At 37.9% G+C, this 72089-nt stretch overlaps 2 protein-coding genes across 2 annotated transcripts in view; both read right to left on the bottom strand.

Annotated features, from left to right (window-relative positions):
* tlcd4a (TLC domain containing 4a) overlaps positions 1 to 19265 on the bottom strand; it is a 22124-nt gene extending 2859 nt beyond the window's left edge. The window contains exons 1-6 of the mRNA XM_079259419.1: positions 19004 to 19265; positions 12261 to 12430; positions 8677 to 8766; positions 4818 to 4876; positions 4579 to 4673; positions 336 to 409 (exon numbers count right to left, since the gene is read on the bottom strand). Coding sequence (XP_079115545.1) covers positions 336 to 409; positions 4579 to 4673; positions 4818 to 4876; positions 8677 to 8766; positions 12261 to 12415 — 473 coding nt within the window. The 5' untranslated portion in view covers positions 12416 to 12430; positions 19004 to 19265. The remainder of the gene's footprint in view (positions 1 to 335; positions 410 to 4578; positions 4674 to 4817; positions 4877 to 8676; positions 8767 to 12260; positions 12431 to 19003) is intronic.
* Positions 19266 to 28254: 8989 nt separating this feature from the next.
* Positions 28255 to 69198, bottom strand: phldb2b (pleckstrin homology-like domain, family B, member 2b; the record flags this gene model as incomplete). Its single annotated transcript, XM_079259840.1, has 25 exons — positions 28255 to 29018; positions 29209 to 29294; positions 29391 to 29610; positions 31307 to 31453; positions 31660 to 31750; positions 35720 to 35870; positions 37155 to 37254; positions 37399 to 37542; positions 38333 to 38524; positions 38640 to 38786; positions 39369 to 39443; positions 39601 to 39711; positions 40439 to 40594; positions 42566 to 42694; positions 43908 to 44045; positions 44237 to 44398; positions 45167 to 45553; positions 48541 to 49773; positions 49977 to 50161; positions 52362 to 52481; positions 59157 to 59240; positions 60560 to 60658; positions 62222 to 62345; positions 62462 to 62518; positions 69166 to 69198. 25 exons carry the CDS (start codon positions 69196 to 69198, stop codon positions 28878 to 28880), a joined length of 4512 nt encoding a protein of 1503 aa, XP_079115966.1. The 3' UTR covers positions 28255 to 28877.
* Positions 69199 to 72089: the final 2891 nt, after the last annotated feature.

The following is a 72089-nucleotide window of genomic DNA, read 5'->3' as shown; positions in this document are numbered from 1 at the left end:
AAACATTCAGCGTACTAAAGCACCAAATTCCACAGTAATATCTATTTACAGTAATACAACCCAAGAAGTTAGAGAAACTCTAAATTTGCACATATTATCTAATATTGTAAAATGAGGCCTTTTTAAGGCATTTAAAAAGAAAAAGGCGCATTTACAGAATGGACTACAAACTCTGGATAGACATGAAGAGGATTTTGATTCAATTGGCTTGCATTTAACTAAAGAATGAAACACATTTTCTTAAATAGTGATGACCTCTGTTGTGAATTTTCATTATATTAAGAAAACTGAATACATTCAAAAGATCTAAAACCAGGTCACAACTAAGTACATACCGCTGGTTCACACACGGTGTAGAAAACTCTGCGAGCAGACGGAAGTTAGCAAAGTAAGGCAACATTCCTTGGCCCTGGAAGAACAAGCCAAGCACAGGACAACGAAACATGAAAGGGACAAAAACAAGATATCGAATCATTTGGATCAGCAGGCGCGAAGCCGATGCATCACCTGCTGCACAAAAACACAATTTCTCAGCAGAATGAACACATAGAAGTCTCTAAATGTTCTAAGAATTACATGTTTTATTGTAATTCTGTGCCTAAAAGGGAAAAAGTGTAAAAAGTACTGCAATAGCACAGTAAATTCAGATATAATACTACACACAGCCCAAATGAAATCTAGATCCATTAGGCAGATCTAACAAGAGTCCCTTCCCTCAGGGCACAAGATTATTTCTTCAGTTTTAGAAGCCAAAATTAGAGTGTCATCCCTAATTCTGCGATAGAAATTAACACTGACTGAAGAGAAACTCGTTCCTATAAACTGGAGATAAAAGAGCTGATTAGTTTCTTCTCAACAAAGTCTCTTAGCACATTTGCTTAAATCACATAGGTCAACACATTTACAGTAACATCCCTCTTTGAGTAACACACAAACTGTTGCCTTGTGCTAACGTTTCTGCATGATAAATGGGCTTTTTGTTAAAAATTTCCTTCCTGGCACATCAAGGTGACACTGGTCCACAAAATCTTCAGGATTCATCCTTTGGAGGCTGAATGTCCATCTAAGATTAGATGGGAATAAATGTTTAAATAAGAAGACACCTAACTCTAGCAACAAGACATGGAAGGGAAGCCTCACTAGCCATGTCTGGCATTATCTCTGGTAAGGCGGTAAGGGTCTTTTCTCCGTCAGGTTTTTTTATTTTATTGGGAACATCTTGAACATGAAGCATTTGAAAACCTCAATGTACTAAAGGCAACATATAAAATCACGGTATAAGAGGATTTTTTTGTACATATTGAGATTAAAATCACCACTTTATCCTCAATGTGTGCAAACTTTTTTTTTTCCCCACATCAAAAAGAGATAAAAAAAAAAACCATTAAGCATTCTGCAATATAAAATTCAATTTATCTGAATTGTGACAAAACAGAGAAAAAAAAATAACATTGCACATTATACATGGATTGTACACCCATACAAACATTCAGCCAGCCACTACTAGAGGAAGCAATCCAAAGCCATGCAGTGTAAAAAGCAACATGTTCAACTGTTAAACGTGTCACTGTTTACAATACAAGATCAGGTCAGGTACTTCACTTTGTCTCGTGTAACAGAGCAGCTGCTTTATTTTTAAGGACACCTGATCTGACAAAGTCACTTTATAAATCAGATGGAAGCTCTGAGGCTTGGGATATTAAAACTGCGCCACTGGCCGCATACATTTGAATTATGAGTTTTGGTTCAGAAAGTGCATTAGCGAGATGAGTAATCGGACTTCTGTGCTGACCGTACAAATTCAGAACTTCAGTTTAATTCAATTTCACCAAAACACTCACAAAGACTATATCACTCAAAGGGGTTTTGGCAAGCAGCCTGACTTTTACAGCACATGACAAAATACTTACCATCAGAGCTGAAACAGAAGATGGCGATTTTAACATACTTACTAATAACAGGGTACATCTGCATTGCAGTTAATGTACCACTTCATATCAACTTTCCACACAGCAGGAGCATGCTAGTACCTCTAGGAACTGGTAAGTCCATACTGTGACTGGGCATCATATCTGCTCTACAACACAACAGCAATAACAGCAGACAAGACAGGAATAAAGGTGTCTCCATCTAGATCAAGACCTGCTCCATGTTTCCGAATGGCACATAACCCTTTTTGGTAGTTTTTGCATGAACAGGGATGCCACATCCCAACTCGATTTTGGTAGCTTTTGCATGTAGGGTTTGAAGAGGGGCTGTTTGTGTTAAAAGTCAGCAAAGGACACAGAGACAGACAGATATAATAGAAGGAAAAAAAAGCCACAATAAATTGGAAACAAATAAGAAGCAACACTTACAACACTGAGAACAAAAGCATGCAATTAATATACCATATTTTTTATTAAGCTGTATTTGGCAATTAAAAACACACACATAGGACATATTAGGCTGCCATTAAATGACATGTAAATGACTTGAATAGCATTCTGATCAAGTCATTTATCGCTGACTGACCAATAATAAAAACACACCAACAAGATCACATATTAAGCTGATTAGTACTGAAGTGAAATAGATTTCCCGTCTCTAACTAAAATTTATCACATCGCATTTTTTAAGTCATTTATGTATAAATTTGATAGTGTTACTTCAAATTCACTGAGCATTAAACATAAAAAATTGACATAAACACATCCAACACATTAACTAATAAGACCTTGACAACATATGACAAATCTGACTAGGTACAAAACTCAATAAAAAAAGAAAATGACATCAAGAATGAGCCAATTTTACTGTGACATTTACTGGAATTGTACAATGACTATTCTTCTTGCTTTTTCCAACTAAAGTCACAATCATTCTGCTATTCCACAAAAACTGCAGATCTAATCCGAGGAAAACAGTCATGAGTGTCCAGTAACAGTATGGCCTACTTTGTATCACTTACCTAACCCTTTTAAATACAGGTGCTTGCTCTGTTTCTATTAATAACAACTGTATTGTAACCATGTAACACTGTTTTATCATATTTATTATAAAAGGAAAACACTGTAGTTAAAAAGAAATACAGACAAGATTAACTATTACAATGTGTGATGAAATATAAATGTGGCATATGACTGGAATTTGATTAATTCAGAGGTATGATGCACCGGTCACCAGCATTAATAATAAAGTCTGTTTTTTTGCTGTTCAGCATCATTTTAAAATCATTTTATCAAGTTAAAACAAAAAATGTCAAAAAGCACCATGACTCGTTAACTCTTATTCAAAAATTGTTGTGAAACTCAAAAAGGCAGAGCAACGCACACTGTATGTCCTGCATTAAATCTAGTGAGAATACAAATCATTTACTGCTAGAGAAAGAATAAACTATTATTACTGTGACTTTAACTAAAATTAAATGAAAAAATCCATTTAACAGTATAAAGTTATTTCGTGCTCACAGAAAACCTGACTTATTACATCCACCATAGTATTTGGATTGAGGCCTGTCTATCTCTGGGAGTAGAAGAAGAAGAAAGAGGAAGCAGAACTAAGCACTGGGACAAAAAACACACAGGCGTACGGTAGTGTAGATAAGCAAGTGAGTAATTAAGAAAGTTAAATGCTCCTTGTTGGCATGCACTGTTAAAAGAAAGGAACCTTGTCTGTGTAGAATGCTTCAGAGCTACCAGCATGCACACAGTGGTTACAGTTCAGCATTCAGCTGTGTTAAGCTTAGAAAAGTTCAGCTGATGTCAGAGTTGTACAACACCAAAAGAGGGGTAAGTAAAAAAAAAAAAAAAAAACCAAACAAACAGAAGGCACAGAAATTGAAAGGGCAAGATGAGAGGGGAGGGGAGGGGAGGGGTCATCAGCCAGTACCATCACTGAGCATTCCATGCAAAAATTACCATATTCATTCATGTCCTGAAATTATGCGACAGATCCTGACAACCTAGAGGGTTTCAGATTGAACCAAGAGTGAACAGCACTGCTCATAAATGCTGGATAGGTTTAACTATGGCCACGACAGCCAGCTACTTGAGGATTGGAGCAAAAACTCTCCTTAACAATGGTAACCAACATCAAACCTTTTAACATAAATTTCCTTCTTTCAACAGGTCACACCAAACTACACCTATCAAGATTAACATTACCCTTGCAGATCCTCACACTACTAATTTAAAGTGATTGGTTATAAACTGCACATTTCTGTACATTTCTTTAATTTTTTCTCTCTACTAATGAACACAGGCAGAACACATTATTTTAGATGTATCTGATCTGATCATCCATGCCATCTTTTGCAAGTCTTCATATGAAAACACTGAGGTGAAATATAACTCAGTAAAAAATTTTTGTTAAATGAATTTCCATAATTTGAGGTTCATTACACTTAAGGATATTAACTATGCTAACCTTACTTTGCACAATTTTATATTTAACCTAAAACATTTGAGACCCCATTGCTAAATGGTGGCTTAATTCATTACAACACCCACCCAGCTAATAAGGACACAGTTGTTCACCCTTGGTTGTCTCCTTCCCATCTTGCCTGCATGTTCTGCTATTGGACAATAGGGCACTCACCAGTACATAGTAGTAAGCATATAATGCTGCCAGATGATGAACTACAAAAAACTTGTCGCCTATCGCCTTCCAATAGTAAAATATAAGCAGCAGATCTGGAAAACAAGAGTACAGGGGGAAGAAATTAACAAAGAATTACTGTGGTAATAAAGACACTGAATGTAAATACAAATTAAGACTACTACACAGTACACATCCAATGTTTAATTTTATCTGGGTAAATTATATGCTTCTCTTACCAGATATGAGGTAGCCTGTTGTGATTGCAACATTAGTCTTCACCAGTGTAGGATCTCCCCTATTGAAAAAACATATTTGATTTGAATTGATCTCTACATGTGTTTGGCATTTTGGTGATAAGAAAGTTTTGATCATTTTCATAAAGTCTAATAAATCTTTAAAAAAATTTAAAGAAATTTATGACAAGCTAATTCATATTTTTACTGAGCTCCACCTATGATTAACATGTGTAACTCCAAAGTTTCCTGGTAAACTTTAAATAAATATAAGATTAACCAAAAATTACCAACCACCTATAAAGCAGTGATGAACCTCCATTTAATTTGTGACAGCTAAAACTGTGATCCTTAGCTAGCTTTACCTGCTCATGCTAGCTAGTTAGCTAAACAATGATCTTTGGGTTATTTTTTTTCCACTAATTATATGGTCAGAAACAACAAAAGATATGGTTACATCTAGGAGACCAGCGAGGAAACGGTCAACATTGTCGTTGGAAGACAAGAAAACAAAAAGCATTATTTTCTTATACGCACACATAGTTCAGCAAGTTAAATCATTGTTATATCACTTTGTTACTGGGTGTCACCATAGCAACGCATTAATCAAATGATTCAGATCAACTGTCTTTTAAGAAGTGAATGAGAGAAATGTGCTGTAGTTTGACAGCGGTTATTTGGCATTAAAAGTACACAGAGGCCAACATTAAATAGTTCCTATACTTTAGCATATTTAGTAAGTGTTGTAAAAAGAAATGCAAATTTGTAATCAAAATTTTACCGTGTGGGACCATGGTGTAAGCAGATTAAACAACTCTGATCCGTGCATTAGATGGGTATAATGCTGTGCATCGTGGCGTTCTAGACTCTGCATCGTGCATCATAACAGTCTAATGCTAATTCTTACGTAAATCATGAGGACCCCTAAACTGTAGATTTACAGCATGGTGTACAAAAGAGAGGCTTTGACATGGGTGGTGTAACAATACCTAGAAGCAGAGTAGTGACACTGTTTCAACCTTTGTTAAAGTAATAGTTGTTTTATTACTGTATAAAAAGTTTTATTTATTTATTTTTTAAATCCAAAAGGTGTTGTCTTGCTTGCTAGCTATCTGGAGCAGCTAAAGCTAGCTAAAAAAAAAAAAAAAAAAAAAAAAAAACCCAACCAGCCACCACAAACTAATTGTGGTTCATCACTGCTTTATAGGTGGTCAATAAGTTTAAGTGAATGGTCAACTTTTATTTATTTAAAGTTTACCATGCTAATTCTAACATGAATCATGCATGACTGTCACCATAGGGGGGTCACAACCATTGTTTAAGCAATGTTCAAAATAACTCTTGGTTAATTTTGTTATTTGGAAGAAGTTCAGAGCCTACAGTTGCGTTATTCAAAAGGGATTTTCAAATTCATCTTGAAAGTGTCCCACTTCTCAAAAGTGTTCCTTTACTATGACTTAGGCCATGGATACTGGGACAAAGTATTCAAACAGATGATGATGTGATGTTAAAGACAGGCAAGCGTTTCCATGGCCAGGTTATGCACAGCCAGTTTTGCAGGCTATATGTGGGTATCCCTTCACATTTTCTGTGGGATTATGCTCTCTACTGTATCTAGTCTAAACTGCTGACTATGTGGAAGAAAGAGAGTGGATGCCTTTTGACGATTTAGCCATTATTTTGTGAAAAGTAATAATCAACTTTCTTATGGTGTTTTCAACAATCACACAATTTGGTGGTGGTGTCACCAAAACTTGTTCTAAAAACACTTTTCTATTCCCACAAAAGTCACAAAGAAAGGTATTATCTCTCATTTGAAAGCCGACTATGTGTAAAATATTGCGTTAGATGTTCGAACTCGAACCATTTCACAAGCAAGCTATGCTGACTAAAGGGTATGTGAAACGTGAGAAATGTTCAAAAGCTTGTAGGACATTTGTGATTTCTTAAACAATACAGCGCGTTCTGAAAGCCCCCTTTGGTCCCGAGAACAGTTCTCAGTAGACATCTGAGGCTGCCAAAGTCTTTTCAAGCATACCTCTCCCCTGAGCTGAGCGAGTCCATGTTGGACAATCACTCAAGCACTCGATGTATGTTAGTCTTTGAAACACTAACCTGGCAAGTAATGGATGCATTTACAAATGAAAGGCAGCCAAATATAGGTACAGTAGATGGGTTGTTAAATTCAAACCACAGAGCCTTTTGGTTGTCCTCCGGTCACAGAAGTGGGAGTAAAAAAATTTCGGGTTTCCAGCATTAAAATAACTAAAATAGATTTTTTAAATTTGGCTTTGGAGATTTGATGCAAGTGAAGATTAAACAGTTGGATTAATCATCTTTCACTGAAAGTTTGATCTGATTTAAAAATGTGGCACTGATCGTGCCATATTTTAATTACTGTGTCGAGCATTGGGAAAACACTTATAAGAGTTCCTTACAACCATTATATACACAACAGAAAAAAGCAATAAGGGTTGTCTGCAAAGTTTTATATCGGGAACATACAAATTCTTTATTTTGAAATTTGAAAACATTACAATTCATTGATATGGGGGAGTTACAAGCAGTAATAATAATGTATAAAGCTAGAAATAATTTGCTACCTGATAACATACAAAAAATGTTTTTTTTTAATCTGAAGATTTTAAGTATAAGAACAACTATGAAAAGCATATGCATTACAGTATATGGTGTAAAATTATGGAACAATCTTCAAGAAGAACTCAAACAATGCCCAAACATTATCCATTTTAAGAAAAAAGTCAAAGAAATGTTAATTAGAAAATATAAATGAACGTATGTAAACCAATAAGATAAATAGGTACATAAAGCTATACTTCTAATAAAACTGAATGTATGTAAGTAAATGGACATGTGTGGGGGTATGTACAACTGCAAGTTTATCTGTAGTTGTATGATGAGGATATGTACATAAATATATGTGCATATGCAGATTTGTGAGAGTATAAATATATAGAGAGGTGCATGATCACCTGTTAAGGTAAATATGTCATTGCTTTGTGCCTGTGAGTGTTTGAGCATATGTATGTATGTATATATGCAGATGTGTACATGAGTATGTATGTGTACATGTCTATATTTATTATTTTTTGCATTTAGTTATTTCTTTTCCATAAAAAAAGAAGGAAAAAAAAGAAAACTGCCTATTTAAGAGATTATTTAAACAACTACAAGGAGGAAAAGATTATAATTGTAAAAGGGGGCAGGAATACATAAGCGTTGCTTCATCCTGCTCCTTTTCAGGCTCGATAATAATTGCTACTTTTTAACCTGTTGATTAAATTGTGATATTTTGTCTGAAATAAAGAAATATCTATCTATCTATCTAAAAATAGATTTTGGTAGGCTCATAAAGTTGAATAGCGTTCTTCATACAACAGGATTGGGTCAGGTATAAGGACTGGTCTGCAATCTTTTTCACAAACTGTGTGTTTATACTGTTCCAGGGTTTCTTATTATTTGTTTGTCACATCCAATTAAAAAAGAAAAATGGACAAAACCACAGACAAGCAAATTAGTATAAATCATATACAATCTATCACTCATACCTTACCTTGCAGCAGACAGCCTAAAACATTCCTTACACTACAGTATGTTTTGGAAAGAATGAAAAAAAGAGGTACAGACCACCAAAATATGGGCTAACCTTGAACCCCTTTCTTCATCTTTTCATCATTGCTAAATTATGTTAAAAGTCTAGCAGGTTTGCTGTGCCTGCAATTGCTTTACTATGAGTGCACATGTGGGCGTATCATCAGAAAAGCTGACATTTAGCATAAAATTAAGCACTTCATCAGAAAAAGTTTAGGACACACACAAACATATGCAGCAAAACTCTCACCAGACTGGATCTTCATTGACAGCATCATCAAAGAATAAGATGTAGAGACAAAATATTCCCACCAAAAGTGCATGGAACGTGGACACTGTCCTGAAATAAAAAAGAAAAAGAAAAAAAGTGTCACAGATTTTCCACAGAAATAGCACATTATATATATTTACTGTCACGATGAGTGGTGGAGGCGTGGACTTGAATGCAGGGACAGGAGGCAGGAATGCAGAATGAAGATGTTTTTAATACCAAAAAATACTAAACTGAAGGCAAAACAGCATGAAGCTAACAAAAAGAACCAGCAATGAAGAACAGAAACCCGGTAGTACATATACACAAACAGAACAAGACACAGGTGGAATGACTTAAAGGGGTCCTATCATGGTATGTTTTCTGAGTTTTCTACAGTGTTACAGTGTTGAATCCTCATCAGACATGTGAACGGCACCGTTTTTTATCACCTTAAACGCATGTTTGAGTTCCAGCACTCTCTCCGTTCGGTTTCCATGGCGAGTTTTTTCTATTTGGAAATCCTTGTTACATCCCGGGGGATAAGGTTCGGTGATTGGTTACCTTCTACTGGTTAACAAGGGCATGTACAAATACATCAGGCGGGTGGAAAACGTGGGATAAAGTTATTTCCAACAATGGCTGGTGAGTTTACCAAAGAGAGACATCCTGCTGCATTCGTTGCTGTGCGTTGCTGTTTTCCACTTTGTTTTCAGGGTCTGATTCAGGTTCCAACATGTAGGGCTGTATGCTTTGTGTTGACGTTGTATTATTTTTTTTTTTTTTATTGAGTTCATATTAGCCTAATCCTTCTGTTTATGAGATGTTACAATGATGGCGAAAGCAGGTGCGGTGCGCGCTCCCGATGTAGTGCAGTGGTGGGAGGCGGGGCTTAATGCGGAAGAGTCTCAATCCACTCATTTTGCCCACAGGCTGATCGGACAGCCTACGGAGAGGGTCGGTCTGAAGTAAATAAAGCAATTTGGGACAATAACTCAATCAATCCCAGCCCCTCTGGTCTCAGAAATAAAAATAAATTATCCTGAAATGCACATAATAGTTCCACTTTAATTAATGAGTGCAAGTGAGTCTAATGAACGGGAAAACAAAACAGGAAACAAGACACAATAGAGCTAAACAAGAAAAACTACAAAATCTAACAGGAAACTAGAAAACAAAATGTATCATGACATTTACTCATTACATGTGCTTTGGAGCAGCTCTGTGGTTAGAAAAGAGGAGTTTTTGGTACTCACAGTGGATCAACTAATTGCCTGTCATGGTTGCACACAGATTCAGACCAATTAGACAAAGAGATTAAATACTGCTGAAGGGTCAGGCAGAGCGGCACAGAGTCCCAGTCAGTCATTCACACAGCAAGACAGTCCAACTGTTCTCAGCAGTTTCTCAGTGAGTCAGAAAGACAGCAAAGCTTACTATAAGACTGCTGAAACACAGCCTGTAGTCATAGACCTCCAGAGGGATGCAGGACTCCATAACCACTTATTGTTAAGTTCCATTTACTCATAACCCATGTGGTGGTTCAATTCCACAAGTGCTCTCATGAGTAATAGAGTAATAGAGAGAAAATGAAAATGAGAGACTGATGCATGCTCGAGCAGGCTGGCTCACTCTCAGCACCTCTTCCCATCTGGACATGAGGGGGCCTTGAATTCACAGCATGCATTGCTATGGTGCTTAAAATGACCGCAGCTTGTTTGTCCCTGTGTTTTCACTCCTAGAGCCTAGGCTGTAACTGTGATGTTCCCACAACACATCAGACGATAACAAAACTGATTTCTAAAGAGAGATTATGGTTTATTTGACATTTTGTTCACTAAATGTTAATCAGTTGTTCCAAAAGTAAAAAGAGAGGGAGTCACAAGTGTATTTTAAAATTTTTACAATGAAATCATTGATGCCAGCTGAGTTGCGTGAGAAAAGCATACGTGCACTTTATCTAGAGCTCCCTGTAACATGAGTGGAAAAGAGCTCATGAAATTTTGAACCATTAAAAACTCCAAATCATTTTTAGCAATTTGTGCTCCGCCTTTTCGTTTTAATGTAAAAATTCATGTAGAAACTCAACCCTTTGAAGCAGAGTCGATGTAAGGACATCCTTTTATCAGGACGGCCTCAGTTTTCATGTTATGGTGTAAAATGATGGTATTAGTAGATATGTCAGCAAAAAGGACAATCATAAAAGAGCTAATCATGATAACAGTACTTTGTTGAAATAACATGCAGATCTACGGTGACCAAGCCTTTTCTCATCTGCATAATTTGACTTTTAGGAAAAAAAATAATGGCATTAAAACAGAAAGGATTATCATATTTACACTTTTCCCTCCATGTTTTTTTTTTTCTATTTTGCTATTTATCATTATTTATGCAAGCGTTTACCTACAATCCTTACAAAACCAACTCCAACTCTGCTCAACTTTGATGACAACATACATCAACATACATGTCTTCCAGGCTTTTCTTGTCTCTTATTGATCTTTGACTGCTCCCGATTCAATTATTGTCAACTTAATTGGTTGAAAGTTTGACAGGAAATGGCTTCATCCTACTTTTCAGGTCAAAATAAAGGTCTTTTAGCAACCTGCTAGTGACAGCTATCCTATTTGTATTACAAAAATGTTGATAAATAATGCTTTTATCGTGGTTCATGCAGAGTTTCTGGATGAAGAATTCATTTTGCAGCTGGATTGTAAACCTCCTGGATGGCATGTAAAACCTCCAAAACTTTTATTTATTACCAGGGCTGTGACAATAGGCTTTGGTCCCGATTTGATTCTATTCTGATTTTTTGGGTGCCGATTCTATTTAAATTACGATTTTTACGATTCCTCGATATTGCTGATTTTTGCAGACTAAAAACAAAAAAAAGTACTAAAATTTTTTTGCCAGTCATTTCTCTTGATTTCAATTAGAAAAAAAAACACAGAGCAGCTCCAAGGCACAAATTTAGCAAAAAAAATCCATTTCAAAATTGTGAAGCAATAAATCCCAATATTCGATTTTTGATTTGATTTTCCCAGCCCTATTAATTACCTAAAGGGTAAACTATAGATCACAATTTAACCTACAGAGCTACACACTACTGTTCCTAAGAAACTGTTGACAATACAATAGATAGTACAAAGGGGCACTGGCGATCTAGGGTTAGAGAAAGCAAACAATCTAAAAATAACTACTGGCATAAACAAGAAGACAGTGAAATGCTCATAGATTCAACCTGTAATGATTGATTTTAAGAAGGGAAATGCACAGCAGTGGAAATGCAGATATTAAAAAACCTAACAAAAAGAATCTCAAAACACAGCCCTGGTGTCTTTCAACTATGCTTCCAACACTGACATGTCGAGTAGACACTGCAAATCATGGATTTTATTCTTTATGCGAGTCAGACACAGATGTCAAAAGAAATATATGAGCTGAATATCAGCACATAGCTATGGGTTCAGAGAAAACAGAGCCTCTTCTGGCCATGCATGAGAGCGAATAGCTGTGTCAGTGTCTGTTCTGTGCAAAGGATGTGACCATTCAGTCACTGTGAACAGGAGATAGTGTCAGGTCACCTTGAGTTCCACTCCACCTTCTGCTTTTCACTGAGACCAAGGAAGCCTGGGCTGATGCGCAGGGACATCCAGGGACTGACTCTGTGGAAGAGCCATTGGAAAGTGATGAAGCTGGTCACCGAGATGGTGAGGATAAGCTGGCTGAATGGGTCCATGGCCACCCAACCCCGCTGTGGGAGGACAAGAGAAGATCATGAGTGGAAAGTTAGCAAAGTTACAGTTTGTTCTAATAAACTTACAAAAACAGCAGCTTGACACAAAAGACAGTAGAACCCCAATAAACCAGCAAGCCCTTAACTAGTGGTCAGCTCTATCTGCAGCCTTCGTAACAATAAGTCCTTAACCCTATAAAGCCCAACTGATTTAGTTTCTGAGATATTTTATGTCACTATATGGTAAAAAAAAAACTTTGCTCAAAATCCTGTTGAACACAAGCTGATACTTATCTTCTGCCCCCAGGAAGCAGAACATTCCACTACAATTATTTTGACATATCACATTGACATGTGATTACCTCCACAAAATTATTCTTTTTTTGTTAATAGGATAAAGATGGTAACAGGTCTTGGTTAATAGGTCTTGTCATTTTTTCATGAATTTAATCTGCTTTGGCATCTTTCTTTCAAAACTGACTGATAAATATGTTAGATTGAAATTTCCAATGACAAGCTAATTTACCACTACAAAGGAACGATTAGGACAGAGCAGTAAAGAACAAAGAAATACTGTCTACATGGGAACATCAGTTTTTGTGGTTTTAGCAGTTTAATAAACTCACACCCACTTCCCAGAAGCTCAACGACAAAAACTAGGTTTGTTCATTGTTTGTATACTTGGAAGAAAAGACAAAGACTTAATGAACAACTCTTAAGTGCAGGTGTAGTTATGTAGTATTTATGATCCTATGCTGTGCACAGCTTTACTTTGAGTTAAGCTGCAGGTTAAGAGTCCACAGTTTTCTTGACTAAACACAGCAAACATTTCAAACAGGTGAAAAGAATTCAACCGGGGTTTCTCCATCAAAAACATGCGAGCAACAACATGCATGTGTGATTCTAGTGGGCGATTTTTCAGAGTTCCAGATGAGATCGAGAACCCACAGCCTTGTCAGACTCGCACGACGTTTCAATCAGCATCAGGCTGTAAGCGCACCAGTGCAAGGCCACGGGAATGGAAGTGATCAGATACAACCTGACAGAGAAGCGAACTCCTTTAATGGTGCAGCTTTTATTTCTCTCTTGATTTACCCTCCGTCTCCCACGGCAACATCTCTAGTATCATAAAGGATTGATTTGCTTTGTTAAGCATTATGTAATATGATTAATTACCAACCAGACAATCTTTGGGCATCAACAGGAAGTATCCTGTCCCACACTCCAATAGCACATGACCGCCTCTTTCCTTATTACACACTGATGTGCAAAGTCATTTTTCATCTCTTCTGACACAAAACTCCATTTTTGCTTGGTTTGCTCTCCATGCCATGTCACTGTCAAGATGCATTTTTTTAAAAAGGTACAAAACAAATACTAAAAACAGCAGTAAATCCTTTAGAAAACAGCAAAATATTTTTAAAAAATCTAGTTCTTAGAACATGTTTCTAAACCATTGTTTACCAGGGTTTGTAAACCTGTCATTTACATTTTAAGTGGTGCATTTAGCTAACCTTGGACTTTTAGTGTTGACCTTAAACCTACAACACATGCCTGCACACGCACAAGGCAATGACTTATTATCCCAAAAACTACTTTATGATTTTCTTTATTTTAAAACTTAGACCTACATTATATATAAAAAGTGACTAACACACAATCTGCATGTCAGTCTACCTCCAAATAAACAGTGGTCACCATGAAATATCTTTTGAACACAAAGATAACTGAGACTAACTCACTATTACCATGATAACAGCAATAAGATGCAGCTAAATTTGGAGCTAAATTAAAATTAATGAGACAGAACATTTTTAATAATGCAGAGCTCTGCAATATTGTAATTAAATATGAAGAGCTTCAGTTTCACGGTCTCCAGAATGAGCTCTTCAGGGTGCAGCTTTTTCACGCATCCTTTCCAACCAGTATCCACAGAGCTAAAAAGATTTCTGAACTGGTGTCCCAGCAGGCTCTCTTCCCCTCTTTGATGGCTGCAATCAAAGGTTAACAGTGGCTGCAGATGACCTGAAGGTGTGAAAGGAATGCACTGAAATGAAAACACAGCCTGTTCTGACCTCGAGGATGGCCTGCACGTAACATGTCTCAAAAATGTTCTTGTAGACACAGATGGAGCTGCTAGTGGATATTCTAACCTTGGATCTGGTCTAATTCACTGTCAGAGACTGTAAATGTCACTGAGTCACTATCAGACATGCACATTATGAACAATCACCTCAGCCATCAAAGAGAGAGAGAGAGAGAGAGAGAGAGAGAGAGAGGCAAGTCTGAAGGCAAAGGCTTATACGGATGTGCTGTAAGTTTTCACAGCAGCTTCATGTCTGATCAGCTGCAGCCACAGAATAACTACAGAACAGGAGTCCAAAACGTAGACATATCGCTGTTTTGCAAACCTGTTGTATTTGGTCAGTAAATGATCTAACATGAATCCTCGTCACCCACAAGGAAACACTGACAGTTCACTGAAGCTTAAATCAATCTTCAGCTGTTCACAGGGGGAAGATAGGAATGTTTGCCGACTGAAAGTTCATGATTACCAAAAAGATAGAAACGTTTAGGTGAAAACCAGCTAAATTTTAAAACTATGATGCTGGATAAAAACTTTAACAAAATGCATATTTAAAAGGACAGTTTGGTATACGTCTGGCCTGCCTACTTAATGACAGAAAGATATTGTGTGGTATAATTATTAATCATCTCTAAAAGGGCCATGAAGATTATTTTTTAATGCTTTGGCATCACAGCTTTGTTGGAAGAACTATGCAAATATAAAGCAGGACTCACTGTAAATCTGGAAATAGGCACAAAGTAAAAATAAATTTAGTCATGCAAATGGGACACAAAAGTGGGTTTTTCCTCTTTTCTTCTTGACACTCAGTGAGGCTGAAATTAAAGTATGTCAGATGGAGACTTCTTACACGCCTGCATCACTTTTTTCTTTAACTGCTTGAGAGTTGTGACTAAAAGGAAGTGGCTTGAGGTTTCTTGAGTGATGCTCGTTTTTACTGCTTAAAGCTAAATAAACCTGCATGGAAATTTTCTATTAAACGTAGATGTTAAAGAAGAAGAAGAGAAAAGTCTTGATTACTGCAGAATCAGATTGAAATTAGGTACTCTAGCTCAATTAACCCTTTTTTTTTTCCTTTCAATAAATTGTTTGCAGATAGGCTCTGCGGTGGACTGGCGAGCTGTCCAGGGTCCTCCCTGCCTTTCGGCCACAGACTGCTGGGATAGGCTCCAGCTTCCCCACCACCCTTCATCGGACACATGGTTAGTAGGGGTGGGAAAATCGAATCAAAAATCAAAAATAGGGATTTTTTTTGCTTCACAATTTTAAAATAGATTTTTGTTAAAAACTTGATTTTTTTTTCTTCAAATAAATAAAAATAATCCATTGTAAAATTTTTGTCATATTTATTGTTTTTATTGATCTTTTTACTTGTCTTCTTAGGCCTTATAGCAGCAGAATGATAGTCTGGAAAAAACAACACAGTTACTTTTTCCACACCATCATTCTTTATTTCTTGACTGAAATCAAGAAAAATTATGTGCAAAAAAAAAGTTTTTTTACATTTATTTTGTTTTTAATCTACAAAAATGAGCAATATCAAAGAATTGTGAGAATCGCAATTAAAATCGAATCAGCACTTAAAAAATCGGAATCAAATTGAATCGGGACAAAAGCATATAGTCACAGCCCTAGTGGTTAGGATCATGAATGAATAAATGTATGCAGATAAAAAAAATAACACAGACAAAAAATATGGCTTTTGACAGCAATATACAATCCATTTTGAATGATTGCAGTGTACACAGGTACCAATGGCCTCCAGCATCAATGGCATCACAATAAATAGATGTACAAGCTAATCTTCACTGAGGATCCTGAAGCCAAGGGAATGAATGTGCACACAGCTAACATTTGTACAGTAACACACATCTAAGGACTGGAACTGAAATAAACTATGTATAAGTAATGTTTTAGCTGCCATACTTGTTGTTAAGACAGCTGGTAACTTATTTCCTGCCCCAAACTCCAGTTAGAAAAAAAAAAAAACAGATTATCTCAGAAATGTGGTTATCAAAATCATTGCATGCATGATCCAGTGTGATACCAGTCCTTCGTGTTATTGGTAAACTTTACTAATAAATTGTAGCTGTCAGAAGACTCAATGGCAAAGGCTTTAAAAGGGATGGTTTGGTGGGTGCCATGTGTTTTAAACAAGCTGCAACCTCTGGCGGTTAAACGTAAAGCCAATGCGAAGAGGCAAAAATTGCAGTTTTTTGTGACTCTTGGATTTTTGGTGCCGTTTCACGTCCTATTCCCCGCCATGTGACACGGAAAAATTACTTTGACAAACATCACAAAACAGGTTTAACCCAGGAATATATGCTTTCTTTGTTCTAACAACACTTTCTAATCTTCTTCGCTGCCATCGTCTCCCTGTCCGCCATGATCGCTCTGTGTATTTTTTTATTTATTTATTTTTGTTAGTGGTTGCACAAAGTTCCTTGTCTTAGTTTGATTGACATGAGAGTAAATCAAACCAGCAGGCGGTGTGATGTAACAGCCGTCAAATCTTTTGCCACACGCAATTAGTAAAAGCCAGTTTTGTTTTGTTTGTTTTTTTTCCCTTACAAAAGTGACGCCTGGTCTTAACAATGCGGGACAGCGCTCCATTCTGTGGGTCGTGTGAAAAGTAATAGAAATACGGGACTATCCAACACAAAGTGTGACATCTGGCCACCCTAATCTGTTTAGAAGTCAGAGGTGTGTCCTTTTGATTGACAGGTACCCGGTATCCCGCTGGAAGAAGGCAGAGTGTAGCACAACCACGGTTTTGAGCTGGTGTGATTTAGCTTTAGCCTGCATACCTCTCTGCACGCATGAGGCCGCCAAGGCGGCGAGGTGTGGGAACCTCCCATTGAGCGTCAATTCAGCTGTTCAGAAACACATAGGTGATGTCCATCCATCTTTTATATACAGTCTAATATGGTTTTAAAAAGTGTTTAAAGATATTATTTTTAGCATAGAAATTGTAATAAACAACAACTTTGTAGCAAGTATTAATAGGTTACTGTATTAGTTTGCTGTCGTAAAGGTTTTGCACCACAGATTAGTTCTTACAAAAAGCAAACGAACAAACCCAAAAATGTAACCTTTATACAGAACCTTGCACTAAGGCCAACAACCAATGTTTACATTCAAACTTCTGTGAAGAGTAAGTTTACTTATGCTGATCCAAAATTAGCAGCTGTACAGGCAGTCTAGCTTGTTGCCAATATTTAAGTATGTCAGAGGCAGAAGTCCACCGAGTGTTGCACTGGTTTATTTGCATTACGTAATTGTTTTGTATATAAAGCCAATAAAGTTTATTTTTGAAGACAGACAGAACTAGTTCAAAGTTTGCACGCACCTGCCTGTGTAGAAATGAATGGCTGGCATTGCATTTACCTCTCCCACTAATAAAGACTGGGCTATCTACAGGTTTGTTTTAAGGTTTTGTTTTTTTTGCCTGCTTGTAATGAAATTTAAAAAAAAAAAAAGATGTAAGGTAGCTAATTTAAAGGGTTTATAAATGAGAAACCAAGCTGTGATAACTACCCCCAGGGGTGTATGGACATCTAAGAATAGCAGCCTTCTGACATGCTTACAAAATAAGCAGGATTGCTTTACATGCGCACATGCATGTTTTGAGGCCAACAAGTGTAACACAGGAACCAGTTGCCAAGAGCAAATGGTTACAAAGGTCGACATGGGACAGAGGAAACATCTGAAATCCCCTTGACAATAACTGACAAGTTAAAATCGCCTGATTGAGTTCAAATTAAAGCTAAAAAATTGATTGTGCTCAAATGGAGGAGGGGAAATAAGAAGCTCCCAGGACACTTGCTGGACACAGAGGTGAATGAAACTATCACCTCAGGGTGTCATCAAAATGTTTATTTCATTTTCATTTTTGCTTGAGGAGCAAACTGCTGTCACAAGACACTAAAACAAATGAACATTTGTCAGCATGAAAATCTGGACAATAAATCCTGGGTTATTACCAGACAGCGCCTTTAAAGCGTGGTTTGATGAGCCCAAAATGCCACTTTATCAGGAATATAAAATAAAAGGGGGTTTAAAGAACGATCTGGCCTGAATATTCCTGGAAATAAAAGTAATACGAGTCTTCCTGGCATGTGACTATCAGATTTTTCCGGGAAAATTGTTTTTCTAGCTTCTATGATCTTGTAACACTGACAAATGCGCTTGCGTAACACGGGTGGACCGCTTCTTTTTTTTCTTTTTTTTTTTGGTTTTTCTTTTACGAGGAAAATAACTTATAGTATTCAAGGTGCTGGGCAACTCAAGTCGAGCATATCTTCCCGGTAAACATGACATCTGTATCTCCGTCGAAGCAGAGAATATGGTGTGTATTACAGCTCGCGCGAGGCCGGTTCACGCCGCATTGCTCATCCAGCTGCTATTTTGTGTTGAAGGGAAATAAGACTGGCCTAGTCGTGTCTTGTGTGCATCAGCCACGAATATGACAACAAATCCCCACAGATACAACAGACCGGACTCACCTTTCGACTTTCATTCAGATGAATTTGCTTCTCGCTCTCACAACAACTGGTTACGGTTTCCAGGGTCGCTGGCCAAACGGCGTATGTTACGTGAAATTTCGCCCCGGCCGTGTCGAGTCATTTTTGATCAACAACTAGACAGACCTCCAGCTCCGCAAGCGCTAATAATAACAACAACAACCTGTGGGGGATCCTGAAAGAGGCTGCAGCTCGGTGCCAGTTTGGTTGTGTTTGCTGAAGATCCCGACCAGAGCAAGACGGGCATAACTGCTGCAGCAGAGGTGCAGATCGTGCAGCTCGACGCTCGATTACAGAAATGACGGATATGGGGGAGAGGAGGGAGGAGGGGAGGGAGGAGGAGGAGGAGGAGGTGTTGGTGGTGTGTGTGGTGTTTAGTGTGGAGTGACTCTCGTCGCTTTCTCTTGGCCTCACATTATCGCTCAGTTCTTAAAGATACAAACGTAAACAGATTCATTCACATGGTGTCTATTAATAGTCATATAGTTGTGCTCATATTTATTCATACCCTTTCATTAAAGAAGGGGAAAAAACAGCTGCCTGTAAAATAGGCTAAAATTGACTAAAGTAATCATAAATAAACATTTTATGAATATCATTACATTATTTTTTCTAATTCTGGTTCAATAGAAATATTGAAAAATAAATAAATAAATAAGATCATTCATTACATCACTTATAAAGTAATATTTAGTTGAACAATCCTTTAATGTTTCCTCTCCAGTCAGGTGTTTTCTGTTCCTCTCAGTCAGACTTCTGCACCTGTTGACAGGTATTTTGTCCCACTGTTCAACAGAAGAGTGCTCTAATTTGTCCAGGACCAATTTGTTTGTTTGTTTTTTCTTTCTTTAACTCAATTAAATGAAAAATACAGTGTCTTATATTACTAAATTATATTTTTGCAAATTTTTAGTTATTGTTCCTTTTTTAAGTCTCCAGTTATTTGAGAGACTGTTGTAAATATAGCATTTTCTTTAATGAAAGGGTATGAATACATATGAGCATATCTGTAGTTTCCCACATATTGAACTGTATCAGTGAAAGTAGCTGTAGTCCTATTCCTTTTTTTCTTATGGTTTTACTGCACCAAGCCCCAATTTAACATGTAGTCTACAACAGCTGCAGAAGTTTTCAATGATAATTTAGTTCAAAGCGAAAAAACCGAGTGTATATGGCGCAAAACCTGCAAGCCTAAAGGTCTGGATTTTTATTAACAGCTACAATATTACTGAATTGTTTATTCAGCTTTAAAATCGTTTAGATAAGACCTAATATTTACACACCTACTTAAAACACCACACCTAACAAGTAGGAATGCTGATTAAAAAGGATGAATGATGCTAAAATGAAACAAAGGAAAACATTCATGTTTGTTTGTTAAAGGCTCAAGAAGGATTTTTCAGAATAAATATGGAAGTGGTATATTACAGGTTAAATTGTACCTTTTGTTTCGTGTTTTATGGTTCAAATGTGTGATATTGATTTAAGTGTGCTTCAGTGACATGTCTTTCTTGTAATCTGCAAAAAAGTGTACAGTGTGTGTAGGAAAAGGTGTATGTCCTACTGAGCAATTAAAGTGCAACCATTATAAAATGGTATCTTTTTTTTAAAAATCATATTCACATGGAAACAGATGCAGAAAAAGGACAAATGGAGGATAGGGATTCAACAGAATGGAGGAAAAAGTTTGAAGCTCGCCTTTCCACAGAGGAATCTCCATATGAATCTACTCTGAATAAATTGGCAAATTAATTAACAGGCCCATTGGGCAAAATGAGTCAGGCCCTATGGTGCTATATATACCAGAAATAAATGCAATTTATCCCAATTGCGGAACAGAAATAACCAAAAACAAACAAACTGGTATAAAAATGTTAAATAAGTGAAATGAGACATCACAATAAACACGAAGAAACAGCAGATGGCCATGAAGTGACATTGCATGGCCACAAATTGATGCAAAACATGCTACTACCCCAGCCATCTGCTGAGGTATAAACATCAGAACCAGAGACCTGAAGAGAAAGCTGGTTTTGCGCTTGGAGTAACTCTGGAGTTGCTGGAGCTGATTGTCCAAAGAAGAATGCTGCACAAACTGATGAAGATGATGGAGGATTCTTCACACCCTCTCCACAACACAGTAATGAAACAACAAAGTGTGTTCAGTGAGAGGCTTCTTCAGGTCTGATGTAAGACTGAAAGATACAGAAGATCATTCCTACCAGCAGCCATCCGCCTCCGGAACAAGACCTCCTCAAATTAATTATTAATATATACTTACAATATTGAATTTACCTTTGGGAATTAATAAAGTATTTTTCATTTCATTTCATTTTTCAAAACTGCAAAAAAGTGTGTGGAAAAACAATCATAAAGACATCCAAAGTTATCATAAAATTATGTCAAATCCATGGAAGACTGCTAGTTGTGATGCACAACTGCTGGCACTGTTTCTTTTAAGTCTCTATGTCTTAACTTAATCACATTTTAATGGATCAATTATCTAATGCTCTTACTTTTCCTTCCTCTTTTGTTTATCAGTTTAAATTATCTTTTTTATTTTTTGATGTCTGCAACGCCCTTAGACTCACCCTGTCTTTGACTCGTGGTAAACAAATGAACTTCCCTGTGTACTTTGTGTCTTTTTCAGTCTGGAAGCCTCAGTTCAAATTGTAGGGAATCTTTTTCAGGTGACAAAGTTTTGTTGTCTCAAATTCCATCAGTTATACCAGCGTCTTTATGAAGTCACTTGTGTCTCTTGTTAACATCAAATGTTAGTCATACTGAACATTCCTCCCATACACACAACCAGAGGACTGGTGATAGATTAAATAACTTATGAAATGCAAGATCATATCCTTAATAACCTGCATGTTTAGAGTCCACACTCATGGTTCAGCGATTATGAGCTGATTTATCTTAACCCTTTAAGGTCCTGGTCTACCATTTGGTAGAGGTAAATGTGCAATGACTTTAATCATTTCTTTTAAAAATTATGGAAATAAACCTGCCTGAGCCATGTCTATCGGTTGTTTTGGGTATGGAAAACCCACACTAAGTGTTTGTTTTGAATTTCAACCATTTCACTGTTGTTACATTATTATTACCTTCTTTTTAACATCTAAACCATTTGCTAAAAAAAAACATTTATTCTGTATATTTTTGTCCAAAACAAACAGAAAAACACAGAGAAACATTGTTTCTATTACCTTTTTGTTAGTGTGAAAGTTAAAGGGTTAACAGAGTCTGAATCTCTGCTGGAAAACTAAACCTGCAGGGGAGACTGTAAGGTGAAGCATTATTTTGTGTGGGTGTGTCAGGCTTAGAAGTTATAATACTTTTTCAATGCAGCTTCATCTGTGGACCCCAGTGTGCAACATAACACCTCAGCTGGCACACACACACATGCACCTCCATTAGGTCCGGCTATTTTTACTTTAGTTTCAGTAGACAACCCAATACAAACCTCCCTTCACAATAAAGGGGCCTGCATTAAACCAGAGTTGGTTACTAAAGAGTTAAACAGAGGAAAAACACTGTTGCATTAACAACAAGATAAACTGCTGGTTTCTGTGAGATCTCATAGCTCGAATTTAACATTTTTCATGTTTAACCTTTTTCTAATGCCAGTGGAATTGATTTACAGTGAGAGAACATGTTTTTGTTTTGTTTTTATTTCCTTTGATTCACACTTTATGAATCTCTTTATCTCCCTTTGCTTGAGACGCTCTATGCCAACACTCCTCTACAGGTTGCTTGCACAAATCTTAACTATTCTTCACTTTAACGGACATCATCACTATATTCTGTGAAACTAAACCTGGTGATCTGCTACTCCTGACTCCTCCTGTTAGTGCTCCACATGCCTCAAGAAGAGCACAACACAAAAACAGAAATAATGCCCTCTGACAGCTTCTCATCTTCATCACCTCATCAGTGCATTTCAGTGAAAAGGGACTGAAACCAGCAGTTTCACAGGACACAAAACATAATCAGGTAAGTCAGGAACTCAGATTATCTTTCAGAGAAGTATAACTTTTCTTTATCAATGTCAAATCTTGATGGTGTTTGCTTTATATCCTTATAAGCTCATGACCCGACACAAAAGAAAAACTGCAGAGTTTCCAGTCACATTGTATTCATCACTTCTTGAGAAATCATCCCTTGAGAAAAAAAAAAAACACAAAACAAAAAATCCTTATCCAATTCAGATTTACTCCATGTCATCAGTTTCCTCTTCCCTGCGACAGTTCAAAGCTTGCGATGACATGTTTAAGATTACAACAGATCTGTAAAGTCTGCACAAGTTTATCCAGTTTTATGCCAACGACAAACCAGCCTACTGACATAAACATCAACAGTACGGGCCCCCAGTGTTACACCTCCCATATCGATGTCTGCAAACTTGTCTGGCAAAATTGTCTATGAAAAGGGTCTGCTGTCAACAGGTTGGAGAGATTTTGGGGATAAAGACAACTGCCGTGTTAGACATGTTTCAATTCTGAAATTAAAAACTGAATACAGTTTTAAAATATTAAATTCAATACTAATATTTGTTCAGTCATGCAGTGAGTCAGTACCAGAACCCAGTGCAGCCCACCGACATGATGACAGATAAGGAAAATAAGAACTATTTGTTGAGGAAGGTCTCATCCTTCAGTGTGTGCAGTAAAATGATTGAGATCATTGACCAGTTTGTGATGGCAAGTGCAATCTACTGCATTAAGGTCTGCTTTGGGAACAGTATTAATGCCAGAGAGGCTGCAAGCTCAATAAACTTATCCACAAGGCCAGAAAAATAACTGCCTAAAACCTGAAGGCATTTGAGTCAGTCAATAAATAAAATGGTCTATCAATAAGGACATCCCATCCCCTCTGTGACCCAATCCAACCCAAACAAGCTCTATCACTTATTCTCGTGTCAGAAAGAACATTTCAGCCATTGACAATAAAATTGCAGCTGATTACTCTAAATTGTCCATAGAAATGAGTGTGAGCGTGAATGGTTGTTTGTCTCTGTGTTGGCCCTGTGTTGGACTGGCGACCTATCCAGAGTGTCTCGCCCAATGATTGCTGGGATGGCTCCAGCTTCCCTGTGACCCTTCATTGGACAAACCTCAGTAACAGGTTAAGAAACCATAACAGTTCACATAGCTGTGTGTGTAAACACTGTATAAATTCCTGTAGTGCATTTTCCTTTTGCTTCACCGTCTGTTTCAAGCTTTCTTATTTTTGTTTATATTGTTATATATGTGTAGTCAGAACATAAAAGTCAGGAAACAAAAGCTAGTCAAATACGACAGTGAGAGGGAAAGGAGAAACTGTTACTGACTGAAACAATCGATTGAAACTCCACTGTCATCGGACCAGCCGTTAAATGATGAGTCGCTACTGCTTATATATGAGAGGTGGAAGAAGTACTAAGTTCAGTCACGGTGTCATTATTTAATTTCCCTTTTCTGATTTATATAAACAGATTAAATAATTCATATTTATACATTAAACAGGTAACATCGTGGGTGTAACAGCACCAAATTCTAAATAATTTGGTTTTACATCGCAGCTTTTGCTCGCGCAATGAATCATGGGTACGACCAATAGGAATGCTGTACGTGGTGATGTCATTGCTATGCGCTTGATAGAGAACGTTGCGTTTGCTATCTAAGGCTTGAAAACTGTAATTTCTTTGATTTTATCACGTCGCTTCGGTCTTATTTTTTTATCCTGAAATTTCACACACACTTTTATTTTGTTTTTTATGTGATTTTTTTCTGTGCATTGAATTCAAATAAAATAACAAAGAATTAATTGATACAGCTGCATAGATAAGAATCTGTCTAATTAAAAAAATATGCCATTATAATTATGACAATTAACTTTTTTTTTTTTTTTTATATATATAAACAAATGTAGCCCCCTTGTACCAGATCATATTTGGAAGATAGTGTTTGTGCTTCGGTCTTATACTATTACTTCTGCATCTACCAACATCTGCCAGATGGTGGTGCTTGATTTCCCTGGAAGGACCCAATGACTGAAAAAAATACCTTTCTGGATTAAACCATGCAGCCCTCTCGAAAATATCAACTTTATATGTGTGTTTATGTTTTTATGTTTATGTGCGTGTGTAATTCCTATGCAGTTACAACATTTATGTGTTTTTTCTGTTTACGAAACACAAACTGTATGTTACAATAACTTAATGAGAAATAACTCTTCAAGCAAAAGACAATAAAAAAATAAAATAAAAAAATGGATGAAGTTGGAGGAACAAGAAACAAAGCATTTTGTCCAGTGATATATTTAGGTTCCTCTCCTCAGTCTACTTCAGCTAATTCAAACTTTGTTTAAATTTGCTTAAAAATATTAATATCAGGCCTACTACTATGAGATTTAATTAAATTTTGTGTAGTTTCTAGAATAATTTATTACAACCTAATATCACATTGCAGTAAACTGTATGTAGCTTCTGGACACCACATAGTAAATGATGATGATAAAATTAAAAGTGGAGTTAGTTGGTGCCTTTATTTTTATTTATTTTTTAGATATGCCAAGGGATGGGATAAATATTTAACCTCCAGATCAAGACTCAACCACTTTTTCTGTTCCTTTTTTTATGCCAGATAAAAAGACCCATTTTCTTGTAGAGATCAAAGAACATGAGATCATGGGGCATTGGGGGCTATTTGGAGAACTTGATGGCTGCTGCTCTTTGACTGCTGAATTTAAGAACCGTAGCTGGGAACCATAGACTCTACTACTATCCTGTGCCATTTTTCTAATACTTTAAACCACTTGTTCAGAAAAGGAAGCGATTATTAGAGAAAATAGCTTTTGTTTTTACACTTGCAACTCATCTATCACCAGTTATATATGACATCTCATACAAAGAGCGGATAAGATTCAGCAACCGTATTCTATTTTGTCAAGTTATGTGTTCATTCCTAAAGATATTTCTTGCTCCATTGTGATTTTTTTCTTAGCTTTTAAGAGAAGCAGTGTACCCCACAGATAAACACTTCAGACATTAACAACACAAAATGTAAGATACGTAATTTAATATTGATATTGAATACAAAATTAATAAACATGCATTAATAATGACATAAATACAGAAGGATGAACATGAAAACAAACTCTAGGATAAAACAAACTCTGGCCACATTTTTTAAAAGCTTCATCAGATGGTAAGAATAAGAAAAAAATATATATATATGAAAACTTAAAAGATGACAAAAATATATATACATCATATCACTTTGGCAAATACTTTGGTTTAAAAAAAAGAACTGGACTGAACTACTGTAACACAGTATTGAGTATCATACATGATAAAAAAAAAAAAGCAGCTTTATTGACCACAGTAGAATATTAATTTAAGCAAAACATTTAATTAGTGGCAATACCTGTAAATGCAATGTGTTAAAAGCGAGTGGAAGAAAGCAGCAAAATAATCATTCAATTCTGATAATTGACATGAATGTACCATAAATCTGTCTGCTTGACATCTTTAAAACAATTTGTAATGCTTAGCATTGAGTATATGTATCGTAAATAAATGTGGTTCTTAAAAACAAGATGGTACATGTTTAAAAAAAAAACGCCAAAAAAAGTTAAAAAAAATAATTACACAGAAGGCACAAATATAATTTCTGTGTTGATAAGGGATCTTAACTGTCCCAATTATGTTAAAACTAAGTACAACTTTGAAACAAAATGTACAAATACCACCACCCCGTGCCTCTTGTGTGTATCATGTCATATTGTTATATTTTAATCAGCTGTTTAGTCTTTGTTTCAGTCAATGGAGATGCTTTTGTAAACTCAGCATGTTAAATCATTAAAAAATACAAGTAATAATCAGAAACTAAGGAAATTCCAACCCAACCCTACAAGTGTCTAATTACACTGCTGTTCAGAACTATAATGTGAGGATGTGTTTTGGAACATTGTATAAAAATAGCACCTTGGAGCTACAATAGAAGCCCACTGAAAAAAAACAAAAAAAAAAAAAAAACATGTATGCATGAAGCATGAACCCAAAACAGGCACTTCTTTATCCAATGTGTAGATATACACATCATCATGAATCATGCATGCAGGTCCATGCACATTGTTAAACCTGAGAGGGGAAAGAAAAAACAAAAGGCTAAAAAGATCTGGCGAGTCACAGTCTGCTCTCCTCTGAGGAGTATTATGCAAAGCTCAAGGAAAACAAAAATACTTGGTTAAACCCATTTCTAGCAGATTCCGTTATGGTTAAAGAAAAATCACGAGACAAATCTGAGCTCACCCCAACGCAGAGCACATCTCTGATGTTAACATCATTCTGTCGAATTTAACAAAAGAGTGCATATGAATATCAGAACTATTACCTTTTTCATACAAATGCTGAGACAAATCTAAACCTGCTGTCTTGAATCAAACATTGCAAAGTTATCTCGAGGTTTTGCCCAAGGGCAAAAAAGGCACTGGGAATTTTTTATATTAAGTCACTGAGAGGTGTCAGGCTGAGTGATCGCATAATGTTTACATATGTTTTACACTTCCCATTAGGAGAGTATAAGTAATGATATTCCTTTCTGCTAACCAATTGTAAAGCCTGGATTCTTGTGACTTTTCTGACTAAATTAATTACAATCAAGTCAGAAAAGTCCATCTATGGCAGAAGATCTGTTAAACGTGCTCATCTTTAGTTGTGGTCCCCTCTCAAAAACATGTTGCTCTAAATATTTATTGTAGGAACCAACGTTGAACAAAAACACTTATAAATGGACTATTTGGGATTTGGAGTAGTTTCTGTTAGAATTTTATTACTGCATCTAAAACTGCAGGACAGGAAGTGACGTAGGAAGAGGGAGACTATGTTGAAGCACCGCTGCCTTGATAAGAACCTGATTGCAAGAAGCACGCAACATCTCACCTGTAGATGGCATGTATTCATTATTACCCAAGCGGCAACCTCCTGTGGTATAAAGGGAAGCCTATGAGGAAGTGCATAAAACTGCAGTTCCTCCTTCATCCACTAGGGCCTCCAAAACAGAGCAAATCCTCATAGACTCCCATGTTAAAAAAGCCAAGTTCACAGCAGAAATAAACATGTTTACAGCCTGGTACAAAAATCCAGTTTAGGTTTAATAGGTCAGGTTTACCTTCATGACAACTGTGGGGGGAGTGAATCTTTTTCTAATTTCACTGTTTAAAAGTAATTTAAATTTAAAAATATGGCACAGTTAAGGGCGTGTCCTTTTGATTGACAGGTATCCGATCTCCCGCTTCAAGTAAGAAGAATGTAGAACAACAGCGGTTTTTCTTGCTGGTTAACACCGTAACTTAGCTTTAGCCTGCTTACCTCGTTAGCTCATGAGCTCTGGGTTATCTTGGTTAGCTCCATGATGCTCACAGCCCCCCTCTCAGCTCTACCTCTTTCCCCATATTTGTATTTTCCGGGTAAGACGACGCGCATGCCCCTGCCAAGATGCCGATGGTAGGAACCGCTCATCGAACTTCAAGTCAGCTCTTCAGAAACCTATGGGTGACGTCACGGAGGTTCCGTCCATCTTTTTATATACAGTCTATGATATTACCATTAAAATGAATAAATCCATGCCATCTACAGGCGAGACGCTGTTACTGGGCTTCTTGCAATTGGGTGCTTTTCCCAGAAACGGGGCTCCTATTCAAAATTGTTTCCCACAATATTTTTCTAAATACCGATTTAAGGGGGGGCTCTAACCTGCAACATGCTCGTCAAGTAAAGGCACATTTACTTGATGGATTACTGATCGAAGCTTCTTTCTCAGTCATAATATTCACAATCTAAGATTTGTGTGTCATCACCAGCACCTCTTCATTACACCATGAACTGGGTGTACCCCTCAGCGCCTGTGACAATGACGTCCATCCAGATCCTCATTGCCTCGGGAGACGGAGAGACCATGTAGTAGACTCTATCGTGAGTCTTCACGCTGAACGTTAGGGAGGGGTTTGGACTCTGAAGGGTCAAACGACAAAGATGAGGGAGGTATAAAGCCAGAGGTGACGTAAGATGAAAGGAAAATAAAGAAGAAAATAAGACAGGGAATGATGATGTGGCAAGAAAAATTGGAATTCCCAATTTTTTTCCTAATGTATCGTTGCATAACTTCTGAATGAAACGTATTCAAAAGCATGTTAACACGTACCTTATGTGCACTCTTTAAATGATCATAATATACTTCTTCAATAGCTTGGAAGTAAATCACTCCTTTCAACTTGGCTTCATGTTTATCTGTAGAGGGTGGTATAATATACATATATGTAAAAATGACATTAAAAAAATGCTTTGTGTCTTAATTTGTACGTGCACGCGTATCGCCTGTATTACCTGCATAGTAGGAGAGTGTGCGTCTGTTGCGGTCAAAGACGAACCAGCGTTTCTTCCAGGTTTTAATCTTGCCTCCCATCTTGACCAAGTAGCCTCGGCATGTTTTTTCTGAGATGGACAAGTGGAAGCACGTGTCTGTGCTGTGACCTGCTGACTCAATGTGAGCCCGCAAGTCAAAATCGTCCTTTCTCACTGGCAGGTACCGAGTCAGTGGCCGGGACTGTGGGAAATGGTGATAAAAAGATTAATAGAGAAAGGATTGTTTAAACCACTGACAAACATGAACTTTTTTGTTCTTTTTATGCATCATATGAATTGCACAGATGTGCGTCACGTTAGAAGACATTAAAGTGAATGAGCCTTTACTCTGTTGCCAAGAGCTGATGGTCCAAAGAAAAAAACTGAAAAGGACAGATGATGTTTATAATAAGACCTGTCAGCAGGGAAATGATTGAAGCCACTCAGAATGAGGGGAATATGCATAGAACAAACAAAAGCTTGCTACAGAAACAAGATGAAATCAAATATCAAAAGTAAAAAGTTAACTCTCCAGACGTTCCAGAAAAACTCTATTACTGGTATTTTATTTCTCTACAACCCTTCACAGATGGGAGTCCAGACAGATTAAATAAATCTGCTATAAGAGTAAAACATAAATCACCAGTTAGATATTTTACTGTGTGCCTGACAGAACCAGCAACTTTAGGACTGGAGAGTACTGAAAGTTTCTGATTGGTCACATTTATAACCTTAAGAACACAATCTTTTCTTATATCCGTACACATTTTTTAAATAGCAAAAGTTTTCATTAAACTTGTTTTTTCCCCCCTGCTTTTCCGCTGATGTTGAAAGTCTGAAGAAGATGAAGCATATTGGTCTAAAATAGAGTAAAACGTTTCTGCCTGTATGAAGGCTGCAGGACTGTATTGGAAAGACAGAACAGGAAGTTTTCTTCAGATGTATTCAGTGCTAATCTCAGCATACATATCATCCTACAGGGCTATGATACAGAGTTTATATTTATTCATTTTCTTCATTTATTTAAACCAAGGTGAAACAACCCATTTTCACAATTGGCTCAAAACTGCCCTGCTGCTGCGTTTTTGTGTTTCCACTGCTAAGTGGGTTGGGAATGATTCACTGAGTTAAAATATTCTGTTTATAAACAACGACAACCACTACTAACAGTTATGGTAGGGATTTATGATGAGATGACAGAGACAGTAAGAAATAAAATAAGATGCGGGAAAAGCAGCTTTATTTTTGGATAGTAGTCACATCCACAGCCCTGTGGGAAGGAGCTGAAAGAGACTTCATCTGTGGACTATAGCTTAGAGGTTTGCCAAAACCATTCAGGGCTCTAATTTGCCTAATCTTCCTACTTTAGACCAAAATGGAAACACACATGCAAAAAATAATAAATTTTGGTTTTTAAGTTTTATTTTTGCTGATGAAAACATCTTATTTTCTAGGGGTGGGAAAAGCCAATAAAAAATTAGAATATCTTGATTTTTTGCTTCACAATTTTAAATTTTTTTTTTTTTTTTGTTAAAATTTTTTTTTTTTTCCAAATAAATAAAAATAATCCATTGTAAAAAAAAAAAAAGGTCATTTTTATTGTTTTTGTTGATCCCTTTACTTGTCTTCTTAGGCATTATAGCAGCAGAAGGATAAACTGGCTACTGTGTTTTTTTTTCTCATTGAAATCAAAAATGAGGAGCAAAAAAAAGTTTTATACATTTTTTTTTTTTTTTGCTTTTAATCTACAAAAATCAGCAATATCAAAGACTTGTAAGAATTGCAATTAAAATCGAATCAGCACCCAAAAAATTGGAATCAAATTGAATTGGGACAAAAGCATATCATCACAGCCCTATTATTTTCCTTTTTCTTTTCTTTTCTTTTTTTTTTTTTACCTGTGCTCTCTGCTTTTCCCGCATTTTGACCTCACGGTCAATGAGTTTCTGACGTCTGCTCGTCTCCTCCTGTAACCTTTTCTCCAAATCCTCTCTTCTTCTCCGCTCCTCTTCCAGGGCTTGCTTTCGTATTTCCATTTCCCGCTCCTGAACGACAACATTACCACAAAGAAATAATAAAACTAGTGAAATAAAGCAGTGGTGAGCAGAAATCTATTGTTCTTGTAGTTTCACAGAATAACTTAACATGGTATGTCTTTATGGTAAATGTAGGGTTTTTTTTCCACAATATTAAAGTGCATCAATTTGCAAATAAAGATATTTAGTTACAACAGTGTAAATTGATTATAAACCTTGTGTTCCAGGAGACGGTTTTTCTCAGCTTGTGCCTCTCGGAGCAGGCGCTCCATCTCTTCCAGTTTGGCCACATTTGATGTACTGGCACTGCAACAACACACAACACACCCATAAGGACAAAAGAAAACTTCTTTGCACAACAACCACTTAGAAAAAGGTCCTTTAACTGGACAAAAAAAATTATATTTATATTTTATTTAATTATTGCTAGATATTAATGATTGATGTTGTGAATTTTTATTAAATTTATTCATTTGTTTATATTTATTGCTTTACAATTCAACACAGAGAAGCTTAAAAAAGACTTCTGTTTAGTATTCCAGGGCAAAGTCCCCTGAGAAAACTCCTTATTAGTCACTGTTTATGCATGTGTGTATATGTGTGTGTGTCCCATCAAAGAGGAAACCCACACAGTGGGGAAGCCAGGATGTGAAGGCAATTATAGGATCGGACCATTTCAATTCTCTCTCTGTCTCCTGACTGCGTTTATCTTCAGTTACAGAGCAAAAGCGTAGATGGTTCGATGCAGATGATCTGCACATGGTGACATTTTTTTACAGACATCAAAGTGAAGGGACTCGTGTCTGTGTGAGGTTCTGTCACATTAAACAATTTCTCTTGCACATTTGCTTCCTCAGTTCTGTGCTCCTTTCTTCTTGCATACAAACACACATAAAATGCATAACTTCTCAGGACGATTCCTTTTTATTTTTATTTTTTGTCTATAATCAGTTCTTTTTTTTTTTTCTTTTTTTTTTAAAAACAGTTTTTGGCAATTCACCAAATTAAAAAACACAATTAGCTTTTTGAAGCCTGAAGGTTGCAGGCATTTATCTTTTGAAGCCCCCAATGAAACTTGTATGAGCTGAGGTCCTCATAAAATGGGTTTTTTAAGTACACACACACACACACACACACACACACACACACACACACACACACACACACACACACACACACACACACACGCACACAGTACTCTGATCTGGAGCCAGAAGGAAATGGATACTCTGTGCTGGTGTGTGATGATGTCATAACATTGTTAAGAGGAATGGTACACATTATTATAACGTATACAGAAATCAGAGAGATGGGGAGGAGAAGAGAAAAAAAAAGAAAGGGTGGGAGGGCATTAAAGATGAGGAAAAAGCTTGTGGAGAAAATAAAAAGCTTTTTCCCGCTCTTTGGCATTTTTTTCCCCATATATTCAACTTTGCATCCAGTTTGATGGCTCTCCTTTACTTAAAATTAATTTAAATGTAAGCTATTGGAATGTGCATGTATTGAAATGTGCATTTCTTGCGGATCTAAAACTACAGATAACTGTCATTTGTAATAATAGGATAACCACTCAAGTTTCATCCCATGAAATTGTTTCCATTTTTCATTCCTCTTGTGAAATTTTCTTACCTTAATCGACGAGAGGGAACAGCACTCATAATCATTGTGTACCAACGCAGGTTTAATTTATTCTTCAAATGTCTGGGTTATTTGAGAATAGTCTCCTTTTTCTTGTGCCAACACACAATATTTCCAAAACGAAATGCATTTCGAGCAAGATGATAAAAAAAAATCCAGTTCTATTATGAAGCCACGTTTTCATCTGAGAGAGATCGTCGTTTTAAAACATGCCTCTCAATCAAACCTAAGCTGGAACAATACAATCCAACTGGAGCTGAAGATCAGAAAATACAATGCATAGAGGTCATTCTGCAAATGCTTTCAAATCTGCTGAAACAAGACTATACCATTCTGCAAAACAAGACCAGGGGGGAATTTAAGCACTTCAAGAGAAGAGAGGGAGCACACATGGTTTTCGTCTGGGGGCTGAACCCCCAGATGTACCTCCGCACTCATGCTAGTTTGTTCGGTTCAACTGAACCTGAGGAGGGAGACTTAACACACACACACACACACACACGCGCACACACGCGCACACACACACACACACACGCACACACACACATTTTATATATCCACACATAAATTACAAACACACCTTCATGTTTTCCATCTTCTGTAACCCAATCCCTAGAGCACTCACAAAAAGTCCCCCTTGAGTCACACAACACACAAAGTTCAACAAATCCTATTCTTGAGGGAAGGAACATAAAAGCTAGGAGACTTTTACACACTTTTTACATTAACTGACTTCTTATCTCTGATTATGGTTCCCCTCCCAAAGCCAATGTTTCATTCTGTGAAAAGTAAGTGAAATGTCTCAGATCTCCATTTGGACTCATCATCTTTCAGTGTTTCTATCGTTGTTTTTGTCTCTTATTTTTCTCACAAACCCAAAGCAAGTTGCAGTCAGACAGACTGATTGCCAGAGCTACTTCTTGTTACATCCATCCACAGTTTTGCACAACTAAACAATAAGTTAAATGATGCAAATAGCTTTTACAAATAGACAGTTGTCTGGATTACAGTTATGTCTCAATGGAGGGAGAGAAGCTGCATTTTTAAAACCCTTAGAATTTCACAAAACCTAAATATCACAATAAAAACAAACTGGTAATAGAAACGCCTACAAGTCAAAAAAATTCTCAGATATTACTAAGAAGTCTGAACGCTCTCATGAGGGGGTTTTTCCAGATGTGTCTATATGGAATTATATCACAAAAGTGTAATGAAAACATTTTTTTCCACATTTACATGTCTACAGATATGATATTGGGGTCACGTGACTAGTTCATTTCAGTCAAAGATGACGCAATATGGATGGACAGAGGACGCGGCAGAGATTTTTATAGAAATAATTAAATATAAAAACACAACCACCATCATTGACAACAAACAAAAGCAATTGCAGTTTTACAATTAACCCTTTAACTTTCAAACTTATAAAATGGCTAGAAAAAAATATTTCAATGTTTTTTTCCGTTTGTTTTGGACAAGAATAATCAGAATAAATGTTTTTTTTAGCAAATAGTTTAGATGTTAAAAGAAGGAATTAATAATATAACAACAGTGAAATGGTTGACATTGGAAACTGTAGTGTTTTAACACTTAGTTTGGGTTTTCCATACTCAAACCAATCGGTAAAGATACCTCAAGCAGGTTTATTTCCACAATTTTTTGAAGGAAGTCATCAAAGTCACTGCAAATTTACCTCTACCAAATGGTAGACCAGGGTAGGGAAACAAAGAATGGCTTCAAAAAGCAGTTGGAAATCCTCTGCAGTAAACAGATAATCCTGAAACAACATTACACGGCACAAGCTGCAATCACCTTAACTGCAGCTTGTGCACTAAACATCATCCTGCAAACTACAGTTGAAATTTCAGGAATGTTGCTTTTATTATGTCCTAAACTTTAACAGAAATACAGATAGAGACGTACAGCTGTAGCAGTAAAGTAGGGAGACAGGGGATGTCAGAGCAGAGAAAGTTAGCTGTGAGAAACTGCCTGTTCGGCTTTAGAAATAAACACACCCAGATCTTCCAGTTAGAGCAGAGGCATCTGTTTCACCACTGCTGGGCAAAGTGAAGGGTTTGAACCCCTTGTGGTCAGATGCAAGAAAGTTTACGTTCTATTTGAGTATTCACCTCCCTAGTGGAGGCAACAAACCAGAGCAGCATTTTTACGAAACTGTAACAGAAATGTTGTGTTTCAGGAGCAAGAAGACCAGATGGAAGAGCAAGGAGTGTTTCTTGTAGCTGAACGCTCATGTGGGCAGAGTGCTTGTCAGATGGCAGAGAGACCACCATAAAAATCACAGCTAGCTCAGGTTCGATTGTGGCGTTTCCCTGAATCACTTTCACATTAATATCTACTGAGCAATAAAGGACATTAAAACCCACATAATGTAAGAAAATGACAAAAAAAACCCAAAAAACACTAATTTATGGAACACACACATCATGCAAATAGCATCACACAAATGATTTACAAATTCCGCTTGGAGATTGGATTTTTAATTTCATTATTGATGCCGTCATGACTAATCGATTATGAAAAGCCGGACTAGTCGACTTCAAAAATGATTTAAAATGTCCTTCCCTTAACAGCAACCACTGTTAACACATCTGCCTGCACAACCAAGGCAACACTTACCTGGAGACGTTGTCGGGTGAGCAAGCAGAGATGCTGGTTTCAATGGAGTCACTGCTATCCACACTCATCGTGTCAAAAGCCTGGTTGTCACGGTACCCAAAGGCATCGAGGTACACGTTGGTCTGGGAAGCAGCTCGGGAGCCTGGCTGGCCTGAATGCAAAGACAAGCGCAAAGAGAGAAAGACACACAAATGTTTTAGTAGACACCAACAAAATGTATTTTTTCTGCTCCGATGTGCTGTACCTGTTTCTGACACTTCATCTGGGACAGTTTGCCCAGATGGCTTCAGATTTTGAACACAATGCCCTGCCACCGTGACACACGTTCCTCACACGTCTCAGGAAAAATGTACTCTTTAACGGCAGAATCACTACTCCACAAGAGGAGGTCACACCAACAAAAAAGCCAAATAAAAAGCAGCTAAACCAACAAAAAGAAAAATCCACAAAACAAGTGCATGGACGTGCTAAAAGTACGCAGAAGCAGCCCAAATACTCTGACAGAAAAGTGATGACAAAATGACTGATACTTTGAAGAGAGACTAACTAACAGGAAGAGGCACACTCACAAAAATCCTGATAGCATCAGAGCCATACAGGAGACCCACCCATCAGATGAGCCATATCAAGGACCAAAGGGGCCGAGGGATCAGATACATGCAGCAGTTACTGGAATAAAAAGGCGAGACACTAAAAAATGTGAAATCTTAACATCACAAAACGGAGTGGTAATAAAAAGCCATACACAGGATAGAAGTAAGATTAAATCAGACTGATGACTGCTGGAAGCACATGCTTACAGTTTTACATGGAGATGAGTTAACAGCTGATATTCTTCATGATCAGAAAAGGCTAAATGAAACTAACATATATGACTCAGAAGAAATATGCCTTTCCACTAAAACAATTACTGATTAATGCGTATGAATTGTTTTCATGAGCTTGCCATCCTGTACTTGCGTTCCTTCACTATCTAAACCCACAGATAAACAAATGGGGAACACTGTAATTTTACACAACATAATGAGGCGAACACCCACTAAGAAAACCCTTTGTCATCAATTGTTATCCAAATAAGGTATAATTCTAAGTTACAACATGCAGATGGGTGTATTTAATTCAAAACAACAACAACAAAACTCCATATGGTTTCACACATAAATACAAGAGGCTGACTATAGAATTGCATGACATATTCTTCTCAGTAATATGCAGAGCAATAAAAAGTGCGGCACACTATTAACATTCACACTCACTTGCTGTGGATCCTTCAGAGGCTTTTCCAAGCATGGACTTAATTGTGTTTAACAGGGAGCACACCCAGAAGAAAATGTCAAGAAAATTTCCCAGCTGTGGTGTGTGAGTGAAAACCTATAGTCTCCTGTCTTTGCGTATCCCTGTGCACTCTTTATCTGTTCGTATGAGTGTACTGTACCTTTATGAAGACGTTGAGTTTCACTTTCCTTGTTGGATAAGGAAAGAATTCTTGGAAGAATGCTGCCACAACTTGTACTCTGCACCAGAGGCTGATGGGCCTATAAAAAAAAAACAAAAAAAAAAAATAAGACATTTTTTTAATTTTATAATACAACAACAATTAAGTGCCAGGTTTGACATCTGAAACCATCCAGGCCATGTTCAGATGTATGCATAAGACCATCTACTGCACTCATTTGTACCTTAGTTGGGAAGCTCCGTCCGAGTGTTGCGCATGTAAACTGGGAGTTCAAAGTGGGAGGGTTCTTCTTTCTGGGTAAAGTATCACTCAGATGTGACCCACCATCCTTTTCAGACCGCTTTCTCTCCTCCAGCAAACGAAAATGCTATTTAAACCCACAGAGACAGAAGAGAAGTGCTACGTTATCGGCTATTTATGATTTATATTTTATATTTATTTATTTTATTTATATTTTAAAAGTCAAACTAATATATATTTCTACATTGCATGCCATTATGTCTCCTTCACAAGAATTTCTTATCTTGTTGCCCTCTGGTGGTAGTGGACACAGCAGCAGTTATGCATGCTGAAGCTCTTCTGAAGATAAATCACTTATTTTAAATTCATAGTTTGTTACTATAATAACTATACACAGACAAAAAGTCACCACTTGAATTGAATTACAAAAACGTATACATTGAGTAGCCTCTGATTCCTTAAACAGACATCTCCCCACAGCGAAACTGTCCAGCTCCTCTGGTGTATCCCCGAACCCTCCCAGACAATAAGGAAAAAATAATCCTTCCAATGAGTCCAGGGTCTGCCCCAGACTTTCCTTCTCTGCATGGTGTCTGCAAAATGTCCAAGGACAACCAGCATGTATCCTAAACAGACAGCTGGACCACTTCAGGTAACTCCTTTTGATGCTGACGAGCAGCAGCTCTAACTTCTTAAAAGTGTAACAACTGCGATGACAATGACAAGATTCATCAAGCTCAAATTGTGTGTGAAATGACAGAAACAGAGTGTAAACTTACTAAGCTAATTCCACAGTGAATGCAAGCTGTAAACAAGTTAAAGGCGCTCCAACAAGGTGCTATGAAATTTGATTTTGGTCAGGCAGTGTGAATTGATTTTTAATATTCTTTACATGACCACACACACGCACACATTACCTGCATGTGTCGCTGGTGATGGTTTTTGACAGGAAGGGGAGGTGGGGGAGAGTCAGGGAGGGGGGAGGGGTCTCGATATGTCACCATGACCTCTGGCCAGTGCACAGAGGGTGTTTTGGGAAGAGGACGAGAATTAAAATGGAAGGAGGAGGAAGAGGACGGACAGTGGGCTGGTGGAGGAGAATGACAAAGCTTTGGAAAAAAGGAAAGGAAATTTTTAAGAAAACTGTGCGCAAAAAGAGACAGTAAAAGAAGACAAGGGGGAAAGACAGACATGAAAACACCCTTCACATTACTACACACACACCTCGTCCTCCGTTGGTTTAGGGGTGTCGTCGTCAGGGGAAAGGTTTACCTCGGCAGAGGATTTGGCCAGTGAGGGGGCAGGGGAAGGTTTGGGGTCCTGCCCAAGCTGTGAGTAAAGCTCATTGATTTCACTGACAGTGACATAGCCCTGGGGGGGAGGGGGTGTCGTGAGGAGAAACAGGGGAGAGAGAAAGGGTGAGGCATAGCCTGTAGTGAGTCAGCCATATTAAAATCTCACACATGACAATTAGTGGTTAGAATGAGTTCAATGGCAACAAGTTACTCACAAACAATATTGTTATTATACACATGACAGCGGACATTCAAGATCTGGTCGGTATTAATACACAGCATGTGAGTTTAAGCTGCTCTCACACTTATAATGACATAAATGTCAAATCAAGTTATTGCAACTTTTATTCCTGCATTACACAAACTAGCAATCATAAAGAACAAAAAAGGGCAAGCAGACGAGATTTAGTGAAGGAAGAAAGCATGAAGCAGACTTGGGACGTCTATTTGCATCACGGGGAAAACAAATGTACCTCAGCATTCTTGAGAAAAATAGAGGAAAAGAGGGACTGACTCACATCAGCCAATAAGACTGAATCCTAGCAGGTAAGGAAGGAAATGATTAAATCTGAAGGATTCTGCCTCTTTGGGGAGTCTAAAGATTTCCAAGAGGAAAAATCTGTTCTCGTCTTGTCTAAAAGCTGTCAGTCAAACCTACCTCCCTCATGGTGAAGCTTCTGCCACCAGTGAGGTCAGCATATTTCCGTTCCAGTAAAGCGAGGCTCTCTTTTTCCTAACAGACGGAAAAATACAAAACCAAAAGAGAAATAATGTGATTGAAATCAAACCAAAATTTCTTCATTGATGTTTTTACACCGATGTAGAATGCAAAACAAACAAACAAGCAAAAAAAAAAAAAAAAAAAAAAGCAAGCATTGATATCATCATACTCTTTGCAGCATTGACTCGAGGTTGCTCCTCTCCTTCAAGAAGCTCTCCTTTTCTCGTTGAGCCTGCTGGACAATCTGCGCTGCCTGCTTTTTCAGAGTTAACAGTCGCTCCTAAAGGAGAATTAAAACATTCATTCATTTGTTTTCTATACCGTTTAGTCCCAGGTTAGTGTTGCAGAGAGCTGGAGTCTATCTCTGTAGTTACCAGGCGACCTGTCATGGTACACCGAGGGAGGGCGCCAGTCCATCGCAGGGAAGGAAAACCAACTTAGTGAAATCAATCATAATTCATTAATTACTCGTGATATTTTACTGTATGAAGTTAGCCTTCTAACAATGGTTCAAAACCAAAACTACACCTCAACCACACCTCTCATCACTCTTCTTACCCATCCATCCTCCCCTTCTCTCAGATATTCACCCCACCATTTAGTCTTCCCTGCCATTCAATCCCACCTCCTATCTTTCTTTTTTCCTTTACATTCTTACTCATCATCAACCCCCGCCACCACCTCACTCTCACCCATTCATCCTCTTTTCTGCCACATCCATCCATTCCCTTCCTTCCTTCCTTCCTTCCTCATCCCTTAAGTCCTTATCCCGCTTCATATCATTTGTCTGTTTCTCTTTTTCAGCCACCATCTGGGGAGTCCTAAGTCCGCTTGGGTTACTGACAACCTGAGATGGAACCCCCACCCTGAGTTTCCTCTTCACAGCCTTTATGACGCCACCTTCAGATCTATTCCTACATTTATCCATACCTTTTATCTAACTCACACAATGGAGGGGTGCTCCTTACTAGTGATTAAAATAATGAAAACACAAGCAGCGTTGTTACCTTGCGTGTGACGGTGCTGCGCTGATACTCTGCGATGTCCCTGAGAAGCTGTTGCGTATGTGTCTCCTTCTCCTCGTCTTGCCTACTCTCTCTTTCTAGCTGCTGAAACTCCAGGTCCTCAAATCGCTTCGTCTCGGCCTCAAGCACCTCACAGTCCTAATATACACAAAGAAAAAGCACATGTTAAAAACCAGCAAGAAAAAAGAAAGAATTACCTGATAGTGGACCACTGGAACAACACATGCTTTCATAACAAATACTAATGAGTGAGAAAATGATGAGGACATGCAGGTGTTCATGGCGTATAAGTCAGTAAAACCTTTTGAATTCCTTATATTTCTGCATAAACAGGATCTTGCTTCCTGTTAAGTCCCTTGTCCTGGTTCCTGTTTTATTTTGTAGAGTTTATCCCCATGTGTAATCTGTCCAGTACTTCCTGCTTCACAATTCTGATCATTGTCATCAGCTGCTCCTTGTTTATAATTAGTTCCTAAGTATGCAATCTCCCAGTTTTGTCCTTAGCTAGGTCTTGTGTTAGCTGCGTTTTTGCTGTGCTTTGTAATGCAAATTATGTAATTTAAGTTACGTTAATCTTCAATCAGTCATTTTCAGTTCAGCCTATGTTTTGTTCTGGTATTCCTTTCTTTTGCAGCATCTTGTCATCCAAACTCCAGCTGCCTTATTTCTGTGACGACAACAACTATAACTACACCTGTATTATTCCAATAATCTATTCATCAAAAAATTGAAGTAACAAGTTCAACACTGGACAGTTGTTGTTATTTCAGCTGAATTAAGGCCAGCGCTTTGACTTCACCGAATCTAAAAGACTATCGTTACCATTCATCCACTGAGGTAACAAAGGTGCTGTCTCCTTGCTTCATGACCTAATTAGCTGCTTATAAGTCATTTACAGATAGTAATAAACGAATCAGATTTATACAGCGATTTTCAAGGCATCCAAAGCACTTTATATTACATCCATTACTCTTCAACGCCTCATTCATACTTGGTGTAGCCATAGCTGCCCTGGGGCACACCGACAGAAACATGGCAGCCAACATGCACCAACAGCCTCTCCAATCACCACAGAAATATTCCAAAAAGCAAGAACAGGCTGAGGAACAGGATTGGATGAACTGCTCTACCTCCTGAGCCACTACTGCTGCACTCTTGGAAAGGTTCGTGGATTCCTTTAGTAACAGTGGTCATGAACTTAAGCATGATCTGACATTTTATTGGTTTATTTACATTTTATTGTCCTTTAAGCATTTTTTTCCAATTGTAAATGAACCAAGAAAGCCATCTTCTTTGGAAAAAATATATATTATGATTTGTCAACATTTATGCAGAAAACTAAGAAATTCAAAGAGGTTCACAAACTTTCAAGAACTACAGAAAAAAAAGAGTCCATTTCTCAGACAAAAATGTCAAACCTAATGAGGTTCAATCAGAATTTTACCTGATAGATAATGATTGTCATTGTGGTGTTTTTGGATGCGCAATACAATGTCAAACCAACACTTTTCAACCCAAAACAAAGACATAGAGATTAACAACCCAGACAAAGACATCCTTGGTGTTTCCCAAACATGTAACATGTCATGCAGACACCAATACATAATTACTGTTAGAGTCAACATGCAACATCTTACCAGCTACAAGCACTCCCACATTGTAAAATGATATAAAATGTTTGAAGTAAGACGTTGTTGCATGTAAAACCAAAAAGTTAAAGCATTATACACACTTTTCTGATTAACCAGGCAGGTCTTGTAACCTAAACCCTAATAATGCACTTAACACTCCCATAACAGGCTTAACCTTTTTGATAAAAGAACAACATGAGGAAACAGAACCCAACAAAGTTAGTTAGGAGGCTGGGGGGAAATGAACACAGAAAACGTGTGCAAGTTAACATGCAATGCAAGTATGCAAGCACCATGTACCTCATCCATTGGAGCACCTTCCCACGTTTATTCAAAACTGTTGCATTTCCACGTTTGTTTGAATGTTTGTTTGCATGCCTCTTTTGTTTTCCTTACACAGATTTATTGGCTGAAAAACCTCTGTGCACATTTCCCTGTGAGTCTGTGTGTATGAGTGTGTGTGCATGTGTGTACTGACCCTGGCTAGCTGCTCCTGCAGGGGCTCCTTGGTGGCTTCAGGGCAGCTGTCCAACTGTGAGCGCTGCTCACACACAATCTGAGCCAACCTCTCTATTTTGCCCCTTTCTGCCTGCAGCAACTCGCACGCCTGGCACACGTACATACATGGAAGTATGCACATTCCCACACAACGGCACATACACCATGTGCACATTGTTCGTGTGCACAAGTAAATAAAAAGACAAACACACACACACACAGGACAGAGAGAGGATGGCTGAGTTAGTGGGGAGTCGAGGAGCCACAGTTAGTTACTACAGCGACCAGGTCAGTAAGGCTAGCCTAGAGGGAAGGGAATAAGTAAGCTGGAGAAAACAAATTCTGCCAGAGCAATGAGGAGATGGTTAAAGGAATTGAGGAAGGGATAATATGGAGGTGGTGTAAACAGTGTGTTTTGTGTCCCGCCTTTTCTCTTCTTTGTTTAAACAGAAATGACTGAAGGAATGGATGTTAAGGGAGAACGGGACACATGGAATCACTCACAAATGATTAACAATCACATTAATGGCTCTTGCTATGAACACAAACACACACAAGCACCCAAAATGTGTGCATACACTCAACTTCATACAATAATAAAGGTCGGTTTTAAAAACTTAAGGCATCTATCTCTTATCTGTCTGATCATTCTGCCTGTCTTTCCCTCATTCTGTCAGCACTGCGATAGCGGTTCAATCAGCTGCACTCACTTTGGCTGCATGGAAATTTCTGAGTTGGGCCAGGACTCCAACAAACAAACAGGAACGCCCAAGTACCAAACTGGAGCAACACACACACACACACACACACACACACACACACACACACACACACACACACACACACACACGTACATGCACACATACACAAACTCATAACAAATTCCATCTGTTTACCCACTTACACTTCCCACCCTGTCAGTTTTACCATATGGTGGCATAAATGTAGTAGGCAGACATACTTTTGCCTGCATACATTTGTAGCTGTCTTGGAATAGTGTGTATCAGATAGGACTGCTTGGTGACTGGTGCATCCTGGGCAGTATTAGCAGATATATATTTGGACCAGAGAGCATGAGGGGGATTAGCACCTACTGCTTAGTCACATGACCCTTGAATGTATGAGAGTCTCTGGACTGCCTTCATATATATGCTGGTCAAAGCTCTTAAAAGTTCGTTTTTGAATTGGCTTTTCAACATTTTTTTCTTATTAGCATCTGAAGGAAGAATTTCAAATGGTTTGCCACCAATTCCATGGATGCACAAAAGCTATCTGAAAAGTTTTATACATTTAAAGTCTCACTTAATTAGTTTGTTAAATACCTTTTCTTTTTCCTGCTGGGATTTTGTCTCCATGTCTTCCATCTTGCTGTGAAGTGCTTCCAAAGCATCTTTTTCTCCCTGAAGAGCAGCAACTTCTGACTCCTGCTCTGCCTCAACCAGAGCTCGCTCAACCTCCACCTTCAAAGACATAAAACAGCATTTCCAAAAAAAAAAAAAAAAAAAGACAAAAGAATCAGCATGGATCTAATGTATGTCTGGTCTACTGCTAAAACCTTCACACAAAACAGCAAATTTACATGCAGGTTTTCAACTTGAAATGAATTCAACTGAATACAGAGGATTGATTTATCATCTAGTCTTCTCTTTACCTCTCTGGCAGATTCTTCCATTTGGTTGTCTAGCTCTTTGATTTTCTGCTCCAACTCCTCCATGTTGTTAAGCACCTGAATCCTCTCCTCTTCCACACGCCTCACTTCCTCCTCTGAAGGCATTAAATCTCGTCCTCGACGGTGAGTTGAATCCTCTAAAGTCTAAAAAACAACAATAGATAAAGAATGCTAAAGATACAGTATGATGGACAACTTTATTCATGACAGCACATTATCGATCCCATCATATAAAGCGTTTTGCCAACAACATGCCATTGATGAGGGCCTTATGACCCACTTGCTTATTGCTGGATAGTTACACAAAAAACATGCAAAACAACCTAATCCTATTTGCTTATCCAGCGCTCTGTGTCATTTGTGATGATTGGGATGTGTTTACATTTTACAAAAAAAAAAACTGGGTAGACACAAACAAGCACCCTCAGCTGTCAATTCTAAAAAGGTAACACTTGGCCTGCTCTAATCTAATAAATGAGCTGTAAATATCTTCCACCTGTGTATGTAAAGGATATCAATACCTTCCAAGCATTATGACAAGGGATCCTTGTAATTCTCGTGTTTTCCATAGCGAATAGGAAGCATAAACACTTCCCACACTAATTCTGACTGATACTTTAAAAAGCTCATCAAAGTCGAGTCATCTTTTAAACAGAAGACATCTGTCATTTTATCTACTTTTCACAGAGACTTCAGTTTGTAGCTCCAGATTTATGCTATACCGCTAACAAACAAAAAGACTAAGTTGTTATGAATGTGATTTAAAATGATTACAGGATAAAAACCACTGAATCTTAAACATGTTATAAGTGAAGGGGTTTTCAATATGTGCATGTGGAGCAGATCTATATCTGAAAAAAGCAGTAATGAGTTTTCTACTGAGCAACCAGACAAGTGTATTATGAGTTCTACCTCATTTGTTCTCTGTGTGCGTGGAGATGGTGAGGGAACGAACCCCCGCAGGCTGACAACAGGTGATTCAGCCCTGTAGTGTCTGTGTCCACTGCTGCGCCTCCGTCGTACCTGCAGATCATCATCATCATCATAGTAACCGTTCTCCGATCCAGGGCAGGTCATGTGACTGCTCCCTGCGGTTCCGTTAACAATAGAAGAGTCCGAAAACACAGATGGTGTATCGTCGTCGTCGTCATCATTCACTTGGAGCTTCTCGAGCTCCTGGTTGATCTTCTGAAGGTCTGCGACAGCTGAAGCGGGACTCTGAGCTGCTCCACCTCCGTCGCATTCAGCCCGACCCAGCTCAGAGCAAAGAGATAAGATGGTTTCTAGCCGCTGCCTCTCCTGAGATGACCACACACACAGGTAGACACATATGTGTATGAGTTGCAGGAAACTTAGTTACCAATTTCCTAATGCTTTAATATTGTATCCAACTTACAATTTTCTTAAAAGATTAAACTAAAAACACCCCTAAATACTGCGTAAGCCACAAAAAACTAGAAAAGAATGACAATAACTTTGCAAAAGTAAAGGATTACCTGAGGAAGCATCGTTGAAGTCAGTAACTCCAGTTAAAACCTACTTAAATCCCAGTGCAGCAATATTCCCTTTGTACTCAGTAATATTCCTTAACATATATTACCAACAAAATGCAGTTAAGTATCATTTACATATTCTAGTATAAATATTTCCTTTTACTGACAGTCCTCCCAGTAAAGTTTTCTCCTTCCACAGTTCTGGCTCCCCGAGAGCAGCTATATGTGGGGAGTTACCGAAGCTGCAGAGAGTCAAAATGATCCCTTAACTGTAGCATCTCCAGAGCGAGAAGCATATGAGCCGCACAGCTAGCTTGTTGTAAGTAATATTAGATACAGACAGGCTCGTGTGTGAGCAACAGAGAGAGACCAAGTGAGTTAATGAGAAGGCAGACAGCTGTCAACTACAATCGGAAGTGTGCATGAGAACAGGCCATGACTCCAAACACAGGAATGTGTCCGTGTGTAATGCTGCTAAGGAAACAGGACACTTTCCAGGGAATTGTGTACTACAAAGGAATCTGGATCAGGTGAAGTTTGTGAAACTTGGGACACTCCTCTACCGCTTATTAAGACCCAAGGAAAATATTTCCCTGAGTGAAAAGCAGAGCTACACAACTTCACTGGGCTCAGAAGTAAAACTTAAAAAATATTTTCTGAAAAGAAAAATTATCTATATAAAAAAAAAAAAAATCAGTTTATTAGAACTGATTTTTTTTTGTGAAATCAAACAGAGTACAGGTCAAAGAAAGGATGTTTATCTAAATGTTTGAAAGCATACTAACAAATAAACACATCCTGTTCATAATGTGTAATGTGAACTGGGAGTTGATACAAAACAAGCCTGTGTCAGTTTGTCACCTTGTTCTATTCTAATAGATACAGGCCTGAGTGGAGATCCAAGAAGATCAACAGCCAGCTGCAGAGAGACAGGGAGACGGAGAGAAACACGATGAAAGGACAGAGAAACCAAATGAGAGTAAAAGAGGGAGAGAAAGATGGGAAGTAGAAAAAGAAGTGAGGAAAATGCTGATGTGAGGGTGCTGCTTCAGCTTTACAGAAAGTGCATGAAAAGAGAAGCAATGACATTAATGTGTTTAGTCTACTTCATGGCAACGCTTTCCACGTGATTTATCAAGTTTTACTAACAGTAAATTTAAAAGGAAATTCATTAGCGTAAAAATACACCTTTTTTACTGTGTTTCTTTACCTTTAGTCCTTGTGATCAATAGCTTTTTCTTGTCAGTGACAATTATTACAACTCTTCCTTCTTTATTAAATTACATCCATTTCAAATTACTTACACTGAGCAAACAAGGCAACTCTTCAAAACAGAAACTTTTGAATGATGTAGAAATAACTAAAGCCTAATTAAGTCTCACCAAACATCTCCAAACTGCACTGTTTAAACGTCACAATGGGTATGTAGAGGCGATTTATGCATTTTTGTTTTCTTTTATGAGAAATGGCTGTTATGGAAGTTAAATTATTTTTTGTATTATATTTTAGTATATTAGGTTAGATTACATATATAGATTTTTATTTAAAGTCTGTTATTTAGCTTTTGGATTAGGGTGAGAACGGTGAGGGAAGACAGGTCATTTATGTCACGTCAGGGGGTGTTTTTTTTTTTTGTTTTTTGTTGGAAATCACTGTCAGGTGGTGTGAAACAGGATGAAATGATTTTTTGACTTGTTGCCACCACCTTTAAAAGGAACATGGAAAAGGCTGGAAGAGGGTAATTTTGTGTACTTTAACTTCACACACATGATCAAATACCATTTTGACACGCAGAGGAAGGACTTTTCCAAAACTGCCTCTAGAGGGCAGACTGGGACAAAGCAACAAGAGATGATAACATACATTGGAGCTTTTCAAGAGGGCCGCGGCCCTGCAGCTTTTCAGTATGTCCCAGCGCCAACAGACTTGACTCAAATTAGAGGCTCATTATGCCGAACTTCATATGCTGTTGGATCCATTTAATTTGTATCAGGTGCACTGAAGTAGTGATACATGGAAAACCTGCAGGGTTGTGGCCCTCATGGGACATAGGTAAATCTATAGTCATACTGAAATTTTGCTTGCAGTCAGCCTTCAAAGCTTGGTCCGTTTCTGACCACAACTGCGAAAAGCAAACCACCATATTAGTGCTTGTTATTTTGAACTTATTCAGAACTTTTCTTGCTTGTAACTATTGCAAAAAAGACTGCAAATCTTGTGAAACACATTTTAAACAGAATTCAGCAAGAGACTTTAAGCCTTCTGAGAGATAAATAAAGACAGGAAGACAATGTGATTATAACCCCACTTGTTATTATGTGATGTGCCTTTGTGTGTTTATCCACCTGCTACACTATCACTCTGTAATCTTGGTTTCTCTGACCCACAGCTGACTGATGTGTTCTGTGGCTCCTCAGTGGTACAAACCACATCGGGCGGACCTCCAGATGACTGACATAAACTTGCACCCAACACACACAATCCAAGCACACAGTTAAGAATAGTCCTTTAGTATGGGCAAACTTCCATAAGCATCTGTTGAGTGGTGAACCTCATTGAATCTGTGTGTGTTAAGCTCCCTGGGAGAGTAGCTTTCAACGTCCAAAGAGAATATTCTTCCTATACTCTCCATTTCTTGAGCAAATGTCATCCAACACTGTCTTCTCATTGCTCAGCAAATGTTAAACAGGCATCATCAACTTCATCAAGACTAAAAGTCATTGGTAATCTAACAGAATTTATACTGTTGTTCAACCCTGATAGCACATACAATACAAACACAAAGAAACTCACCAGTCTCTCAACCTCCTGCTCACGAAGTCTCTCCTCTTTTTGGCGCTGATGGTAATCTGTCAGTTCTTCCTTTCCACTCAGTGAGCTGATACTCCCCCTTCTTTCTCTAAATCCCCCAGTTGGAGTCACCCCTGCCTTCCCAAATGACTGCCTCCTCTCCCCCAGGCCAAGCCCAGGTTCCAGCCCCGTCTTCCCAAATGAAGCTCTCCGCTCTCCAAGTCCTTGCCCAGGAGCACAGGTGAATTCTAGGCCTCCTCCTCTTTTTTCTCTCTCACCAAAAGACATATCTAATCCTTGAGAGATCCCTTGGCTGGCTAGACGTTCCACGTCTAAAGGGCTAGAACTTGTGGAGCTGACAGAGCCCAATGAGCTGGTGGAGGTTAGGCTGAGTTTTTTGGCAACACGAGGGGAAGAGGATCCTCCTGTTTTTGATGGAATTGTCACATCTGGTGGGGCAGGTGTTGGAGAGATGGGGTGATTGGTGGAGCAGAAGCTCTTAGGGGATGAAAGGGAGATAGACACAACACCTTCACCCTGAGAATTAGCCTGGATTTGATTCCTGTTGGAGGCTTGCTGGCAGGAGTTACTGGAGTTGTGGTTGAGTTCAGAGCTAGGGTTCTGACTGCTGTAAGCGTCTTTGCTAAATTTGTAACCCCCAGCAATATCAGACCGTCGTGGAGGAAGTGTTGACAAGATCAGTGCTCCGTTGCTGTCACCACGAGGAGATGGGGAGGGACAGAGGCGTGGCAGCGAGCGGCTATGTCCCCCTGTCACCATACTATTCAGTGAGCCTGCTGAATACTTCCTGGTCCGACTGCTGGAAGATGACTCTTGGTTCCCATATGTACGGCGGCCTAGACGGGGGCTTGAAGGCATACTTACTGCACCTCCTGTTGATGGAGTGCGGGATGAGGAGGAAGGGGGAAGAGAGACGAGGAGACTATCGCTACCGGCAACAGAAGTAGAAGAACCTCCACCATTCCACGTGGACAGTAAAGAAGAGGAGCCTGGGTTGTGCAGTCGCCGGCTATCGCTGAATCCGCCGTTTTCCTGACTGCGGTTAACTGAGGAACGCAATCCCAGAGATGAAGGGTCAGATCGTCGTCCAGGTGAATGATGAGGAGCAGATTTCAAAGAAGCAGGTAGACGATCGGAGCCATAGAAACGTTTAGCCTGCTCCTGATAGGCCAACGAAGACATTGCAGGACTGGAGACAGGTGTAGTAGGTGGGGACTGACAGAGAAACAGAAAAAGAAAACATATGGAAGCTGGAAATTCTTCAAAACTGCTGCTAATTAAGCCTTTTAAAGGAGCCAAAGATGATGACCAAATTCTAAGTCGCCATGTTTAGTGTTGTGGGTAATGAGACAGAATACTTCAGACACCCTGAAAAAGAATTATAACAAGTCCTGTATTGATGCTACATGATGGCTGACCTGTGTTACACCGAAGTAGGAAGGGTTAGCATTCCCATTGGCTCTGAGGCTGTTTTCCAGGGCAATTTTCTTGCGTTGCAAGGTGTCCATCAAGTCCCTAAGCTCAGAGGCAGACCGCATGCCCCTAGCACTACTGGTGCCCCCCACCACTGCATGGCTGTAGTCGCTGCTAAACTTCAGATAATCTAGATGGGGAAAGAAAATTAAATATTACTTGAGCATACACACAAACGGGTTAAAGAGTAAATAATTGAATGAGTTTAGATTTTTTTTTAGAAAAGGGGAAAATAGAAAAACTCTGGGTAAAAGGAAGAAAAAGAATGAGTTATTTAAAAATAAGCAAAAGAGAGAAAAAGGAAATGAGAGAGCTTGTATTTGTACCTGAAGCTGCAGCTATTCATAAATGAGGCTCTTGGCAAAACAAAGTCAGCCAAAACAATCCAGAGTTGGCAGAAAATCCCCAAGAATAAGAATCGACTCTCACACGCACATACACAGGGTTTGCATGTAAATGCACACTCACACAAAGCCATCTATTACATCCAAAACAAACAGTTTAACTTGAGCTGAGTTCCTTAAAATAGGATTTTGGTAAATGAAAGAGAACAAAAAAATATTTTGGACTATGCTTAAGAGTCCCCCCACCCTGCAGAACTAACCCATAAATATCTTGTCATTAGACATGCAGGTGAAAATACATTAGAAATAACAATATGTTAGAAACCTGCTCATTTTTCCAAATCATCTGTGGTTTTATGTGGAAAAGCAGCTATTACAACGTTCAGGCTAAGACCACCCAGTATTTAACTGCCACATTCACCCAGACACACATGCGCACGCACACACACACACACACACACACACACACACACACAAGTATACACATAAAAAAAAGGCTTTTCTTCAGCTGAGAGCTGTGAATCTGCCGAAGAGAAATACAATAATGCTTCTTTACGGATGTCAAGAGTTTACAAATTCATTATCATTTCAACTCAGTTACGTTGTGAGAAAAACTCAAATATCTAAAAGTGCAAGACACATGCGCTTGCGTCAAACCTTACATGGTGCAGACAAGTAGGGCAGAAAATGAAAGGCATCATAAGATCTGAAAACACACGCACACACAGAGTGTTTGTGTCCATACATGGGCAGATTTATACTGGAGGCCTGGAGTGCATAAACCCTCTTCTATCATAATTCTCTGCTGTGCCAAGCCATTCTTGCCTTTTGTGTGCCAATCCTCCCTAAAGGTGGAAATGTCAGAATACGAATCTTAAAAACAAACCTGACTGATAAAGGTAATAAGAAGAACTGCTGTAAATAAGAGTTTTGCTAATGTGTAAGTAAAGCTGTGGGAGACCAACATTCATCCCTTGTGACTAGGGTTTAAAGAGCAAGAATTCCACTAAATGTGGCTCAAATACTCAAAGTGCACACGCCATGTACACAGTATGATCAATCACTGAGAAAGCACCGCAGTCCAGCTGCATCACCACAGCAAGAGAAAAGAGAAAGTTACCAGATGACAAAAAAATTCCAACATGCTTTGAAATGTTAAGTTCTAGCATATGTGAGTGTCTTGGTGAAATGTTGCCCAGCTACATCTCCTACACAGCTTCCAGACAGTTAGATAAGGTCTAATCCTTGTTTTGAGAAAGCTGGGGAACTGTGATAAAAACCAGGATACTGTGGCATGTCAACACTTTTTCATGGTTTCTGAACATTCCCTGATTATCACAGTGGCTAAAAGAGGAGCAATTAGATGCAAATGAACACACAATATCTGAAACCTGGAGGCACATGGGGATATAAATAATAGGGCTGTGATGACATGCTTTTATCCCGATTCCAATTGTTTGGGTGCCGATTCGATTTAAATTGCAATTCTTCAATATTGCTGGTTTTTTTAGAATAAAAACAAAAGAAAAAAACATACAGAACTTTTTTTGCTTGTCATTTTTCTTGATTTTGATGAGAAAAGACCATTGTTCTGCTGCTATAATGCCCAAAAAGACAAGTAAAAAGATCAATAAAAACAGTAAAAATGACAAAAATATTATAAAGGATTTTTTTTATTTATTTGAAAAAAAACAACATTTTTTTTAACAAAAAAGAAATCTATTTTAAAATTGTGAAGCAAAAAATCTTGATATTCGATTTTTTTTTTCACTTCAATTTCCCACTCCTAATAAATAACCAGGTTCCATGCAAGCATCATACTCTCAACAAGATAAAAGAAAAGTTCAGGATAGTATTAATATGCACAGTCAGGGACAATGTGTGAATGATGATGATAAAGCAAAGCATCAAATACAGGATGAAGATGCAGAAAAACAGCAAAGAGGAGAACATATCAATGCCAAGTATTTTTGCCACTTCAAGTACCTGTGTTGTAGGCTAAAGCGGATACCGGGCTCTTTTGCGGAAGCATGCTCTTCATTCTGCTGGCCTCTTCTGGATGGTTGAACCGGAAGAAATTAGACTTACCCAAACACAGTGAATATCCTGGAAGGAAAACACAAAAAAGAAGATTTGAAATAAAACTCAAAACTACTTGAGTAAGCTTATGGCAGTTATTACATGACTAGTTATGATCATTTTTGCAACACTGTCAAAATCACTTCAAATTCATGTCGATTTTACATTAGGTCAGCTTAACAATGCACCTACGTTACTTTGGCTGTTTACATGTCAAACAGAGCTGTGGTCAGACTGCAGGGTGATCTAGGGACCCCCTGAATGGGTAATAACCATTACTGGTCTAACATGTTGCTTTGTTCAGTACGAGTTGCTTCTCTTGTCAAAGTATGCCTACACATTTGCAGAGTTGCCAACAATAAATATCAACGGTAAATAAGGATGTCAGGTACTGTCTCACAAATGTTAGGGGTATAGTTGTGTTGTTAATTGAACTGGAAATTAAATACCTGAGCCTAGTGGTGGGGAGGTTTGCCTATGATTTAATCACAGTGGATGAGTAGACAAAGTGTAAAACACTAAATGTAATCAAATATATCTTTTCAATAGGTGTGAACTAAACATAAAAAAAGGAATCTCACAAAGCCCAATATCTATAATGCAGCTACAGGATGTATTTAAACTTCAGGCTCTGAAAGAGTATGAAAGTGGAATATTTATTCACTGCCAGATGCACTCGCCCGTGCTTGCAAGCAGCCGGCCGTCCCAGACCACAGTGTTTGCTCTGGCCATCAATTAGGCTGAGAGCGCCAGGTATTAAACACGATGTCAGGGTCGCAACCTTTGTAATACACACAGCCAGCCACAGCTGTCCAAATACCTCAGATGGCAACAGAGATAGACAGCAGTCCTGAGACCAATACAAAAGGTCTTTTGCAGAAAATGAATAGAATGAGAGGAGGGGAAAAGGAAAACCTAACGCTGATGCAGGCATTAGAATAGAAACTAAAAAAAAAAAACAATCAACTTGTATTTGTCTGATCTCTCAAGTGTTACCAATGTATTTTTCCACTTGGTTATTTTTGCCTGTTTGGCTGATGGCAGAGGGTTCATTTGAGTTCTACTATAAAACCCCCACAACGTAAGCGTAAGTGTAAAGAGCTGAAAAAGCACAACCATAATAGCTCTGTTACAGTTACATCAGATTCCTTTGACCTGAAGTCAGACACAAGCACTGAGGCAAAGGGGGGAATAACAGGAGGGCTAGTGGAAAAAGACCTAACAGAAGATTGTCTGTTGCTCTTTCTTGTATTTTTTCCCATTTTCTGTCTCACAAACACACGTTCCAATGCAACAGGAGGTGTTAATAGTCTCATTTAAAATCACAGTTTAAAATGAAAGAGCTTGTGTCAAGTCTAGACTTTGCCTCAGCAGAAGATTTTTTTTTTTTTTTGCCTTCAAAGCTGTAATTCTCAGCACAAAAAGAGACCTGATTGCGGCGTTGAGGTGGCGAGAACACCACACACACATGAAACAATATGAGAAATGTTTAGTCTGCACAGCTGGCCTGTGAACCTCTCAAATCCATTCTTACACAAACAGAATCTTGCAAGTTTAGGCACAAACTGTGAGGAAGAGGCATCGTGACAGAAAGATCAAAAGATGCAAATGTGTGAGTAAAACAGCAGACAAACTCCTTCATGTCAGCGAGCGTGAGTAAGTTCTAATGATATGTGCTTCTCATAGCCAGACATGAGTAATAAGTCTTCAAAATGAAGTGCATGCTCTGTGTGTGTGTGAAAACAAGCCTTGTAGCAGTGTCTCCCTAATGAATCACAGTACCTTACAGTATTTAACAAGGCAACACACACACAAACACACATTTAGCCAGCAGTCAGCTCTTGTGAAAATCTAATTTCCTACCCTCAATAACCTTGCCATGTGCGACCTTTAAAGTGGAGAGTAAAATGTGATATCCTGGTTTGTTCACAGCCCCCAACCAACCCTTTTAAAGTTCCTCTCAACTACTTAGCTAACAAATACCTTCTTGTTAGTTCTCACCTCATTTTTTTTATCCTTTAGATACATTTCTGAATGTGTGATACAAGCAACAATATTTAGCAAAAATACAAAGAAATTCAGAAACAGGGATTGAAAAACTAATCACACACATTTTTCAAACTGTTACATCAAAATACAATCCCTGCATTCAAAACTTCTATTAATTGCTTGCATACAAACTAAAATGGAGTCAGCTGTCCTAGACATTTAAAACAAAACACACACTCACATCCACTGAGACACACTAGCCACAATGAAGCACATTTAATCTCATTCACGTGCTCACTTGTTTACCAGCAAATTGAGTTTGCCTCCCATGTCAGAACATGCATTCCTCAATAAGCACACCCTATTCATGACAAGACCCTCTGCAGCAACAAAGAAAAAACCTTTTAAATTAGTCTGTATATACATTTATAGCATAATTTAAAGTTTGCCATCTACAAAGTCAAACCTCAGAGTCTTTGAGGACACAGATGTAAGGGTTGTATCAAGTCTGGAGCCAATTTCTGTTCCCATGCAGATCTAAACTCACCACAATGTTATGGGAGGGGAAACTGTTTCTCTATTTGGTTAACATAAGTGGAAGAACTGCCAAATTGAGACCATTAAGCTAGGATGAAAAATAAACCAAGTCCTCCAATGTGTGCTGAAAAAACTGAAGTTACCTGTTGCTTTGTCAGGTTTGACATGCAAAGATATCAAACGCTTTGAAGTAAAGGCTGAAAAAATATAAACAATTTATTTTTTTTATCTAAATGCAAAAAATATTTGGAAATGTGACTGTAATGCTACAATGATCCCTAAAATCTGAAGCTAAAGCTAAAACAGGTTTTATTCATTCATGAAAGATGCATATACATGTCCCAGTGGGAGAGTAAATTGGCCGCAAAACCACAAATTAACCCTCTATGGACACAAGGGTCCAGCAGTACCTTTATGAAAAAACAGACTGCTGTTCTTTGGGGATTCATTAAGATTAAATCAGTCACACTTTCCACCAAGATGCCATCTATCTGTTTTGTCTCATGCACCGAACATCGATGCACGTCATCTCTCTCTTGCAGAAATAAACTGAAAGAAAAAACCCAAAATTCAAACACCAGACAACTTTATCAAAATCTTCAAGTTTCTTTTTCATTTATGTTTTCAAAACTGAAAGAGAAATAACGCAAATGTGCGAAAGGTAGGCAGAAAACAACAACATCCAAGACAATGACGCATGTTCAATTTTCAGGTGTCAGGTATCCTGACCACAAAGCCTGCCTTCATAATCACAGGCTAGTTCTCTTTGTCATGTTTGTATGCACCAGTCTGTTAACTTACAAGCTAATTCACAAGCCAGAGTTGCACTTAAGTGAATGCTATGTCCATTGCATTATGCAAGAATCTGCCTACAAAGAGAAAATGCGATTTTCAACACCGATGTAGCTTGGGTTGTACTGTGCAGAAGCAGTGATTTACACCTCATACCCTGCTGTAACAAAAGGGACAAAGCAAGCATTACATTCCTGACTTTTACTATTTGCAATGATCAGTCTTCAAGCATTTAAAAACAGGCATCAATTCACAGATTTCCACTAAGTGGATCAATGTTTCCACTGATCAGTTTATCTTTAAACCAGATAAAAGGTTTTTGACTTTGATCCCAAACTGTGAAGTGAATGCTGTTTGTCCTGACTGATAAAACTAAAATACTCTATTTACTTTAAGTGTTCAGTAAAACCATAAACAAACTGATGTACTTATATATGAAAATTCAAGTCTTATAACATTGGAAAGAGACATTAAACAACCTTTAAAAGCAATTTTAAAGCCATAAATGGGAATGAGATAACCAAGGAACATAAAAAGCAAGCTTACCATATTCTAACATGACAAACAGATTTAAAAAAAAAAAAAAGCATATAAGCTGTGTTGTGTAGACGTTAGTGCTGTCATGGAGTATGTGTGAACACTAATGATGCTGTTTAATCCTTTTTCATGGATAACAGTCTGACACTGTAGTATCTAATGTGGTTAAAAAAAAAAGTACATTATATTCAGGAAGCAATGTTATCATCAAAGTATTGCAATAGTTTAGTAAAAACAATACATTTTAAACAACACGTAAATAAATAAACGCCACTTAGGTCAAGCTAATAGACAAACGTTACAAACCTTGGGAGTCCCATTCAGTGAGAACCAGACACAAAAATATCTACTTTCTTCCTTTACGCGTCAAACACTTTGTCATGACAAGATATCAAAATATCTTTTTACGGAGAATACAAAAAGTTTAAATGAATCTCTGTGTTGCTTTTTCTGCCTCCTTCCGCAGTGATGATACACCCCTCCAGCGGTCCTCAATCCGTGTCGGAGAAAGTTCAGTGATTTACCATCCACTAGCCTTAGTCTGGGACTGTACCATATTTTGGTGAAGAAAAGGGGGGTTCAGATCCCATGTTAAAATGAAGAAACTGGTTTAAAGCAGAAAAAAATCAGCTAGAATGTCGATGGTACCACAGAAAATATTAACCATCTGTCTTTAAGTAATTATAAACTTGAACAAAGTAACAGCGCAGCACGGAATCACCCTTCTGTTTATAGTTGGTAGGTTCAAAGACAGTTCGGCAGTGAGGTATGTAGAGGACGCCCCCTCAGCTTTCTTTGTCTTTGTACCTATTTTCCCTCTCCCTTTAGGACAAGTGTAACTCTAAACCATCTGGCCTGAGGAGACTAAACTTCTCAATCTGTTGGTTTGATTTTAGTATAATGATTAACTTAACAGAGTGTAAAAGTTCTACATTTGACTTCTAAGATTAAAGGAGAGAAGAGAAAAGTTTTGGAGTTTGCTCCAGATCCAAAATCTGAGAAGTTTTCAGAGAAAAAGATAATACTCAAAGAAAAAAAGACAAAAAAAACAAAAAAAAACCCAACACTATTATGTGTCTGTAGCTGCGTTGCTCAGATGCTTTTATATATATATATATATATATATATATATATATATATATATATATATATATATATATATATATATATATATATATATATATATATGTATATATATATATATATATATATATATATATATATATATATATATATATGCATATAAGACAGAAAAGAAAAGAGATGGAAAGTGTTTATTGGAGCAGCTGTGTTTTGTAGAGAAGCCTCGATTTGCTTCTGCATCAGATCAATGCAAACGCTGGAAGAATGAGGGTTTTATTTCTCACAATGTTTTGTTCAAAACTTGAACAGGATAAAGAAATAGATGGAAGAAATAATTGTCATGTGTTTTATTGGTAAGCAGATTCATTGGAACACCTAACAATGTGGTTACACTGCTTATTTGTCAAATAACCATGATAAGGCTGTCTGTTCTCCAAGTGTCTGTCAGCTGTTCCAGTGAGTTACCAATGACACTGATGTGATTCCAGGTCAACTTCCAAGTTCCAAAATACAGAACAGATCATTTCCTAAACATAGTTAATCGTCTCCAGACTACTCATGAGTGTTCATGTATGTGACTACACTCTGTGTGTGTGGCTTGACTAACTCAGCCCAGAGCATGTAAAACCAGAGGATGTTCTCCTTATACTCCCTCAATCATTTTCCTAACTGAGTCCTTTTGACTCTGCAAACCTTTTCTTTTTTTTTTACAATCCTTTTTCTCTACACTCTCTCATTTATAATGCTCTGTCTTCGTGTGTGTGGACACAACCAAGATGATGTCAATATTTGATTCAGTGAGGCACAGCGCAAAGATAAATAGGTCAGTCAATATTTAACTTAAAATGGGCAAGTCATGCAAGTCACACTGAAAAAAGACAAAATAAAAACAGTAAATGGAAAAGATAGACCAGTCATAGTGCATGTTTTATCAGATATAAAAGTAAAAATGAAAAGGAAGGAAAACAGTGTGGAAAACGTGACAGAGTGGAAAGAAGTAGAAACAGGGAGTCCTGAAAATCCTTAGAAACTGTGAGAAAGGAAAAGAATAGATATGCTCGGACGGGAACAGATAAAACAATCAAAGTACAAGCAAACAAAAAACAGATCCAGGACCACTCGCGCTGTGACCACGAAGACAGAAAAAGAAAACAAAACAAAACTCAGGGATTGTGTCAGTGTGTTTTGAAAATGCTCTGCAGTCTTCGGTGACAGAATCTAAATGGCTGTGTATGCTCTGCAGTTGCTGGAAGCTGTGACTCATTACTGCAGCTAGCTGTTCCAAACCACTATGAATTAAACCAAACCAGAGGTACACACATGAACACACACTTCATTTAAATCACATACACAACTATAAGGAACTGCTTGCAGATTACAATAGACATGCACACACAAGTATACTGTACACCCTGCTGTTACAATGAAAAACATCAGCAGAACTTTAACTTGCCCATGTGACTTATGCTCACGCAGAGAGGAATGCAAGGTAACCAAACCACAAACTATCCATTTTCTCTCTCTCTCTCTCACACACACACACACACACACACAAACACACAAAAAAAAACAAAAGTTATGAAACTCTAAAAGTATGAAGACTCTATAATTGAGCAATAAAAGTTTGATTCCACTCAGTACTCCTATTTAGCCAATAGGTGGCAATATTTCTGAGCCTGCAACATGTCAGTATCAGCATGTGTCAGAAAGCAAGATATATATATATAATATCTCATATAGAAGGCTTTTCTGAGAGGAACTTACCCTGTGTAAGTGGAGTAGGCACAGTGACCTGGACTCCATCCAGGCTGCAGAGATGACCACAGGGGTCCAGGGTCACCACTCCTCCTGTTGAAGTTGATTATGGAGTTTCATTGTTAGTCATACTTCCTATCCACAACATATAAAATTGTAAATTCAATGTGTAGCCCCCGTTCCAGTCTATTTTCCTGTTGTTTGATGATTCCTTAATCCTCCCAGACATTACATACAGAAAACCATACAACTTTAATTTACTGGAGGGTAGTAATTATGTTTTCAAAGAGATGTGCCTCATAAAACCTCAACAATCCCAAGAACTGAATCCATATCCAAGTTTCCATTGTATCATCAGACTTCAAGCAACTAATATACTATGACTAATACTCAAGTACAATGAGAGTAACTATATCTAATTCTGTCACAGTTTCATTTCGATAATCTTCAAAATGAGACAATAATCTTTTCTAGTCGTTATGTATGGATATTGTACTCTACCTGGAGCATTTCATTAGGTACACTTGTTCAATCCCTAGTTAAATCTTATCACATGGCTCAATCTCAATGAATTAAGATATGTAGTTGTCTTAGAAAATGTCAGGACAGCTTTCTGGAGATCAAGCCAAGCATCAGAGCCAGAGAACGTGGGATGGTTGTTGGTGCAGACTTGTCTGAGTATGTCAGAAACTGCTGATATACTGAGATTTAATTGGCAGCTGTATGGATGATAATGCCTTCTTAATATGTGAGTAAAATGTGCAGATGATTCAAGATGATAGCTAGGCAATAAAAAATCAAACAACTCCTGGTTACAGAATACAATTTCTGTGAGCAAAACACATCCAACCTTGCAGCAAATAGACTACAGCAGCAGAAGACCGCAGAGTGCCGGTTTTGTCAACAGGAAACTGAGGCTACCATTCACATGAACTTACTAAAACTGGACAGTAGAAGATGGGCTTTAAGGACTGGCCTTGCTTTCATGTGACACATTTATACATGCCACATGAAAGCAGTGCTCCATCCTGCCTTGTCTCAACAGAGCAGGTTAGTGCTGGTGGTGTAATTTTGTGGGACATTTTCTTGACACACTCTGGACCCCTTAGTACCAGCTGAGCCTGCTTTAAATGCCACAAGCTACTTGAGTTTTGTTTCTGGTCATGTCTATTTCATGATGACTACAGTATACCCATCTTCCGATGCCCACTTCAAGCATTATTATCCACAGTGTCTCAAAGCACAGAACATGACAATGCATCCAGTGGGCTCTAATGCCCTTCAGAGTCATTGAGATGTGTTGGAATGAGAGATTCCTATCGTGGAGCCCACTGCCTGATGTTATCATGTCAATACAAATAAAATTTACCATTATCATGAAGCTATAATACAAAAGGAGAACTGACACCAACCTTCATTGATGATCAGGCAGTGCTCTGCTTCAACACCAGGCCCCTGGATTGTAATATCTTGAGGAATTGGAGCATCTTCTCTGCCAATACGTGTCACCCCTGGAAAAGTGACCATTTATGTTATGTTATGTTATGTTATGTTATGTTATGTTATGTTATGTTATGTTATGTTATGTTATGTTATGTTATCTTATGTTATGTTATGTTATGTTATGTTATGTTATGTTATGTTATGTTATGTTATGTTATGTTATGTTATGCTATGTTATGCTATGCTATGTTGTAATATTTGCATGAATTCACCTTATTATTATATCTATGCCCCAATTGCACATCAATTTGTTTAATCTAACGTATTGCTTGTTGTGACTTTGTTTTTACTTCCACTTACTGTGAAACTCGATGACTACTTTGTGTGCCATAAATTGTCTCCTTTGAATTTAATTTAAATTAAATTAAATTAAATTAAATTAAATTAAATTAAATTAAATTAAATTAAATTAATTGAATTGAATTGAATTGAATTGAATTGAATTGAATTGAATATATCAAGAAATGAACTTTGATAATTTGTTAAATAAAAAATATAAACAGAATATAACTATACAACTCAACTACAGGTTGAGGGTACAAAAAAAGCTGTCATAACATGTCTGTAAACATAATTTGCTAAATATAATCCATGCACCATTACATACACCACAATAACAATGTGAAAAATGTATTGATACTTTTTCTATAAATATATCCATATCAATTGTGAGTCTGCACAGTAGAGAAACAGGGAGAGCTTTGTGGTGCATGTCAGATATGTCATAGTTAATCAAATATTAAGCCCTTTCATGAGGGCACTTTTTACCACCTTTTAAAACCTGTTTCTTGTCTCAGTCAGTATGAATGAGTATTTCCATATACAAGCATCCATCTTGTTACATTATGTTGTAGACTTTCCTGTCTTTGCTTGGACAGCTTTGTTATTACGTTGTTTGGCAGCTATTTGTAATATTAATGAAGCACATTTGACTTGCTAGGCTGAGGTGTGTGTGGGTGTGTGTGTGTAGGAGAATAAACAAGACACCTGTCGATCACTATGAATGAAAATATAACATAACAGTGTCACAAAAGCAGCATTTGCATTCGGACAGGGTTGTAGTGTACAAGTGTCAGCGTCGTCGAGTTGCACATTAAGAATCTGCATTACTTTTATCCTCAACAACAATGAAATATATAAGGAATGTGGATGAAAAAAACCACCATGAATACATGTTTCTGTCTAGACACGTCCTGTGTGAGGAGAAAATGTTGGCTTCTTATCTTGCCTTTACTGCCCTAAATAGAAATCACATTCTGCCCTACTTATGTCCCATCTTTCAAATGTTAATATAAAGTAAAATAATCAGTGAGCAAATTTAAATGCTAAGGAAAACGCAAGCAACAGAAAGTATAAAAATGGGAAGAAAACAGCAGCAAAAGGCAGGTAGGCAAATCAAAGAGGTTAGACAGGGAGGGGACTGTAAAGATCTGGTTTCTCAGCAAACTCTACTTCACAGCTTTGCATAACCAGAGAGAATTTACATGTGATGATTTCATTTTCTGCATACTGCATGACCTGATAATCCTACACTCTGCTGTATGTGTTTCTATACTCTGTATGTGTGTTACCTTCTTTCAGTGGCAACAGTGTGATCGCCACACTCAGCCTCCCACTGCCCAGACTAACCAGATGAGGTGTTGCCGTCTGGACCTTCAGCCCCTTCCCTGTGTCGATTAAGTCCAAGGGCGGAGACTAAAGGAATTAGTATAAGTGGAAAAGTCACTTTAACAGTCATTATTTGTTTATCGCATTTGAAGAATTAGATTACGTCCTTAAAAACATGTTGACATAAATTTTGCCTCTTTCACCTTAGGTTCAGCTGGAGGTATTTGATCTGACTCTGGTTGAAACATCATCTCAGATTCCTGAATGCAAAACAGAAACACACACACAGAAAAGCAAAAAAAAAAAATTAATACAACCACATGCAATCTAGACATAAAGGACAACGTCACAAAGACAAAATCACAAAACAATTATCACTGTAATTACATGTAAAAATATGATATGAACACATCTCCATGCAAACTCTCCTTCTCATCTTTCACGAGAGAAACTCTCTGAAAATGCTCCTAAAAAGAAAACACCACTTGAAGGTTAAAATACACACATGCACATTGCTTTTATTGCAGTGGGAAGAACTGGTAGAAATGACCCATGAAAACTGACTTCCCACGAATTGTTGGTTGCAGCCTAGACTGCCCGGTACACTGAAAGTCCATGTAAGACAAAAAAAAAGACTTGTATGCAGGACTGTTTTAAAGAAAGTGCATAAGATATAATAGTTATGCCCATCTGTAAAGAGTTGTGGAGGGATGGAACCTTTCTCAGCAGACTGGGAGAGGGGAGGGGCGGATGCTGTACAGGCTGCTGGCCCAGCACAGGGCTAACATGGAAAAACAAGCAGCCATGCGTGTTGTATTTGGATGGTGAGAAGAAAACTGATCCTTCACAGGCACAAAAAAGCATGTTACCTCCACATTGAAAGGCTGCAGCTGACCAGTAGGTTCATATGTAACACCTTCTCACTGTGAGATGATGACAACTGATCCATGTGTTGCATAAATTCATAACATTTTGTTTTTCCTTTTTTACAGCTCATGGTGAGCCCACTGGAGCACACATTCATTAGTTACACAACACATCTATTCATTCCATTGGTCAACGCCAAGATATCCTTAATGGTGGTTAAAAGTGAAACCTAAGTATTACCATTTATTAAAAGGTTTTATGGCAGTAACTATAAGGCACTCGGAGAGCACAAACATAAAATCCTTTAAAAAATTCCTGGATCCAGACAGTGATCCAGACCACCGCCAAAATTTAATCAGTTCTTCCTTTTTACATTTCCAACAACTCCTGAAAATCTAAAGAACCTTTTGAGTTCTCTGGAACACAAACAAGCAAACGGACAGACAAGCGCAGGTAAAAACATAACCTCCTAGGCAGAAGTCACTGTGAAGATGAACATTCTGCAAATTCAGCTGACTTGTCTGGAAAGGCAACACTCAGCTCTACAGGGGCAGAACATACTCATATTCATTTAGAAAGGTAAGATCCTTCAATGTCTGTACAGACATGTTGCATTTCTTTTAGAAGTGCCCTGTAGTTTGCACTTCTTCACATCCTCATCACCACTGAGAGAGGGGGAAAAAAAGTGAGGATGTTAAGTAAGAGGCTTCCGATATCTTAGATGGGCCATACCAGAACTTTTTATCTTGGTGGAATAACTCCATAATAACCAGTATTAGTGCAATTAAAATAAATGTATGGGTTGTTTTTATTCAGAAGCATTATCTGCAATTGGATTTAATTGCACTGATATTTTTCAATTACACTAAAGTGAAAAAATTACAAAGTGAATCATAACTGGTTACATTAAAATTAAAACAAAGCATCCATGAAAAAGACTAAGCACACTCTTCCTTCCCAGAAAATGTCTTGCACCACTTTGGACATCCCTTTAGCCTTTTCATAATGCTGCAGGTCAAATGTCAATATGTGCCCCAAACAAGAGGTGCCCTCATCTTACAGATCTATGAGACCTAGTGGATTAGCTTAAGCTGATTCAGGCTCTCAGGGAGATTTACAATGGATTTAGGTGCATTTCCTCAAGAATCCATCTCAGAGCAAGTCTACACAATCATGGCTTAGTTTGGACTTTCCTTTAGTGGTTTAATTAATATAAAGCCAACAAAAAAACATTTCAAATGAAGCTCTAACATTTGATGATAGGTGGGTCAATGTATGAAGAAGTTAGAAAACCGGGCTGGAATATAGAGAAATGAAAGCTGATTAAGATGAAAGAAGACTAAATGAAAACATGCAAGTTATGTACAGTGTGATTCAGTAAACACGCTCAGATCCTCTGCCAAGGACAACCCCCTGCAGTACCCTGCAATTCAACAGAAAGGAAGAAAATAGAAGCCTTGTTGCTATTTGTGTGTCTACACAAAGTCAAAGACATGCAGTATGCACACCCACCCCAGATGGGTGAGTAAAATGCTTCTCACCAAAGCAGAGATGATTACATCTCATGTGAAACCACCATGGCCACATTGTGTTTTACACCCCCGCTTGCCATTTCCTTCCTCTCTTCCTCCTCTGTACTACTTATTCTACTTTCCCCATCCTGTAATAATCTTTCAATAACCTAAATAAGGCCTCTAAACAGCTGTCACAATTTTGTTTCCACATTTTTCCTTTATTTTTACAGACGTCTAGCAACCTTAATGTCTTCTCTTCTTCTACTTCTCATGATGTGTCTTTGTGCTTTTTCAATCTTCAGTTCTTTTCCACTTCTTTCCTCCAGTCTCCAGCAAAGGGAAATGTGAATCAAACTCAGGCCCGCACCGCTTCCTCTAATTCAGCAGCGGTTTCCTTTCTAAGGATGCTGCCTTTGCCACTTTGACACTCTGATAGCCTTTAACGCCCCACTTCCATCCTCATGCAGACACACACAAACTCAGCTGCCCTTATAACCCACATCCACGCACAACACATCCATAAATAAAGCCACACATCAGTTCTTTACTCTCTTGCAAGAAGATATGGGCTTCACATTCCTCTGATTTTTTTCCACCACCGGTGTAGACAAATCAAATGTACGTGCATGATGGCGACATCACCTGGACAAATGTTGCAGATTCCTTCTAAAAGAACGAAGCCAATACAATTTCAAAGCTTAAAGGAGTGTTTTGAGAGAAAATTCCACTTCCCCCCTTCTTGTCCCTCTTTTTTTCCCTTTCCAGATTTGCCTTGCTATTATTTCTCTCACTACTTTTGTCTCTTTCTTCCATTGTTTCTCATCACTGTTGCCCTTCTTCTTCTTTTTTTCTTTTTTTTTTACAGCCGCCAACCTCCTCCTTTCTCGTGGCAAGCTCCTGCCTGTGCAGGCCAAGGCAAGTCTGCAACCTTGTTTGCTTTGGTTAAAGCAGAACAGTGGGGAGTGTCACACCCACGTCTAGAAACCCAGATGCCACCTTTTTCACCTCTAGGCTTCTTACCATATTTCAGATAAAAACATGACCAAGTAAAAGTATAAGATGGGATGATAGAAATTTGCAGACAAACAACATGATACACCAGTAAATGCTCTTGTTCTTTCAACCACAGACACAACATAAATTGAATCATCTTTACACCGATCAGGAGACAGAGAAAGATTTCAGTCAATACTTAAATGCATTTACCTAAAAAAGGAAATGATTCCTTTACAAGCGGGTGGAGAGCAAGCAGAATTAAATTAATCAAGTGGCCAGAGAAAGAACATACAAATTCATTCAGATATACTAAATGCCTATTTCCAAATGAATTCTTATTGCAAATTAGTGTAGATCTTACTCTTTACATAGCAGCAACGATGGCGTGCAAGAACTAAGGGCATAAGAAAAACAAACAACATGTATTATACAGTATTTCTCAACAGCATACTTAAGTTAGTTGAGTGAAAAAAAAAACATAACACATGTTGTATATAAAAGTTTTGTTTGTATATCTGTTTTTCTGAGTCACACTAAAGTGGGAACATATTAAAACAATGAGAATTTATGAAGCGCCAGAGATGTTGGGAAAATGAGAAAATATGAAAGAAAAAGTTTCTGATGCAAATTTAAAAACCACAAGTAAATGCAACCAAACAGTCCATTAAATATTTTATGACTTGCTGAAACAACTTCCTAACTGGACGATGCTCTTAAAAGTCACAAGTATGCCAGTACATGAAAGCCACCATGCACACAAAATCTCTTTTTTGATGTCATCTGTAGAACAGCTGAGTCTCCCTCTGATACTTTCTTCAGTGGCATCTGGGAGAAGAACTGAGCACAGAGAAAAGTGTGGAGGGATACATGAAAGGGAAAGTGAAGATATAAAGTAAAAGGACTCATAAAAGTAAGCTCACATACTCAGACTGTTCTCATTTTTTTTTATCTTCATTCTTTCATTCCTTTATCAATTCTCTCCCTTTTTCTTTGCATTTCTGTCATTTGAAGTTGCCGTTGGCATGACTGGACAAATGTAATGATTAAAAAGTCATCATGTGTTCTTTCTATTCAATCTTATTCAATCATGTGATTTGACGCTATATAAATAAAGTTGAATTGAATTGAATTGAATCTTTTTAATCTAATAAAGTTTAATATTTTATTTGTATGACGATATTAGTTTTTGCTAAACTAAAACAGAAGACTGCACCAATTTTGTTTCTAAAATAATAGTTTTATTACCAACAAAGGGATAATCCCCATCCATATCTTAGCGTGTATATTCAGTATCTTGAAGCAGATAACATCAACTGGAACATCAGATGTCTGACAGTACAGACATGCACTTAATGAAGCATGCAAGACATCCTTGCTCTTTATTTTAATGCAGATGTTTGAAATTATCCATCTGATCTCTCTGTCCATATGACTATACCTTAGTGAGGTTTTCACTGTTTACTAACACATCTGCCCCAATGCTAAAAAAAAAAAAAAAAAAAAAAAAAGTGGCCTAGCTCTGCGCATTGAAGCCACTGTTGGCATAAAAAAAAAACTGACTAGCTGGCTGGACATCACTGAGCTTTTTATTTCTATATGAACTTTAATATTATTTGCATCTTATATTATTGAAAATTCCTTTTTCTGTGCTTTCTGGCTTTGTGTCTGTCTTCCTCCATCTCTCTGTCCCTCCCCTCACATTCCAGCCTTACCGTCTTCCCCTCCCACCTGACAAAGCCAGCATTGTATCACAGATGCTGTTTAATATGGAGTCCCTCTCCAGTGTCCCTTATATGTTGCAACTCATTGGGCTAAATATCTTCTGCCTGCATGTGTGTAATTACATCTTTAAGAAGATTTCTTTTTTTTATTATTAGCCTAACTTCCATTAAAACACGTGCACTAACAACCTTTTAGATGTACTTATAATGCTGTCCATGAATAATTAGTCCGTACAAGAAACGTGTCACTGAGTGTGTGTATGTCTTTGCATGTGCATTTCCCTGCATGCTTGTGTGTGGGTCTGCTTTGGTAAAAACTGTGAAAGCTGATTACTCCAACCTGACCTTGATCCCCCTGCAAAAAAAGCAACAAATATCCACTGGATTTAAAGTTTCTCACACTCCTTTGATTATTTCTTTCTGTCTTTTAGCACAAGATTTTCATAGGAAAAAAAAAAACTTTATTGTTATTGCAGCTGACACAAAGGTGGAGGAAATCTGACTTGAATTGGGTGTGTGTGTCTGTGGAAAAGCCCGGATCGCTTCACCTGCCATATGCAGGGGATCAACTGATGTTTGGTTTCCGAAGGGGCCGGATATGACTGAGAAATGAGGAAGGACTTACTGGAATAAATCTGAAATGTAACATCTGAGATGGACTTCTTCATAAAAGCAAACACTGTTGACTTTAAAGTCAGAAAAGAAAGATGCCGACTGTTTTGGGGAGACCAGAGGAGTAGCTACTAGATACAAAAATGCTTAGTTCAGAATTGCAAGATCACGGAACAGCAAGTTTTGGGGAACAGAAAACAGCTGGTGTCTAAATAAAACCAAATTTCATACTGCGCTAATGATAATCTAAGCAGTTACTGCCTTTAAATCAAGACAACACAGTTTTTCAAAAAATAAAAACCATTTCTGAAAGCGACACTGACAGAAGATATGGATCTTCTAACATAAAATACAAGTGAAAAGTAAAAAAAAAATACAGTTAAATAAATCAAGTACAATGTGCTCTTGTAGGCAGTAACAGTTTTCCCCATGACAGAACCTATCCATATCCTCTTGGTTTAAACATCACAACTAGAAGCCAAGTTGATATAATACTCTTGTATCATATATCATACTTAGATACACCTGATATTAGATCATAAATAAAAAATAACATTGTGTGTTATTTCCTTAAAGGGAAATGCAAAGTAAATCATGTGTCAGGTCAGTCGAGATACTCCAAAGGCCCTTCTACAGACTTACACAATATGCTATTGTCCATATTAAAAATATCTTAGTTATTTAAAGACTAAAAAAAAAAAAAGAATAAGACGCAAGAAAGAAAACCCTTTCCTTAATTCCTCAATGCAAACCTCCAAGCTAAGCTCAGTGAACCACAGTGTGATTTAAGCATGTCACATGAAGGTGCTTTAAAAAGAAAAGAAAAAAATCTAAATATTTTTACTTCCCTTAAAGTTGGCTTTTTCTTGACATCGTTTAGAATTAGAAACACAGAAAAATGACAGAAATCTCCTTTTTCAAGCATTCTAACAGGTTTGAATACAGATCAAACAATGATAAGGCAATGTTTCCAGTCTTACTCTGAGGCTTAGAAAAATAAAAACCCAAACTTTCTGTGCTTGGAGGAGTATTGAGAACGAAAAGCTGGATCAGAAGCTGAAATAAGAAAGACTTGCAATAGCTGTGGATTAAACTGTGAATGTAATGGGGCGTAAAACTAAATAAAGTTATTCTATCATTCTATTTGGATGATAAAATGAGATAAACCTATGATTAATACAGAAACATTATGCTTACCATTAGTGAAACGGGACAGGCCACTTGTGTCATCGTGCAGAAAAACAATAAAGATCGAGGATGTCGCCAGATCAAATTCTCTCTTCAGTCCTGGTCACAGTCTCTGTTCCTAAAATCCCCACACGACATGAGCGACCTGCGGATAATCCTGTGTCACATTCACAAACACAGCAGACCCTCCAAACATACACAAACGTAACAAAAAAAAGGGGAAAAAAAGCCGGCGGCTTCAGTCAATTGCGACGTGCAGAGGAATGCAGCAACAGCTGGAAGCAGAGCTGGACAGGGAACAAGGGGAGGGGTGTCTCCTTCACTCACACACACAAACACACACACTCCCAGCATAATGTGCAGGTGCTAACAGACCTACACTTGAACTCTGGTCATAAATGGTTCAAAGAAAAGAAGTTTCTTTTAAAACTACCAAAGAAAAGGACACAAGGTTATAGGACACAGAGAGAGAGAGAGAGAGCATTCTTTATGACTGACTATGCAGCTGAAGATAAGAAACCGTGATAAGCATGTTTAGTTAATATCACAGCAGGGCTGCAATCTAGTCTCCCTTCATCAGACACGTTCCAGCCCTCATAGTGTGGAGCCAGATGATCTAATCTGTTGCAGCAGGCTACAAAAATTAAAGTGTGTATGTCATTTCCACTGCAATGCAAGACTAATCTCACATATACAGGTCTATGGATATAACAGGTTTACTTTAAGTGAAGGCATAGTTTGAAAACTTTAATCAAATATGTTCATCTTAAAATGACAAGTTGCAGCTGCTAAAAGATAGACATAGGACAAAATCGGAGAAATACTCGTTCAACCGTAGCCTTTAATAACTAATACACTCACCAGATACTTTACTAGGTATACAGAGCTCAAGTAGCACAAACAACTAATCAGCCAATCACATGCTGGCAACTTAATACATTCAGGAATGTAGATATAGTCAAGACGACTTAATGAAGTTCAGGCTGAGCATCAGAATAGGGGAGAAAGAGGATTTATGTGACTTTGAATATGTCATGGTTGTTGGTGCCACAAGGAGTATTTCAGAAGCTGCTGATCTGATGATTTTAGTTGTCACATTTACATAGTAGGGTCAGAAACATGGAAGAGTGGATCCATTCTGCTTTGTATCAGCAGTTCAGGCGGATGGTAGTAAAGTTAGAGTGTGGAAGACATTTTCTTGGCCCAGTTTGGGTCCCTTAGTATTAACTGAGAATTATTCTATTTCCACAATTTATCGGAATATTGTTGATGACCATGTCAAATCCTTTATGACCACAATGTTCTCATCTTCCCATGGCTACTTCCAGCACGATGATGCACTATGTCACAATTCATCTCCAACTTGTTTCTTGAGCACGACAATGAGTTCAGTATGCTCAAATGGCCTTTAGGGTCTCCAGAACTCAATCCAATACAGCACCTTTGAGTCTTTACAACAGGCTGCTCTCTGGAACTCCTTCCTCTAAGCTGGAGATTCATGGACTCTGTGATCTAGTTTAAAAAGCAGCAAAAAGACATTTTTATGTGTGACTTTGTGAGATACTGTCATTTTTAACTTGATAAGTGCCGTGTAACTAAACTTTTTCTTACTTTAAGTTAAAAATCATTATGTGGATTATGTGGGGCTCACAACCTTCTGACCTCTCTTCCTGACCAGCAGCGTTTTATATGGATTCCAGTGCTATATCAGCCCATAGTGGTAGGAATGAGTTGCCTGCTTATCATTTCTTATCATCAGCCTCTTGGACAAGATGAATAACTTTATTCAGCAAACATTTAGATTATCACAAATTCTCAATAGTCTTAGTTTTAGTCGTGATTTTTACAACCACTGCAACACAACCCATCAAACTGTATTGTATGCATATAGCATGAGAGGGATTTGCTTTTGTTTTTCTCACATTTTCTAGACATTTTATTTAAATTTAACTTGTCTTACATAAGTCTGACATCTTTGTATGCAGGTTCATATACAGAAAAAAGGATGGCCCTGAATTTAATGGATTGTTAAAATGAATGCACACAAAATGACTGGTGTGTGATGCAAGTTTTACCCAGTTGAATTCTCAACATGGCTTATTATTTCTATGGCTTCATGCCACACAGATGTAGACATTTAAAATGCATCAACATATACATGAAACACACTGTAAAAAGCCACATTTTATGTACTTGAACTGACTCAGATGCATTTCATTGTCAACTAGACACAAATAAAGTCAGGCAAATCTATAAAGAAAAAAAAACTTAATCATAAATAAAACTGTAACAACTACAAACTTAGAAAGTGACTAAGTATTTGTCATCCAAGCAATCTTATATGTTTTCTCACATCTATAGACATTTTTTTTTTTTTTTTTTTTTTTGTACCGTAAATCTCAGATACACCTCGGGGATTCAGGTCTAACATAAACCAAAACGAAGACCCTTCATGAACAAAATGCATCAGTCAGCTGAAAAAAAAAACAAACAAACATGCAGCTAATGAGCCAGATTTCATTTACACTTCTACCATCTTCACATTACAACTGCTTTTCCTGTATTGCTCCACATGCAGGACTGTCAGCAAGTTATGAGCGCCATCTGAAAAATCTGCTGCATGTCGAGTCATACATCCTCCAAAAACACCAACAGACATGATCAAATGCCTCAGGTATAAATGTCACAGGTGGGCTTTTCTCCTTCTCCCTCTCTCTCTTTTGGTGTGTCTATTCTTCCCAGTTAATAACAGCTCTTAGATAAAACAGCATGATTTATGCAGAACTATGACACAACCTCAGTCATGAGGAATTTTGTTTAGGCTAGCGCAAACCAACTGCTGCGTAACGCATGAGAGAGTTCCTATGGTCAATAAAACATAAAACACCCTCTGGTTGAGGAATCAAGAAAGGTCAAGAAAAGTCTGACTGCAA

Source organism: Telmatherina bonti, assembly GCF_933228915.1.
Source record: "Telmatherina bonti genome assembly, chromosome: 20".
NCBI classification, from domain to species: domain Eukaryota; kingdom Metazoa; phylum Chordata; class Actinopteri; order Atheriniformes; family Telmatherinidae; genus Telmatherina; species Telmatherina bonti.
This window is presented reverse-complemented; position numbering and strand designations above follow the sequence as displayed.